The following is a 72,089-nucleotide window of genomic DNA, read 5'->3' on the forward strand; positions in this document are numbered from 1 at the left end:
ATTTTTTGGGATACACACGGAACGCCACAATGAGTGATGTGTCGTTCGCAAACGAGCCCGTTCTCCTGACGAAACCAGCCAATCAAGCCATCAATGACCATCACAAAGGTAAATAAAACGACTTTATTATACAGTACTGTTTATTTCTTTCATTCATTATAATACTATAGCACATTTATTATACATAAAATAAGGTATATTTTGTGTAGTTTTAAGGCTTATTTCGTAGAAAATTGTTTTATGGGGACCTGGAAACGGATTATTCTCATTTTAATGGTTTCCTATGGGAAATGAATTTTTGGGATACACATTTTTCGCCTTACACACTCTGTATAGGAACTAAATAAGTTCGCAAGCCATGGTATCATTGTACTAAATATTTAATTTTTTTGCGATCTAAATATCCAACATGCTCTTTGTACCTCATCCATCCTGACGTTTCTCTGAATGAGAATGACAATTAGCGCCCCCAAATGCCCACAAAGGCAATAAATCATGCTAACATTTGAGCTACTCATCTTTTCTCTCACTGTCTTGTACTCCCACATGTCCCATCATGCTTTGCTAACACAAATCAACCTCTGCACTTCACGTGACCTTTCCACCTCATCCAGGAATAAACGGCAAACACGTGTTAGCACTTTGGAAGGCGCCTAGCATACATGAGCGATGATGATGTTGATGACGACGGCGATGGCGATGACAGGTCAGCAGAGGACGCTCCAAACATGTCGGCCGCTCCCATCCACGCCCGACAACTAGATGCCGGTGACGATTATCATGTTTTTTGTCTACGTGGCGTTGCTGCCCTATTTGTGTTCCAACACTGACGTTAGTTTCGTGAGCTTGTCTATGGATTTTCAATTGTGCGTTAGCATAAAGCTAATGGCATTTGTTAATAATAATAATAATAATAATAATAATAATGATAATAATAATACATGTCATTTATCAGCGCCTTTCAAAACTCTCAAGGTCACTTTACAGTCACAGGATGAGTTTTTTTCTGTGGGTGAGCAGCGGCAGCCACACGCGCCAGCGTTCACTCAACCCGGAAGCAACTCAAATAGAATAGTAAGACAATTAGATAGAAAGCTAGCTAGAAAGCCAATAATTGCAGGACCCACAGAATATTGACTTTAAGGACGACATAATTAATTCCTAAATTATATGGGTTTGGAGTTATCTGAGCTTCAAATGGGGGTGGCTGTCCAAAATACAATACATACTGTAACAAAGCGCTAACATGGACAAATACAAGGTGCTTATAAATAAAATGTATTATTATTATGTAAGCTATGTAGCTAGCTAGCTATCTGCATATCTTTTGTATGTGCTATGTAGAGTGAACGCTGGCGCGAATGGCTGCCGCTACTCACCCGCACACAAAAAAAAAAAAAATTGTGACTATAAAGTGTACTTGAGAGTTTTAAAAGGCGCTTATAAATGAGATTTATTATTCGAATTTGGAAACACAATAAGAAGCTCACAGTCTCGTTTTGGGGGAGAGTATTTGTTTATACTGCAATATAATATTTGAGACGCTATGGTAGGACTCAAATATTGTGGAGACACTGGTGGACAAATCTAGTGATTTACTAAATTGATGATCCACCCTGTAGAACGTTCACAACCAAATATAGGCATCAAATGCGAGTTATCCGGTAATCGAGCGAGTGGAGACCAGGTCACTTGTACTCCCACATCCTCCTCTAAGATGCAACAAATCGCCTGCTCGGCAGCTTTGAAATCAGCTTAATTTAGGACGTCCTTCACTGGATCAAACCACTTGATGAAATGCGTCTGTGTAAGCTCTGAGTCGTACAAGAGTGATCCATCGATGAGAAGGTTTCTTCAGCAGTCATCTGTACAAATTTGAAGGCGTCGGACGTTTCGCTTCTTACCCAAGAGGCTTCGTCAGCTAACTAAAATCTTTTGCTGGTAGTTTAGGCCCTATGTATATCCCTACTGTCCAGACGTGGTGGTACCAGACTCTGCTATGATTGCTCCCTGCTTTCAGGTTGGGGGGGAGCAGAGGACTACTCCCTGCGGCTACACTGATTACTTCTATTGTCCTGCCTGAGTATGGGGTCTACGACTGGTCTGATTGCCCCATTTGATCTGGTATCACCTCATCAGCATAACTCAGCCTACGTTGCCTCAAAGGTTAGTTGTAGGAACGATCCAAATTGAACCTCACCCCACCATAGCGATTTAGTGAACGTTTTTGCAGTTTATGACAGTAGGGATATGGGATAAGGCCAAAACTATGGACTCCGTTCCATCAAGCCATCAACGACCATCACAAAGGTCAATAAAACCACTTTATTATACAGTACACTTTATTTCTTTAATTATAATACCATAGCACATTTATTATACGTAAAATAAGGTCTATTTTATGTAATTTTAAGGCTTAAAAGTAGAAAATTACGTTTAATGGGGACCTGGGAACCGATTATTCTTATTTTAATGGTTTCCTATGGGAAATTAATTTTTGGGATACACACTTTTCGCCTTACACACTCTGTCTGGGAAACAATTAAGTTTGTAAGCCAAGGTATGACTGTATACTGATTGTAGTCTTCATTCTAGAGTCGTACTTTCAAAATAAAATAATGTTATCCAGGTCTAATTTTTTGGGAAATTCAAAAAAAGCAGTTGGATGAATGAATGAAAATAAGCAGAACACTTAATTTGAAATAAAAGCTGTGGAATGTCAAGAAGTCGTTTTTAAATTTTGAAGGACTATTTTTGACAGCCTGGCAAGAACTCCCCGCAGTCAAACGTGGGCTTCGTTTTCGTCACTTACGCCGCACTTCCTCTCTCCACTTCCTACTTCCTGCCTGACCGTGTGAAGCTTCTCCCGTCGGGCTGAGGAAGGACCGACCGGCCGTCTTTTGTTTATTATCGTCAGGAAAAAGTCTTATCATATTCACGTTGCGCTTGCGTTGTGTGTGTGTGTGTGTGTGTGTGTGTGTGTGTGTGTTTTCACAACACATCATCCATGAGATTACTTAAATTTGTACATTGTCGTTTTTGCTACGTCGGCAAAAAGTGGTCAGGGTGGAATGGACTGATTCATGAAAACATGAATGAAGGGCGGAGCCAAAGCTGCCATTGCAATGAAAAGGTCACAAAGGTCACAAACGTGATGTGCCAATATAAAAAGAGCGCACGCACACATACACAAAGACACATACAATAATAATAAAACATTTCATTTCTAAGCGCCTATCTAAACTCTCAAGGTCACTTTAGAGTCACAGGATACATTTTTTTTTCTGTGGGTGAGCAGCGGCAGCCACACGCAAGCTTTCCTTAAACCCGGAATAACTCAAATAAATAAAAAGCTAGCTAGCTAGCTATTAGATAGCCAACAGATAGCCAGCGCGCTAGCTAGCCAATAGATAGCTAATAGATAACCAGCTAACCAGCCAGATAGCTAATTTATAGCTAGCTATCTGGATAGAAAGCTAACAGATATCCAGCTCGCTAGCTAGATAGCTAATAGATACAATCATGTTGTTTGGTTGACTATGCAGGGTGATTTACCCCTTTGACCCCGCCCCCCTCCAACATGAAGGGCTAGGAACTAATAACACATTTCATTTGTAAGCGCCTTTCAAAACTTTCAAGGACACTTTACAGTCACGGGATATTTTTTTCTGCGGGTGAGCAGAGGCAGCCACACGTGCCAGCGTTCACTCAACCCGGAAGTCACATAACGTAAACAATAAAACAAAACAAAAAACTAAATAACAAATATATAACCAATAGAAAGCAAAATAGATAGAAAGCTAGCCAGCCAGCTAGTAGATAGCTCATAGATAGCCAACAGATATACAGCTCTATAGCTAGCCACCTATAGCTAATAGCTAGCTAGCTAAATATCTGGTTAGCTAATACACTGAATTAGATAAATACACAGAATATATATATACACACACATTCCTGTTTCAATTTTTTTGTGAGGTCCGGATAACTCCAGATAAGGAGTGAGGACCACGGTTGCTGATAAGTTTCGAGAGGAACTAGTGTTACATTTGAAGACTAAATGTCACCCCATTTCCCACTTCAACTTTTTAAAAACAAAGAAATAAAAAGTGGACTTTAAACTGAAATAACAGCAGGAGTGAGGTCTCTGAACGGCTACATTCAAAGTCCTCACCCCTGTAGTAAATTTGGTTAAATATCATTTTACTTTTTGTGGTATGAACTTTCTTCTCTCATTAACCACGCACACACACATAAACACACACACACACACACAGTGAGTAAAAAGTGTGTGTATCCAAGTGAAATGAAAATACACACCAAAAAAATCATTTGGGGTGAATTTGTGAGGACCTTTCTGAAACTTTAACAGATGCATATATTGACCCTCACGAAGCCTTTAGAATAAAAAAAAACTTGTGAGGACCAGCCAAAAGGTCCTCACTTGTCAAAAACGTCCTCACTACATTACAATCCACCAACCACCAGACAGTCAGGAGACCTAACTCCCTCCCAGCCCTGTCCCCACTGGCACTTCCCACTGCCACGCTCACCGAACTCTGAGTACACGCTACACGCTGTACTATCATCCTGAACTCTTTTTCGGGTTTTTTTTCCTTCATCTTCATTGGTTCCCAGACAGAGTGTGTATGGCGAAAAGTGTGTATCCCAAATATGAATTTCCCATGGGAAACCATTAAAATGAGAATAATCCGTTCCCAGGTCCCCATAAAACATAATTTTCTACTTTCTAATTTTCTAAAACTACACAAAATACACCTTATTTTATGTATAATAAATGTGGTATGGTATTATCATTAAAGAAACAAACTACGATATAATAAAGTCATTTTATTGACCTTTGTGATGGTCGTTGATGGCTTGATGGAATGGAGTGGCCGCTTTCATCAGCATTAAACACTTGACGAAGAACGTAGACTTCTCCTTTCACCATCTAGAGCAGGGGTCTCAAACTCCGGTCCTCGAGTGCCGTAATCCTACATGTTTTCCAAGTCTCCCTTCAGCTTCAGGTGCATTGGAACAGGGAGACTTGGAAAACATGTAGGACTGCGGCCCTCGAGGACTGGAGTTTGAGACCCCCGATCTTGAGGAATGATCCCTTGTTCTCTGCGATAATTTTACCTTGTTCCTCATCAATGGTGTTCTGTTTAGCTGGGTTGATAACTTTTTGCATCAAGTGTACAGATGGCTTGTGCGGGTTATTTGTGGAGTCTAAGTGATGGGATATTTTAACCTTCCAGTCTACACTATGCTTTTGAACTATCAAAGTAGAAACAAGTCCAAATTTCACTGTTTTCTGTCCATTTTCTCACCATTTCACATTTGTTTTTTTTTTTCACTTTTGTTTTTTGTTTCAAGCTCTGTCGTCTCCCTTTCGTGTGTGTGTTTTCTCACTCTCTCTCTCTGTCGTCTGCCTGTCTCTTTAATGTTTAACCCCCCTCCGCCCCTCCCCCGCCCTCACTGCTGCGTTCTTGACCAATCACATATAGAATAGAGGACCAAAACAGTCGGCTGCCATTTTCTTGTTAGAACGGGTTCGTTCGCGAACGACACATCACTCATTGTGGCAGCTCTGTGTGTATCCCAAAAAATAGTTTGTCTGCCAAGGTAAAATTTTATTGTCTGTTGTCAATTGTCTGTCTTTTTAGCCACGTTATAAGTTCCTTGCACGTTGGGTCCGAAAGGACATTAATTTCATCTGTGCTGTATGTCATGCATATTTGCATATTTGACAATAAAGCTGACTTTGACTTTGATTAGGTATTAAGATCATTGCCGTCCTCACAAAGATGCAGTTCATCATGAACACGCCGTGTGCGCGCGGTCACGCTAGGACGAGACCGAATGTCACCTTGGGATCACTTAAGAAGTATGCCAAACACACACACACACACACACACACACACACACACACACACACACACACAGACCGACACACACACACACATTCTCTGAAGACGCCATCACACATTAGCTCGTCTGCGTCCAAGGCAGTTATTAAAATTGTTGCTGTCGATGTACACCCTCATTTTCACGTTGGTTAAGGACGCACTGTCTCTTCTGTACACACAGACACAAACACACACACACACACACACACACACACACACACACACACACACACACACACACACACACACACACACACACACACACACACACACACACACATTCCTGTCTCAATGGTTTTGTGAGGTCCGGATAACTCCAGATAAGGAGTGAAGACCACCGTTGCTGATACATTTAGAACAGAACTAGTGTTACATTTGAACAGTAAATGTCACCCCATTTCTTTTTAAAACAAAGAAATAAAAAGTGGACTTGAAACTGAAATAACAGCAGGAGTGAGGTCTCTGAACGGGTAGATTCAAAGTCCTCACTCCTGTAGTGAATTTGGTTAAAATATCGTTTTACTTTTTGTGGTATGAACTTTTCCCTCTCATTAACCATGCACTCACACACACAAACACACACAGTGAGTAAAAAGTGTGTATCCAAGTGAAATGAAAATACACACCAAAAAATCATTTTGGGTGAATTTGTGAGGACCTTTCTGAAACTTTAATAGATTCATATATAGAAGCCAGTGAGGACAGGCCAAAAGGTCCTCACTTGTCAAAAATGTCCTCACTGCGTCTGGTATAAAATGTTAGTGGTCCTCAAAAGACTAGTCATACAAACACACACACACACACAAACATACACTGTCAATTCCTATCAATTAACCTTGATATTTATGAGGTCTCGTCCTTCCTTCGTTTGGCATCATAACTCTACCAGTATCTTTCCTTACACCCCCCCCCCCCCCCCCCACACCCACGTGCACACACACACACCCACGTGCACACACACACACACACACACTCCCCTGTGCCTGCACAGCCTCAGTAAATGAGATAAGACCACTAATGTGATTGGGAGGGGTGGGGCTTTGGGGGTTGTTTGAGGAGGAGGGCAGTGAGAGAGCAAGACAGAGAGACTTTCTAATTTAATAGAAACTCCATCAGGCTAATGGACTGACCGCTGGACTTCCTGCGCGCAAGCACACACATACACACACACACACACAAAAACGTTGTAGCCAGTTAGCGTGGGAAGCTATTAGCATTCTACCCACTGTGTGGAATAAATCTCCATCCTGCAAAATACATCTTTTATTTTTTTAACTGATTTTTAATAAAGTACAATTGCGCTGAATTGGCACTGTGTTAGTTACGGAAGAGCATTCGGGCGAGGTTGAAATAATTCTTTTTTTTTACAGATGGCTTATTATTCTGAGTAAAAAAGTATTTAAATCTAGCACATTTGCGAGATTTAAAGTCGCAAATTTGCTAGATTTAAAGTCGCAAATTTGCTAGATTTAAAGTCGCAAATTTGCGAGATTTAAAGTCGCAAATTTGCTAGATTTAAAGTCGCAAATTTGCAACATTTAAAGTCCCAAATTTGCTAGATTTAAAGTCGCAAATTTTCTAGATTTAAAGTCGCAAATTTGCCACATTTAAATTTGCAAATTTGCTACATTTAAATTTGCAAATTTGCTACATTTAAATTTGCAAATTTGCGACATTAAATCCAGCAAATTTGCAACATTAAATGTAGCAAATTTGCGACTTTAAATGTAGCAAATTTGCGACATTAAATGTAGCGAATTTGCGACTTTAAATCTAGCAAATTTGCGACTTTAAATCTAGTAAATTTGCGACTTTAAATCTAGCAAATTTGCGACTTTAAATCTAGCAAATTTGCGACTTTAAATCTAGCAAATTTGCGACTTTAAATCTAGCAAATTTGCGACTTTAAATCTAGCAAATTTGCGACTTTAAATCTAGCACAATTTAAATGTGGCAAATTTGCAAATTTAAATGTAGCACATTTGCGACTTTAAATTTGCAAATTTGCGACTTTAAACCTAGCAAATTTGCGACTTTAAATGTAGCAAATTTAAATTCTAGATTTAAAGTCAGATCTAGCAAACTAGCGACTTTAAATATAGCAAATTTACGACATTAAATCGAACAAATTTGTGACTTAAAATCTAGCAAAATTGCCCAGTTTGAAACTCGCAAATTTGCGACATTAAATGTAGCAAATTTGTGACTTTAAATCTAGCAAATTTGTGACTCTAAATGTAGCAAATTTGTCACTTTAAATCTAGCAAATTTGTGACATAAAATTAGGCAAATTGCAGAGTTTGAAACTCGCAAATTTGCGACTTTAAATCTAGCAAGTTTGCGACTTTAAATGTAGCAAATTTGCGACTTTAAATCTAGCAAGTTTGCGACTTTAAATGTAGCAAATTTAAATTCTAGATTTAAAGTCAGATCTAGCAAACTAGCGACTTTAAATATAGCAAATTTACGACATTAAATCGAACAAATTTGTGACTTAAAATCTAGCAAAATTGCCCAGTTTGAAACTCGCAAATTTGCGACATTAAATGTAGCAAATTTGTGACTTTAAATCGAGCAAATTTGCGACTTTAAATCTAGCAAATTTGTGACTCTAAATGTAGCAAATTTGTGACATAAAATTAGGCAAATTGCTGAGTTTGAAACTTGCAAATTTGTGACTTTAAATCTAACAAATTTGCGACTTTAAATCTAGCAAATTTGCAAATTTAAATGTAGCAAATTTGCGACATTAAATGGAGCAAATTTGCAAATTTAAATATAGCAAATTTGCGACATTAAATGTTGCAAATTTGCGACTTTTAATGTAGCAAATTTGCGACTTTAAATCTAGCAAATTTGTGACTCTAAATGTAGCAAATTTGTCACTTTAAATCGAGCAAAAACATCTAAAAAAATGTATATATTTCTACCTGGCCCTAATGGTCTTCGGTAGTAAATGCATCGTCTAAGAAAATTGAATTATCTGGCAACAATTAAGTTGTTTTTAATCGAGCGGACTTAATGGAGTGTACTCAGTGTCATTAATTTGTTGACGTTTGGCGTCGTGACCCCGAGGAGTCTGCTTGTGAGTATCTGGACATGACTTAGAAAGCGAAAAAATATTGACCAAGGAAGAGCTTTTAACGAGAAAATGTGACCGTTTGGGGTATCAGTCAGTCAGTCAAGATAGAGGCCCCAAAAAAAAAAAAAAAAAAAGCGCAGGAGGCTTGAAGATTAGATGCCTCATCAGGTGCGGTCATGGGGGAGGCGAGGGGCGGGGTCAAACAGTATGGGGAGGATGTTGACGGATTGACGGTAAACGCTGGGGAGGATCCAACGTGTCCTCCAGCTCGTCTCTTTTGCTTGCTTACTCCCACATGTCAATTCAAACAAACACACACACACAAATGAAAACGTATGATATAAAATCATTTTGGTCCTCACAAGAATTGTCATACAAAAACACACACAAATTGTCATACAAAAACACACACAATTACGCAATCACACACAATGCGCTGGGAAGGAGATGATATCACTCCAAGCAATCCCACCCGTACATTTTCCTCACTTCCTGCTACTTCCCGCCACCTCGCCGGCCCTTTTTTTTTCTCTCACCTTGGCTTTAAAAGCCCAAAAACGCACCGCAGGAAATGCACACCCTGTTTGGCAAAAAAAAAAAACTAACGTGGATGTATCAACCCCCAAGCATGCGCGTATGCGCTCATTGTTTCTTCGGCGTGGTTGTCAAGAAGGGCGACGCCACGCTCAAATTTCCTTTGGCGTTGTCTCTTAAATCACCTGAACCTCCGTGGGGTCCTTGCACTCCTTCATCACCATTTATCAGCCTTTTGACTTTAGGAGCTGTCAATGAGGTGAGGGTGCAATGTCGTCCAATCACACCGATTTTTTAAATTATTTAAATTATTATTATTTAAAAATATTATTATTATATTAAATATTATTATTATTTTAAAATAAAAATGTTTTTTTTAGTGGAATTTGAATCTATTTCACTCCATTTTTAACACGACAAAAGACTTTCGGGAAAACGTGGAACTGCAATTTGGTACACTTTGTCCATGAGCCGTACAACAGGAAATAGAACTTCAGAAAGTGTCCGAAAACTGTGTGAGCGTGACAAGGGATTGGGGAAGAAAAAAAATAATTACACAGCAAAAAAAAAAAAATAACATTAGCAAACAACTAGCATTGGCGAGTCCCGCTAGTGGCTAACACCGTGCGTTAGCTACAGCTAATTTGTGCTCCCAGTTCAAATAGTATGTAGCAAATGGGGCGCTCGAGGCTGATAAGTTGGAAATCCACCACATCAGATTCAAGTTACAAAACAGATTAAAAAAAAAAACAACAGTAAACAAATAAAGTACAGTGAGACCTCAACTTACGAACTTAATTGGTTCCCAGACAGAGTGTGTAAGGCGAAAAGTGTGTATCTCAAAAAAAAAAATCCCATAGGAAACCATTAAAATGGGAATAATCCGTTCCCGGGTTTTCATAAAATATACTTTTCAACTAAATAAGCCTTAAAACTACACACAACATACCTTATTTCATGTATAATAAATGTGTTATTGTATTGTAATGAAAGAAAAACACTGCATTGTATCATAAAGTCACTTTATTTACATTTGTGATGGTCATTTATGGCTTGATGGAATGGCGTTGGAGGTCAAAGGGAATTGCTGTTTGGAAAGAGAGGCGCATTACATGAGGACTGTAATTAAAGAAATAAACTGTGCTGTAAAATAAAGTTTTATTTATCTTTTTGATGGTCGTTGATGGCGTTGAAGGACTGTTGGTAACTTTCTACCTCTGGTGCTGTTCGGTCGTGTGCTTCCGCCGAAGATCACTCCGCCAGTCGTGGTGGGTGTGTATTATGAAAATAGTGCTTAATATAAGGTTTAATTTTCATAAATTTGACGTTTGTAAGACGAAAAGTTTGTAAGTTAAGGTGTTTGTATGTTGAGGTCTCACTGTACACACATAAATAAACAAACAAACATAAATAAATACATAAGCAATAGATAAATTGATAAATTAACAGATAAACAGAGAAATAAATCAACAAACAAATAAAGTAAATACGTGAATAAAGAAACAGATCAATCAATAAATACACAAATAAACACACAAATAAATCAAATAAATAAAAATATGAATAAATAGACAAACAAATAAACTAATAAATACTGATTTTACACAAGATTTTATACCATACGTTGTGGGGACATTTTTTTTTTAAATGAGGACCTTTGGCTGGTCCTCACAAGGTTTTTATTTGTGTGTGTGTGTGTGTGTGTGTGTGTGCGTGTGTGTGTGTGTGTGTGTGTGTGTGTGTGTGTGTGTGTGTGTGTGTGTGTGTGTGTGTGTGTGTGTGTGTGTGTGTGTGTGTGTGTGTGTGTGTGTGTGTGTGTGTGTGTGTGTGTTTGTGTTTGTGTTATATGGCTTGATTTATATGTGCAGAGAGAGCATCCACAAACTTTCACTTTCCTTGTTACTTTGATCTGATGATCATCTGTCACTAATTTGCTTGTCATATTAACATTGCTATCATACCAACCAGTAAAAATTATAATAATTGAATAATAACAACAGCATAATGTGATAACATTTGTCCACATGTCTACCCTAACGTCCCCCTCTCACCCCTTCTCCTCACTGCTTTGTGTGTCTAATTCTCCCCTCCCTCCTCTACCACGGATATCGACCAATCACGTGTGGCTTTAACCGAAGACTGGGGGCGGGGTATAGAGGAAAAAAAAGTCGACTCCCATTTCTGGCTCCTTGTTAGGAACCGGCTCTCTTCGTTCACTTCAGAGATCCGGCTCTAAGAACCGGCTCGTTCGCGAACGACACATCACTATTGTTCATCCTCACAGCTGCGCGCCACGAATAGACAAATGAGGAGACAAAGTGTCCTCTAAATAATAGCCTGCAAATCTCCTCTTAGGGTCTTAGGTATCTGTCTGCATTCCACGGGCCGATGATGAAGACGACCCCACCAGCCAACATCCCAGACAAAAACAAAACATTCCTTGTCACAACAAACGACGTGTCTCAAACCCCAAATTATGAACGCCCCAAAATGACCCCAGCAACCTCGGGCATGGACATTCAACTTCAAAACAGCTCAACAATGAGACAAAATTGAATCCGATTCAAATCAAATAAACCTGATTCATTTTAAACATTCAGCGATAATACACAACAATAATAATGCATTTTTTTTTTTTTTTCAAAGTGAAGTCAACAATAAATACGAGAGATGGGAATTCCGGCTCTTTTTAGAGAGCCGGTTCTTTTGGCTTGGCTCACTAAAAAGATCCGGCTCTTTTGGCTCCCAAATGGCTCTTCAGTTTGTTTGTTTTTAATTAATGAATTAATTAACTACCAAAACAGTCATGTAAAATTATGTGAAAAACAAATTACTCACGTAAAAAATACACTATATTAAATGTTTTTATTTATATGGCTTTATTTATATGTGCACAAAGTGCATCCGCTAACTTTGACTTTCCCTGTGGTTACTCTGGTCTGATGATCAGCTGTCACTAATTCGCTTTTCATATTAATAATACTAGCATACCAACTCGTAAAAAATATCATCATTGAATAATAATAACAGCATAATGTGTCTGTAATTCTCCCCTCCCACGGATATCAACCAATCACGTGCAGCTTTAACCGAAGACCGTGGGCGGGGAATAGAGGACAAAACAAAAAACCAGCTCCCATTTCCGGCTCCTTGTTAGGAACCGTCTCTCTTCGTTCACTTCAGAGATCCGGCTCTACGAACCGGCTCGTTCGCGAACGACACAACACAAATAAATACATTTCAGGAGATAACATTGATTACATTTTAGAATGATCCTGACATATTACGTACTTTTGTATGATTTAAAAATAACTCGTGGGATTTCTAAAAAATATATATATTTTGAAATTAAGAAGGTAAAATGATTTTTCAGTTTCTCATGTTCGCCCCCATTATCGATGTCAAAATTCATTTTTAAACGTTGAGTACTATAATTATTTTTATGTTTTTACACCACGGGTATCTAAGTCAAAGCCAAATCTGGCCGGCCACGTTATTTTATTTGAGCCACGAAAGATAATCAAACTTGTGAAATCCCACGCTCATCTAGCTTAGCTAGCTAGCGACCGATACCAATATCACAATACCAGTCATTATTCTTGACTTCAAATGTTAAAAATAATTAGTCATTTATTTGTTGTGCACTCTGTGTGTAATATGTGGAGTGGATTAAACATTTTAATGACTTCCCCAAATTCGTAGCGGCCCCCCATAGAGGAAATCGTAACTTCAATGTGGCCTGCGGCAAAAATAACGACTTTGACACCCTGGCCATACACAAACAAACACGCATTAACAGTACACACAACTATACAAATCCACAAATGAATCACATGTGCCGTGTAATGTTTTCCTCGTTACCTTTTGTTGTGTTTCTTCACTTTTACGAGCAGTTTCACCATTTGCTCTTATTGTTCTTGATGACGGGTTGTGGTGAGAGGCGCTCATCCGCGCACAGATGGAATATGTCGTATGATATGGATTTTGTTTTTGCTTTGTTTTTTTTTTAACGGCACGCAGGTGAGCTAACTACACTTGTAATGGAAGCCAGACGCTTTGCAAACGCATCATCGGAACGTCACGTTGTCACACCTGCACACGTTTTGACAGTAGTGATGTGTAGTTCGCGAACGAGCCAGTTCTTAGAGGCGAATCTTTGAAGTGAACGAAGAGAGGCAGCTCCGAACAAGAAGCCGGAAATGGGAGCCGAATCCCCCCCTGATTTTCAGCCATTTTCAAATGTAGATGACAAAGGATTCATAAAATATACTCATGTTCTCAACCCAATCTATGCAATTCCAAGCAGGAAATATCCCCATTGTTCAAGGCTTCTGATTCAGATTCTGATTCTGAAAACACTATATCAAAGAATCATATATGACTAAGAACGTGCTGGAGTCCAAGAATGGGGCAAAAAAAAGTAACCACAGGGAAAGTGAGATGGATGCTTTCTGTGCACATATAAATAAAACTATTTGATATAGTGTATTTTTTGACAAGAGTAATTCGTTTTTTCACATAATTTTACATGATTTTTGGTAGTGAATTCATTTAAACAACAAAAAAGTAGGGAGCCAAAAGCGCCTGATCTTTTTAGTGAGCCGAGCCAAAAGAACCGGCTCTCTGAATGGAGCCGAAATTCCCATCACTCTTCGATAATCTGACGAGGAAAAAAAAACGGAAAAGCAGTTCACTACATTTCATAAGAAATAAAGATGAAGTCACATTAAACTCTCCAAAAAACAATTTTCAAAGGAGGTGAATCAAATGTAAAATAAATAACATAATATAGTTCGTGATATTGCGCATAAGAAGTGAAATGAATGTGTCGAAAAAAATAGTTTCCGCATTAAGCCCCGCCTTTTGCACAGTCATTGGCTCGTTCAAATGTAGTATTGATGTCTGATTAGAAGAATTTAATGTCAATCGCAAATGCAGGGCGAGGGTCGTATTACACATTTTATAATACAAATCATGTTTTTTTTTTAGTTGGATATGTTTTTTTAATTGTTAGTTTTTGCTTTTATTTCAATTGTGCGCAGTTTTGGTTTAATTTTTTTATTGCTTTTTACTCATTTTTAAGTAGTTTTTGCTGTTTAATATTTTTTAGCATTTTAGCTCTTGTTGAAATGAGTATTTTTGTTTTTGTCGAATGTACGGTTTCGGGCTTGAATTTTAGTAGCTCTTATGCTTCTTTGTATGTTTATAATTGAGTATTTTATGGATGAAAAATGAGTTTAAAATAATATAAGTAGAGATTTCCTGCAACTTCAAGCTGAACACAGTTACAATGTGACGTAAAGGACAACCGACAGCATTTTTTTGTTTCCTAACTGACATCCGAAAAACGTTTTATAACATCTAAAATACCCAAAACACGCAGGCGGATATTTCTAGTCAAATACAAAACACCAATAAAAATGACTTAACGTGTCCTAAAACTACTTCAAAATGACCTCAGAAAGTTTCAGTTTCAGAAGGCCCCGCCCCCTTGTTCGTGACGTATTTGTGTCAACTAGTATCTCACCATCACGTTATTTATGTCGTTTTCCTTCTAATTTTGCCATCAACAGGGTGTTTTCAGATGAAAAAAGTACCCAAAATGCATTGTGTGTCGCTTTCTCGGTAAGGGGCGTTCCCTCCGTGACGTCACGTCCGGTGTCGTCACCAACTGGAAAACAAGACTTCCGGAATATTCAGTGCAACAACTTGTCTGAAAGCGTCGGTTGTCCTTTAAATGATTGCCTGTCGATATAATGAATGCGTGCGTGTGTGTGTGTGTGTGTGTGTGTGTGTGTGTGTGTGTGTGTGTGTGTGCGTGTGTGTGTGTGTGTGCGTGTGTGTGTGTGTGTGTGTGTGTGTGTGTGTGTGTGTGCGTGTGTGTGTGTGTGTGTGTGTGTGTGCGTGTGTGTGCGTGTGTGTGTGTTTGACAGGATGAACTATTGATTGACTTGTTTGACTTTCGGTGTGTTTGTGTGTTAATGATTGACTTCCAGTTTGAAGTTTTACTGTCCATCTGTTGAGAATAGAAACTTTATTGACATTTTATCGTGAATGGCGGCGATATGGCGCTTGACTTTTGGACAAAAAAGGCAAAGTACACCCAGGATTGGTCATCAGCTCACCCATACAATGGAGTTAAGAATATCATTATCATAATAATAAGAATAAGAAGAAGAAGAAGAGGGAGAGAGAGAGAAAGATAGAGAGAGAGAGAAAGAGGGAGAGAGAAAGAAAGGGAGAGAGAAAGGGAGAGAAAAGAGAAAAGGAGAGAGAGAAACAGAGAGAAAGCGAGAGAGAGACAGAGAGAGAAAGAAAGAGAGAGAGAGAAAGAGAGCAAACGAGAGAGAGAGAGAGAGAGAGAGAGAGAGAGAGACAGAGAGAGAAAGAAAGAGAGAGAAAGAGAGCAAACGAGAGAGAGTGAGAGAGAGAGAGAGAGAGAGAAAAGAGAGAGAGAAAGAGAGAGAGAGAAAGAGAGCAAACGAGAGAGAGAGAGAGAGAGAGAGAGAGAGAGAGAGAGAGAGAGAGAGAGAGAGAGAGAGAGAGAGAGAGAGCAAGAGAGAGAAAGAGGGAGAGAGAAAGAAAAGAAGAGAGAAAGAGAGAGAAGAGAGAGAGAAAGGGAGAGAGAAAGAAAAGAAGAGAGAGAGAGAGAGAGAGAGAGAGAGAAGAGAAAAGGAGAGAGCGAGAGAAAGAGAGAGAGAGAAAGAAATTAAGAGAGAAAGCGAGAGAGAGAGAAAGAGAGAGAAAGCGAGAGAGAGAGAGCGAACGAGAGAGAGTGAGAGAGAGAGAAAGAGAGAGAGAAGAGAAAATGACAGAGAGAGAGGGAGAGAGAAAGAAAAGAAGAGAGAAAGAGAGAGAGAAGAGAAAAGGAGAGAGAGAAACAGAGAGAAAGCGAGAGAGAGACAGAGAGAGAAAGAAAGAGAGAGAGAGAAAGAGAGCAAACGAGAGAGAGAGTGAGAGAGAGAGAGAGAGAGAGAGAGACAGAGAGAGAAAGAAAGAGAGAGAAAGAGAGCAAACGAGAGAGTGAGAGAGAGAGAGAGAGAGAGAAACAGAGAGAGAAAGAAAGAGAGAGAGAGAAAGAGAGCAAACGAGAGAGAGAGAGAGAGAGAGAGAGAGAGAGAGCAAGAGAGAGAAAGAGGGAGAGAGAAAGAAAAGAAGAGAGAAAGAGAGAGAAGAGAGAGAGAAAGGGAGAGAGAAAGAAAAGAAGAGAGAGAGAGAGAAAATAGAGAGAGAAGAGAAAAGGAGAGAGCGAGAGAAAGAGAGAGAGAGAAAGCGAGAGAGAGAAAGAGAGAGAAAGCGAGAGAGAGAGCGAACGAGAGAGAGTGAGAGAGAGAGAAAGAGAGAGAAAGCGAGAGAGAGAGAGCGAACGAGAGAGAGTGAGAGAGAGAAAGAGAAACGAGAGAGAGAGAGAAGAGAAAATGACAGAGAGAGAGGGAGAGAGAAAGAAAAGAAGAGAGAAAGAGAGAGAAAGCGAGAGAGAGAGAGAGAGCGAACGAGAGAGAGTGAGAGAGAGAGAAAGAGAAACGAGAGAAAGAGAGAGAGAAGAGAAAATGACAGAGAGGGAGAGAGAAAGAAAAGAAGAGAGAAAGAGAGAGAGAAGAGAAAAGGAGAGAGAGAGAAACAGAGAGAAAGCGAGAGAGAGAGAGAGAGAGAGAGAGAGAGAGAGAGAGAGAGAGAGAGAGAGAGCGAGAGAGAGAGAGAGAGAGAGAGAGAGAGAGAGAGAGAGAGAGAGAGAGAGAGAGAGAGAGAGAGAGAGAGAGAGAGAGAGAGAGAGAGAGAGAGAGAGAGAGAGAGAGAGAAATCGGCCAGTGTGAACAATGTACTTCCTTTCAAATCCGTCTGCTTTGTGTCTTCCAGGCTTTAAGTGCTGATTCGGCTTCCTCCCGGTGGGCCACAAGGCCCTGGTGTCCCGTGTGAGACAGGAAGTCAGGCCCTATGGAGCGTGACCTCACTGCAGGAAGCTAACCCCCCACCACTCCACCCCTCCACTCCAGCAGAGGGTGCGAGGGAGGGGGAGGGGGGATTGTCAGCGCCCTAATGTCATAGACGAAATCCAACGCAGCCACAAACTGCGCTGAAAACTGACAAATAGAGATTGACCTCTCACCAATGACTCAAAATGGCTACACCCAACCTGAATACAGTGATACATCAGCTTACCAACTTAATTGGCTCCCAGAAAGTGTGTCAGGCGAAAAGTGTGTCTGCCAAATATTCATTTCCCATAGGAAACCATTAAAATGACAGTAATCCGTTCCCATGTCCCCATAAAACATCATTTTCTTACCACTAAAGATATCTAATTTTCAAAAATAGGATTCGTCAGGATGTACAAAGTATCCAAGGTTTGAACCGATTCGGAATCCAAATAACGGCCGCCATCTTGGATATTTTCTGAATCAGAATGGACCACTTATTATCATCCTGGATACGTACAAGGTCTGTTTGCGCTACAAAAATGATGTCAAGTTTTGACCTAATTTGGACTATTTAGTACGTACTATGTCCTTCCTTAGAGAACGTCTGTGTAGGCTCTCAGTCGTACAGGAGTGATCCATCGAGGAAAAGGTTTCTTCAGCCGTCATCTGGACTTCTTTGAAGGTGTCAGACTGGTAACTCTGGCCCTATATACAGTGATACCTCAGCTTACAAACTTAATTGGTTCCCAGAAAGTGTGGAAGGCGAAAAGTGTGTATCCCAAAAATTAATTTCCCAAAGGAAACCATTAAAAACGAGAATAATCCGTTCCTTGGTCCCCATAAAACATAATTTTCTACGAAATAAGCCTTAAAACTACACAAAATATACCTTATTTCATGTATAACAAATGTGCTATGATATTATTATTAAAGAAATAAACGGTACTATATAATTGCTCCTCATCTGAAGAGCTTTGTCAACGAACAAAAGTTGTGCTGGTAACTCTGGCCCTATATATGTATATCCCTACAGCGATACCTTGGTTTGCGGATTTAATTGGTTCCCAGAGTGTGTAAGGTGAAAAGTGTGTATCCCAAAAATAAATTTCCCATAGGAAACCATTAAAATGACAATAATCTGTTCCCAGGTCCCCATTAAACATAATTTTCTACTAAATAAGCCGTAAAACTACACAAAATATACCTTATTGTATGTAAAATAACTGTGATATTGTATTATAATTAAAGAAATAAACTGTGCTGTATAATAAAGTCATTTTATTGACCTTTGTGATGGTCGTTGATGTCGTTGCCTCTTGATGATATCCGAGTGAAGTTGTCGTGCTTTCTCTGCGATAATACCCTCACTCACAATGTCCCCCGCTAGCTTCTTTCCGTTAATCCAAATCAACAGAAGTTTTTCAAACTCTTCTATTGCCTGAGACCGTTGCTTAGACAACACAGAAACACCCACGTAGCAATGGTCGACGTAGCATACTGGTACTGGGACGCTAAGTCGCACAAACGCACATCTCGTTCATGTTTTTCGATGGTTTCCTTCTTCCGTAATTTTCTTTTGTGTCCTCTTCGGCTTAACACTAGCCTGTGGTGGGGTCTTTTTCAGTCCCATAATAGCAAAAGTACTCCACTCGATAACAAACCACATCTGCACCCAAAGGAAGGTGGTGGTGGTGGTGAAAACTAGTCCGCCAGCCACCGTGGTGGCGCTGCGTGGTTCGGTTCATCCGCCGAAAGCTAGTTTGTATGCCAAGATTATATTCTTGCGAATTTAATGTTCGTAAAGCGAAAAGTTCGTGAGCGTAAAGCGTTCGTAAGCTAAGGTATCACTGTACTTTAATTTGTAACTGCGAACACATTTTCTCGCAGGCATAAACGCGCAAAAAAAAAGCACAATTCTTAAAATTAAAACTCACATTTCAAGAGTGGTTTGTTTGGGTTTGTTTTTATTATCATGTACATGTCCAGCATGGCTTTGTTAAAACACTCAACTACATCCCTAAATGTACAAAACAATCAGTCAACTAATTGGAATGTTATTAACACACATCCCCCAAAAAATATACAAATAAAAATCAAATACGACACATAATTGCATCCTCGAAGTTCCAAGGAGGACGAGATACTGGCAACGACAAAGGACCTCCTGAGCGGCTAGCTACGATAACATGCCCCAAAACAGAAAAACCAAAAGAAGCACCAAAGAGAGCTGCGTTCAACACAGTCAAGTCAACGGAACAACGAGGACACCCCCAAAAAAAGGTTTCAGGAAGTGAACCAAGAAGGACTTTTGACCTTGGGGTTTACAGCGTTAAAGGCTAAACATTGGTTGTCAGGCGTCCGTCCGAGAGTCACCTTGACATGAGGAAATGCCCTTGACGGCGCAGGAAGCTAAGCACACAGAGGCTAGCTAGGAATTTCAAGGACGTGTCTGTGAAAGAGCCACGTTTCTACCCAGCGTTCGGTTTGGTTAGGGTTCAAGATGGACTCTGCCAATCCAAACGGTAGAACGAGGTGGAAATGTCACTCAATTGAGAGCTATTAGCGACAATAGTGGGCTAGCGACAACCCCGAGCGAGCATGTCTATCACATAGACACGACAAGTAGATCAAAATCACCTTAGCGGGACGATGCAGAGTCAATCTGATTATCTGCCGTCGACTGATCATGTCTGGAGGTGAAAAGCGGGGAAGAAGAGACGCTCTGCTTTTAGCGCTGATTAGCTGCCATCAAGCCGCCCCCCCCCCACCCCGGCATCCGAGACGGACAGATGACACCGTTGCGTTCGGTTTGGGTGGGGTTCAGGATGGACTCTGCCAATCCAAATGGTAGGACAAGGTGGAAACGTTACTCAATCGAGAGACCATTAGCGAGAAAACTAGGCTAGCTGTTATCGTATCGCGAATTGCCCTAACACTAGCGACGACCCTGACCAAGCATTTCCGTCACGTGACATATACCCGACAATAGATCAAAGTCACCTCGCACTGGGACTTTTGCAGTCACTCTGATTATCTGGCGTCGACTGATCACGTCTTAGAGGTGAAAAGCGGGAAAGAAGAGACGCTTTTAGCCCACCAAGGCTAGACTATTAGCGAGAAAACTGGGCTAGCGACAACCCCCGAGCAAGCATGTTTTTCACATAGACACGACACACGACAAGTAGATCAAAGTCACCTCACTTTGCAGAGTCACTGTGATTATCCGGCGTCGACTGATCATGTCTGGAGGTGAAACTCTGGAAAGATGACACGCTCTGCTTTTAGCGCTGATTAGCTGCCATCAACCCTCCCCCCCGCGCCGGCATCCGAGACGGACAGATGACACCGTTTCCTGGCAAGCGCCAGCGACTGCTTCCCGTCAACGCGGCACCCCGTCCAGTTAGCGTTCCCACCGCCTATGTGATAACAGGTCACAAGTATGTCAGAGCTTTTAACGGCAGGGGGGCGGAGGGAGGGGGGAGGGGTCTGAATGCCATGAATTGATTGCCACGTTGATCCCAAAGTGGTTTCTCCAAATTTTCAACCAAAACCAATTTCGACCCAAAAAAATGTCATATAGCTATATTTTACGTTTTAAGACTCACTCTGAATATTCAGGAAGTCTTGTTTTCGAGTTGGTGACGATTCCTGACGTGACGTCACGGAGGGAACGCCCCCTGACCGAGAAAGCGACACACAATGCATTTTGGGTACTTTGTTTGGTCTGAAAACTTTGCGTTGATCCGTGTTGATGGCGAAATTAGAAGGAATCGTGTGTTGCACCAAGACTACCATTTGATACTAGTTGACACAAATTCCCAGAAGACAAATCAGCCCATTTCCAACAGAGCTTGGGCGCCATTTTGTGCATTTTCTGGGACGCTACATTGGAATCCTGACGGCTCGAATTGATACGGGAGGACTTCTTGAATCGATTGAGAACATTGATGCTTTCCTCTTCAGAACTATTTGAATCATATTCATAACTGGATGAGTCACAAGAAAGCATCTTCTCCCAATCTGAAGCCATTGTATGGAATCACGAGCAATGCAAGACGTCTTGGCGTGATGTCACAAACAAGGGGGCGGGACCTTCTGAAACTCAGCATCTCTGTTCGTAAAACTGGTTGTTTCAAGAATTCCGAGGGGTCCTACCAAGTTCAATTTGACATGATGGGGGGGTGGTCTGGTCTGAGGGACCATTTTTGTCTTTTGTTCTCACCACATGAAAGTCTGTTGTGGGTTCTCGGGGTTCAACGTTTCGGGTCAGCGGGGATCTGGCGCCGTACGTAGCGGATTAGCTGCCGTTCACATGAGATCCGGTTGGCCCATCCTGGACCACCTCCCCACACCCGCGGAAATACACCGGCAAACTGTCTTGGTCTTTTCAAGGATGGCCTCTTGAGGGTTTTTCGAGAGGGTAAGTGGGTCAATGCAAGGTAGACATAAAAATGGTTTAAAAGGGCTTTGCTCACAAATGGACTTTGAAACAAAATGGCCACCGTTTGGTGGCCATTTTGTATCGTTTAGCTTCTTGAGACTTTTTACAAAAACAAATACAGTGATACCTTGGCTTACAAACTTAATTGGTTCCCAGACAGAGTGTGTAAGGCAAAAAGTGTGTATCCCAAAAATGTATTTCTCATAGGAAACCATTAAAAGGAGAATAATCCGTTCCCAGGTCGCCATAAAATATAATTTTCAACTAAATAAACCTTAAAACATCGTGAGGAATGATCCCTTGTAGGTTCTTTCTCTGCGATCATTTTAACCTTGCAGTCTACACTCTGCCTTTGAACTATCAAAGTAGAAACGAGTCCAAATTTAACTGTTTTCTATCCATTTTGTCACTCTCTCTCTGTCTGTCTCTTTAATGTTTAACCACCACTGCTAGGTTCTTGACCAATCACATGGCTTTAACCAAGGACTGGGGGCGGGGAATAGAGGACAAAAACAGTCGGCTGCCATTTTCTTGTTAGGAGAACGGGCTGGTTCGTGAACGACACATCACTCATTGTGGCAGCTGCGCGTTTCTCCCGAAAAATAGTTTGTATGCCAAGGTTACATTTTCATAGATTTAACATTCGTAAACCAAAAAGTTCGTAAGCCAAGGGGTTCGTAAACCGATGTATCACTGTATGACTTCAGGGGCTGCTTTTTTGGGGGACTTTTTAAGAAGGTGAGAGACCAATGAGGTCACCTCCTAACGTAAACCGAGTGTACCGTGGAAAGCGATAAAGAAGACAGGGCGGGGCGGGGCAGGCAGAGCGTCCTGGTTTCAAAATCACTCAGTCAATAAAAAACAAAACGAACAAACCAAAATAAATCAACGATGTCAAACCCAACGAATAAAAAAAAAAAAAACAATGTGCAAACTTGACTCGCATAAATAGACTACAGTCGATGCACCGTGGGGGGGCTGTGGGAGGGATCACTGAACTAGTTTTCCTTGATGGATCGATTGGTAAAAAGAATCAAGATGTCACACCCAGTCACCTACATAGCCCGCTAAAGCAAGCTAAAAGGGGGCTTTGAAGTTTTGTTGATATGAAGTCTGGATAGATTCTTCAGTCTTAAAGGCCGTCTGAGGGACACCAGAACGCCAGTAAACTCAGTTTGACGTTTGAATCAACAATCCGTCACTCGCCATCCATCGATCGATCGCACCCTTGGATCTGTGACTATCCTATTCGACGAATTGCGAAAAGTTACGCCCGGCGCCTGTCCGGGCACCGCGCCCCGATCCCGCCCCATCTAAAAGTTGCGAGTTCAAACCCAGTCTTGAAGCGAGCGTTTGCAGTGCACCAGAAGCCTCGGTGCCCCTTTGCTCTGAAGGGTGTTGATGATAGCGTAGATTAGGCCCAGGATGCACAGCACCAGAACCAGGGGGATGCTGACCATCAAGATGTTCATGGTCCGCTCCTGGCTGTCGTCCACCTTCAGAACCACATCCACTTCATTTGTGTCCTCCTCGCGGGTCTCGCGCTCGTCCTCGTCGACGTCCGTCCGGTCGACGTCTCGGTCTCGGTCGTCCTTGTCGTCAACTTTGTCTACACCGTCGTCGTCGCCACCGGCGTCCGGATTAAACGCCGGCTGGTTGACCTCCGGGTATTTATCCTCCACGTCCGTGTCCGGGGGGTCCAGGTCTACGCTGCAGCCCATGAAGTCACGCAGGATGGACTTGGGGTAGCCCGGTTCGCTCTTCATGCGGTGGTTGTCAAACTTCCAGTATTTGGAGCCCTTGTAGAAGTAGGTGTACGCTGGACGAGACAACAAACCGCAGGGTCAGACCATAGCTTGCCACGTTCCGATTAACTTTGGACAAGCTTCAGCTTCAAAACCTTTAATCATAATATATAATAACACAATTCATTTATAAGCACGTTTCAAAACTCTCAAGGTCACTTTACAGTCAAAGGATAAGTTTTCTGCGGGTGAGCAGCGGCAGCCATACGCGCCAGCGTTCACTCAACCCAGAAATACAGTAAAGTCTCGTTATAACGATATTCAAGAGAGTCCGAAAAAATATCGATATAACCGGGACTATCGATATATCCGATATCGATATAACGAGACTTTACTGTAAATAGATAGAAATGTAGCTAACCAGCTAGTAGATAGCTAATAGATAGCCAACAGATATCTAGCTAGATAGCTAGCCACCTAGATAGTTATCTAGCTAATAGCTACCTAGCTAGACAGTTAGTTAGCTAATACACTGAATGTCACTATTAAATACACAGATAGAAGGCTAGCTACCCAGCTAGTAGATAGCTAATAGATAGCCAACAGATAGCTAGCCACCTAGATAGTTATATAGCTAATAGCTAGCTAGCTAGATAGATAGTTAGCTAATACACTGAATGTCACTATTAAATACACAGATAGAAAGCCAGCTAGCCAGCTAGTAGATAGCTATAAATATTTACCAGATAGATAGCTGGTTAGCTAGCTAGAGAGCTAGCCACGTAGATAGTTATATAGCTAATAGCTAGTTAGCAAGATAGTTAGTTAGCTAATACACTGAATGTTACTATTAAATACAAAGATAGAAAGCTAGCTAGCCAGCTAGTAGATAGCTAATAGATAGCCAACAGATAGCTAGCTAGATAGCTAGCCACCTAGATAGTTATATAGCTAATAGCTACCTAGCTAGACAGTTAGTTAGCTAATACACTGAATGTCACGATTAAATACACAGAAAGCTAGCTACCCAGCTAGTAGATAGCTAATACATAGCTAGTAGATAGCTAATAGATAGCCAACAGATAGCTTGCTAGATAGCTAGCCACCTAGATAGTTATATAGCTAAAAGCTAGCTGGCTAGATAGATAGTTAGCTAATACACTGAATGTCACTATTAAATATAAAGATAGAAAGCTAGCTATCCAGCTAGTAGATAGGTAATAGATAGCCACCAGATAGCTAGCTTGTTAGCCAGCTAGATAGCTAGCCACCTAGATCGCTATATAGCTAATAGCTACCTAGATAGATAGTTAGCCAATACACTGAATGTCACTGTTAAATACACAGATAGAAAGCTAGCTAGCCAGCTAGTAGATAGCTAATACATAGCCAGCTAGCTATCTAGCTAGACAGATATCTATCTATCTCTTTAATCGATTGCAAACATTTATGCTTTCCTTTTCAGAACTATTTGAATCATATTCATAACTGGACGAGTAACAAGAAAACATCTTCTCCGAATCTGAAGTCATTGTTTTGATTTTAGAGCAAGGCAAGACGTCCTGGCGTGACGTCACGAACAAGGGGGCGGTCACTTCTGAAACTCGCCATTTCCGGGGTCATTTTGAAGTAGTTTTGGGACAGTTTAACTCATTTTTATTGGTGTTTTGCATTTGACTAAAAATATCATACTGCGTGTTTTGGGTATTTTAGATGCTATAAAACGTTTTTCTGATGTCAGTTAGGAAACAAAAAAACGGTGTCGGTTGTCCTTTAAAACTGGGGTACAAATTCCCATTCCTTTCTTAGATTTGAGGGACCACACACTCCTTCTTTGTTTCGGGTCTGGCACTCCTCCCCCCACGGCCGTCTTTCAATCACGTCACTCGGGCTCAGGAAGCACTCTGCTCTCGTCTTTCCTCGTCTGTACTCACCTCCATCGTCACTTAAGAAGGCCCCCTTGGGAGTGGAGGGGACGGAAGACCCCCACACGCTGATCGGCTTCGGGTAGCCTCTGTCGGCGGAGCGCGACTGTTCGTTGAAACGCCAATACCTACAAATCAATTGAAAACAAAAAAACCCTTATACACATCCCTGGTGGATACCGTCCAAAGAACAAATCCAGGAACCAAAGCAAGGTCTGACGCTACAGACCTGAGCAAGACCAAGTCAGCTTGAAAGTTTTTGGGGAAATGGTAACAATAAAACAACAAAAACAAAAAATAAATAATAAATAATAAATATATAATCATCCATTTCACTTCTAAGCGCCTTTCAAAACTCTCAAGGTCACTTTACAGTCATAGGATCAGTTTTTCTGCGGGTGAGCAGTGGCAGCCACACGTGCCAGCGTTCACTCAACCCGGAAGTAACTCAAATAGATAGAAAGCTAGCTACCTAGTCAATCGATAGCTAACAGATATCTAGCTAGATAGCCAGCCAGATAGCTAGCGAGCCAGCCAGCGCTAATAGATAGCAAATAGCTAGCAAATGATAATAATAATACTAATAATAATACATTTCATTGATAAGCGCCTTTCAAAACTCTCAAGGTCACTTTAGTCACAGGATACATTTTTCTGTGGGTCAACAGCACGCAGCCACACACGCCATCGTACACTCAACATGGACGTAACTCAAATAGATAGAAAGCTAGCTAGCTATCTAGTCAATCGATAGCCAACAGATATCTAGCTAGATAGCCAGCCAGCTAGATAGTGAATAGCTAGATAGATAGATAGATAGATAGCCAGCCAGAGCTAATAGATAGCAAATAGCTAGCAAATGAAAATAATAATAATAATATAATTTCATTTATAAGCACCTTTCAAAACTCTCAAGGTCACTTTACAGTCACAGGATCAGTTTTTCGACTGCAATCTAATCTAATGGTGGTCCAGGGTGGACGAAGAAATGTGAAAAATGCCAAAGTTTTAAAATCACACTTTGAAAGGATGACTCATCTTTTCACTCGGGTGTATTAACTTGATGTTGTCGTATAAATCCAATTCTGGTATAAAAATAGAAACAATAGAAAACAATAATAATAATAATAATACATTTGATTTCTAAGCGCCTCAAGGTCACTCCTAAAATGACTAAATAATGTCAATAGCGCCGTGATTTTATCGGTGGCGCCCTCAGCAGTTCCGTTTTCGTACCACAAATTGTTGACTTCTTGTAGGAACATATGCGCAGCAGTATTTGGTGAATTTGAGAGCCGGGGTTGTATTACCAGTCTCCCTGAAAGAGGTAGGTGTATCCCGAGGGCTCCCACCAGATGGCCGCATCGATGCGGTCATAAGGGATGTCGTGACCGTAGTGGCCCAGTTCCAGCGGGTAACCTTGCTCCAGGTTGGCCTCCCGGAAGACCCAGAATCGGTTTTCTGGAGGGGAGGGGGGGGGCAACAAGAGAAGGCAGATTTGCAATTGAGGTAGGAGGCAGCAAGTCACGTGACTTGAGTCCCCCATATTAGCAGTGGTCACAAAATCGGCTGAAACGTATCATCGACTCGATTTGACTTGGTGTTCCCAAAACTCGACTTGAACATCATGACTTGACAAGACTTGCCTGTGGAATAGTTGAAAATTTGTCCAGAGAGAGACTGTGTTTCATGTCTTTGACACGTTCAATTGCAAAAAGCAAAATGATAGACGGTTGCGACCATCAAAAATGACCCAACGCTAATGTGCGAGTAGCTAGTCAGATAGTGATAAGTGGCTAACGTACTGAAATAAGACGTAAACATTGTGACGGTTCAAGATTGGACAACTTCGCTTCTGACTTGCCAAGTCGTCACGTGATCTGACCGGATTTCTTTATAATTTTTCTGGAGAAGACGCAGCAAGTCGACTCGATCGGCTCCGTGAACCGTCAATTTGTTAGTGGTTCTTAATCATGTTAGAGGAACCGAACCCCACTAGTTTCATATGCTCGTTCATCGAACTCTCCTTTCAATAACTGTTGTCCATAGAGATAGTGTCTTTTCACGTCTTTGATGCGTTCAATTGCAACGACAAAATGATAAACGGTTGCGACCATTAAAAATGACCCAACGCTAAGGTACGAGTAAATAGTCAGTGCCAAGTCGCTAACGTACTAAAAGACGTAAACGTTGCGACGGATCAACATTGGACAACTTCGCTTCTGACTTACAGAGGCCAAGTTCAGACGTGACCTGACCGGATTTCTTTGATTTTTTTCTGGAGACGCAGCAAGGTGACTCGATCGGCTCCGTGAACTATAATTTTTTTTGTGGTTCTTAATCTTGTTAGAGGAACCGAACCCCACCAGTTGCTTCTGCTCCTTCATGGAACCCTTCTTTCAATGACTGTGCCCACTGACTGCAGACTAGACTGAGGGGTGAACCTCTTCGGTGGAGGATCCACCGAACCCCGGAGACCGGCTCACCAAACCCCTAGGGTTCGATCCAACCCAGTTTAAGAACCACTGGGTTACGAGCTCAGAATCAGAATAAAAAAAAACTTTATTCGTCCCACAATGGGGAAATTTGCAGTCCACAACAGCAATTTGAAAGGGGATGGGGTGGGGGTTGGGCGGTGAAAGGATAGAAAAACAAGATAAAGCAAGCATAGTAAAATAAAAATTTCAGCAGACTGAGATGTATACTGTAAATGTGCAAAACCGTTTCTGTCATGATCTGGTTAGCGACCAACGGGTGGCGCTGTCGACCCCGCCTGCACCTGCACAGGTGCTGGTCGTCCCGTTCAGTGGCAGACTGCCACGTTCGGATTGGCGACCAACGGGTAGCGCTGTCAGCCCTGCCTGCAGCCTCGCAGGTGCTGGTCGTTACAATCAGTGGCAGTCAAAAGGGCTCCCGGTGGTAGTGTTTGCTTTGTGCATTGTGCATGCATTGTATGCTGTGCATGTGTTTGTTTCATCTTGGCAGACTTTTACTCTTGGTTTTTCCTTTGATACTTTGTATTTTTCTGTTCAGATGATTTTAACGTGTTAGATTTTGTTCCTGTTGACTTTATTTCAACAGACAGAACTGGCCTTCTTGACCAGGCGCTCCAGTCTTTTTCTGTCCCGGGTGGTGATGCTGCCTGACCAGCAGACAATTTCATAGTGGATGGCTGAAGCGACCATGAAGTGAGTCATAAAAAGTCTTTAGGAGTGACCCCTGAACCCCAAAAAGACCTCAGTTTACTGAGTAGAAAGAGGCGACTGTCGCTTTTTGATTAGGGCATCCGTGTTTGCAGTCCAGTCCAGTTTATTGTTGAGAGTAACACCCAGGTACTTGTAGGAGGTCACCCTCTCAATGTCCGAACCCTGGATGTTCAACGGTGCACGTGAGGATTGTTTCCTGAAGAAATCCACGACCAGCTCCTTGGTTTTCCTGGTGTTGATTCTGCCACAGTCCACAGCTGAGACATACTCACAACTAACACATACGTAACTTGCACCTTCCTCAATCTTACAAAAATTACAAATCATCAAACGACCCGCGAGTCAAAGACAAAATTGGCAACGCCGCGTGGCAATTAGTACGCCTGACGTCAGCCCAAACTGGTTTATTGTTTCTTCAAACGGGGGGGGGAGATTCCACCATTCCTCTTGGCACAGTTACCCCCAAACCAACCCCCGCACCCTCTTTCTTTTTTGGCTCTAATCCTAACCCCTCAATCCTCTTCTTTCATCAAACCAGCCTCAAGCTTTCGAGTCAAAGCTTTACACTCAGCATCTGGACAGATCAAGATGATGTCATGGTGGCGGAGGTAAGACCCGAAGACTTCATGATTGTCACATCCATTGAGCAAACCGTTTGATTTCTTCTTCAACTATTCCTTCAGATCTGCACTTTAGTGTTGTTGTTTTGTTTCACGCCTTCTCAAGGTCTGGTCGCTTTGGTGCGTATGGGAGGCTCGCCTATGACATCATCGTCCTCCTTTCGCTTATCCTCCTCTTTGTCTTCAGTCCAGGGTTGGGGAGCAGTGTTGTAAAAAGACAAGCTGCTCTCGGGGAAACGCCGTAGAAAGACCGTGCCGCGCTAAGCGTGATTTATGGTAAATTTATTACATGTCTAACGTTCTTTCGTTGTAACGACTTTATTATACTGTACAGTTTTTTTTTTTAATTACAGTCCTTGTGGAATGTGACCCTCCTTCCAAACAGCAATTCCCTCCCTCCGATCTCCTCCCACCCCATTTGATCAAGACATCAACGACCATAACAAATGTAAATAAAATGACTTTAGTATACACTACAGTGTATTTCTTTCATTACAATACAATAGCACATTTATTATACATCATAAAAGTGATATTTTATGTAGTTTTATGGCTTATTTAGTCGAAAATCATGTTTTATGGGGACCTGGGAACGGATTATTTTCATTTTAATAGTTTCGTATGGGAAATTAATTTCCCATCGTCCTCCTTTCGCTTATCCTCCTCCTCTTTGTCTTCAGTCCAGGGTTGGGCTACGGTGTTGTAAAAAGACAAGCTGCTCTCGGGGAAGCGCCATAGAAAAACCGCGCCGCGATAAGCGTGATTTATGGTAAATTTATTACATGTGGAAGGGGAGGGGTGGTCCTTACGTCTTCAAGCTCCACGATCTCGATTACAGTCAAACTTGGGTTTTTCTACCATAATGTGTTCCAGAAACCCGGTTTTGTCGAAAACCGAAACATATCCCCTTATAATCAATGCTAAATATCTGCTTTTTATTTATTTATTTATAGTGATTCAACAATAGAAACACACCTGCTCAGAATGGAATGCTCCACGAGGATAATGAGTCGGTCACAATGAGACGCTACACAAGGAAGTGACGTATAAGGAAGCGGAAGGGAGTCAAGTGGTGTGTTCAGGTGCGCTCAGTTTGGCCAAAAACTCATTTTTGGTTGTAAACCCAGGTATTAATAAAACAAACACCACACATTTTTGGTTGAAAACCTAATTGGTCGGGAACCAAGATGTTTGAAATCTGAGGTTTGACTGTACACAGTGATACCTCGGTTTACGAACCCCTTGGCTTACGAACTTTTCGGTTTACGAACGTTACATTGATGAAAATTTTACCTTGGCAAACGAACCATTTTTCGTACACGGAGCTGCCTCAATGAGTGATGTGTCGTTCGCGAACGAGCCGGTTCTTCTAACAACAAAATGGCAGCCGGCTGTTTTTGTCCTCTATTCCCCACCCCCAGTTTTCATTAAAGCCACGTGATTGGTCAAGCCATTGACTATCACAAAGGTAAATAAAACGACCTTATTGTAGAGTACAGTTTATTTATTTAATTATAATACCATAGCACATTTATTATACGTAAAATAAGGCATATTTTGTGTCATTTTCAGGCGTATAAAATTAGAAAGTAGAAAATTATGTTTTATGGGGACCTGGGAACGGATGATTGTCATTTTAATGGTTTCCTATGGCAAATTATTTTTTGGGATACACACTTTTCGCCTTACACACTCTGTCTGGGAACCAATTAAGTTTGTAAGCCAGGGTATCACTGTATTAATAAAAAAACACACATTTTTTGGTTGAAACCCTAATTGGTCGAGAACCAAGATGTTCGAAATCCGAGGTTTGCCGGTACATTGCAATTGTGGCAATGTACCCGTATATACACAAACTACGGAATTTTGTCTGTGGACACATGGCCAGCAGTTTTCAACACCAAACAACAATCGACGTATGCCATATTATGGGACAGAACAGTGGTTCTAAACCGGCGATCTGGAAACTTACAGATTGGGGTCAGCAAAAAATCATGTGCAATAAATGGTTGTGTCATATCATTTAAAAAGGCGGCATTTCCTTTCCCCGGATTTTAGTTTTCGTGCATTCAAAAGCTCAGATTTGATGTCTAAATCTGAGGAATGTGGCATCGTTGGTACCAGATTTGAGTCAAATAACTGGAGCTACCTTAAGCACCGCAAAACTATTGACAAATTGACGAGCTATAGTCAATTTGGGTGGTGGACAAAGAACGAACTGGTGCTTACCTGGGCACTGGCCCAGAACTGGTCAGTTGACGATTGTTTACCTGTCACTTGGCCCAGTATCCATTAAAACTGCGCATGATCTACTTCCTTCATCGAGGAAAATGTTTATTCATCCGTCATCTGTACTTCTTTGAAGGTGTCGGCTGTTTCGTTTCTCATCCAAAGAGCTTTGTCAGCGAAATCAAGTTGTGCTGGTAACTCTGGTCCTATATCCCTAATGGACAGAGGTGGCGGTGCCAGATCTCCGCTCTATGGTTGGGAGAGCAGTAGACTACTACCTGAAGCCAATCTGATTACCTCTAGTCTTCTATCAATGGCTCTGATTGCCTCATTAGCTCTGGTTATCACCTTTGTTAGGGCAAATCGCTATACTAACACATATTTAAACCAGGAGAAAAACATTATTATTGATCAAACAACCTTATTAGCATGACTAAGCCTACGTGGTCACGACCTAAGAAGTCTGTTGTAAGCATGGTCTAAATTAAACCTTAAACTACCTTCTTGCATCGGATCTCATGAGAAGATCTTAACATGTTTTGAACGCACCTTTGAAGAAGACGAAGCGACCATCGTGTCTTTCATAGGCGGCGTCGATATCTCCGGGTAGACCTCGCCAAAAGTGTCCGATGGGCATTGGGTAGTTGTCCAGCACCCTGTTCCTACGAACCCTCCAGAACCAACGGCCCTGGTAGACACAAGAGCATCCGATGATTGATTATTTGTCGTAACCCGTCTCACCATCAGTTTTGGAGCGTTCCAGGAAGGCTAATAAAAGCAGCAGAGGAAGAAGGAGTTGAAACTTTGGTACGGTAGACAGATTTACGCCACGCACGGCCATTTATAAGCCGGTGAGTCAGTCACCGTGACCGTCCGGGTATAAAGTAAAGCCAGATGCTCAAAAGGGACTTTGTCTTGGCATGCATTCCAAGATTCGTCCTTCGAGGGAGGGCGAAAAGGTCAGACGAGATTGGCGCTAACGGACCGCCATTTTCTTGTCGGGATGAGGCGGGAATCGACCGCGGGAGCAGCGAGCTTATCGTTGATGTTTGGCATTGAAATCAGACCAATATCTTAATTTGTCGACGTCTGTAATGTCCAAATGTCTTAATGACTCGCACGGTTTGGAACCTCCAACATTTTTGTTGACTGCAATTATGTGACAAGTACATCTGTCTGTATAGGCTCTCAGTCGTACAGGAATGGTCCATCGATGAAAAGGTTTCTTCAGGCGTCATCTGTACTTCTTTGAAGGTGTTTCACTCCTCATCCAAAGAGCTTCGTTAGCGAACTAAAGTTGTGCTGGTAACTTCCTCATGGACAAAGGTGACGGTGCCAGACCTCTGCTCTGATAGGTGCCTCGGGAAGCAGTAGACTACTCCCTGAAGCTAATCTGATTACTTTTTTTGTCTGTCTGAATATCTCTAATGTTCTATGCCTGGCTCCGATTGGCCCATTAGCTCTGGTATCACCTTATTAGCATGACGTGGGTGTTTCTGTATTGTCTAAGCAACGGTCTCAGGCAAGAGAAGAGGTTGAAAAACTTGTGTTGATTTGGATTCATGAAAAGAAGCTAGCAGGGGACATTGTGAGTGAGGGTATTATCGCCGAGAAAGCACGACAACTTCACTCGGATATCATCAAGAGGCAACTACATCAACGACCATCACAAAGGTCAATAAAACGAGTTTATTATACAGCACAGTTTATTTCTTTAATTACAATACAATATCACAGTTATTTTACATATAATAACGTATATTTTGTGTAGGTTTACGGCTTATTTAGTAGAAAATCCTGTTTAATGGGGACCTGGGAACGGATTATTCTCATTTTAATGGTTTCCTATGGGAAATTATTTTTTGGGATACACACTTCGCCTTCCACACTCTGTCTGGGAACCAACTAAGTTCGTAAACCAAGGTATCACTGTATTAGGGATATATATATATATATATATATATATATATATATATATATATATATATATATATATATATATATATATATATATATATATATATATATATATATATATATATATATATATATATATATAGTAAAGTCTCGTTATATCGATATTCAAGGGAGTCCGAAAAAATATCGATATAACCGGGACTATCGATATAAAGTCTCGTTATATCGATATTCAAGTGAGTCCGAAAAAATATCGATATAACCGGGACTATCGATATATCCGACCCTGTTTGCATGTAATTTTCTCCGTGCGTGCATAGAAATAGTATCGATATAACCAGGACTATCGATATATCCGATATCGATATAACGAGACTTTACTATATATATATATATATATATATATATATATATATATATATATATATATATATATATATATATATATATATATATATCTAGGGTTGGAGTTACCAGCACGACTTTAGTTCGCTGACGAAGTTCTTCAGATGAGGAGCAAAACATCGGACACGTTCAAAGAAGTACAGATGACGATTGAAGAAACATTTTCATCAATGCCACACGTTGAATCTTACCTTAAACACAAACATCTCCCCGCGCAACATGGCCACCGTGTCAAAGTTGCCTTCGCAGATATCCGGTCCGTAGTTATCTGGTCTCTCGGTGGTCTTGGGCCGGTCCGGCTGGCGCGGAGGCGGATTGTGCGGTGGCCGGGGGTCCGGGCGTCGCGCCGTCACGGTCGGCAAAGCCTGTGTGGGCTTGTTGTCTTGTGTACCTGCGCAAATGGGGAAACAGACCGGTTGAGCCTTGGCCCAAAACCGTCACCAAAGTGATTCCGAACGTTTTTCCTCACCGTAGATCTGTTGAATGCCTCTGCGGTCGTCGTCGGGCAATTGGAAGTTTTCCGTCTCCATCCATTGATAAAAAGGAGCCATGATAGCCAGCGGGTTGTTGGAGTGCTCCAAGCCTAACGCGTGGCCCAACTCGTGAATGGCGACCAGGAACAGGTCGTTGCCTAGGTGGGTTAGACGAGCCAAGAATTTTGTCGCTTTTCATCACAATCTAATGAGATTTATTCCATTAATCCCAAGTGAAGAACATTAAACTTTATGCGACATGATAATGAGCATGTGCTTTGGTTCTAAAAACACTTGAAAGGAGAGTCTGGAAAGCATCTAACTTGCATTCCAACCCTCGACGAACATCACAAAGCAGCGCGTAGCGAGTGGAAGACGCCATTTTTTTTATTTTTTGCGGGCTTTTAATAAACAAAAACGTAGCCGTTAGCAGTCAGGAGACTCAACTCCCTCCCAGCCCTGCCCCCCCTGCCCCTTCCCACTGCCACACTCACCGAACTCTGAGTACACGCTGTACTATCTTCCTGAACTCTATTTTTTTGCTCTATTTTTTTTCTGCAAGACCTCACTTCAACCCTTTTTGTTGTTGTTTGTTTTTGCTTTACTACATTACGTCACTTTACATACGTCACTACATCACTTTCAGAAATTCAGAAATTACATGTATTGTCTGTTGTCAATTGTCTGTCTTTTTTAGCCATATTGTAAGTGCCTTGCACGCTGGGTCCGAAAGGACATTAATTTAATCTGTGCTGTATGTCATGCATATTAGCATATTTGACAATAAAGCTAACTTTGACTTTGACTCATACAGGATTTGTTGTCCGCCACAACTCACACGCACATGCATCCACTCAGACTGCGAGCAGATTCCGAGTTTAAAAAAAATGAAATACATGTTTTCCTTCTAATTTCGCCATCAACATGGATCAACACGAAGTTTTCAGACCGAACAAAGTACCCAAAATGCATTGTGTGTCGCTTTCTCGGTCAGGGGCGTTCCTTCAGTGACGTCACGTGAGGACTCGTCACCAACTCAAAAACAAGACTTCCTGAATATTCAGCCCGAGTCTTAAAATATAGCTACATGCGGTGGAATCTTTGTCAAATACGCTCAGTAGAAGTCATTTGAAGGGATTTTACAAATTATGGACGGAACTTGTCCAGAGGCGTCGGTTGTCCTTTAAATAAAGCTTTTAAAAAAGTTTGACATCCACATTGGGAAAAAAAAAACAAATATTTCAAGCCGTTACTTCCGGCTCAGGTTTTCTTGTCTTAATCAGCTACAAAGTTTGATTTCCATCTACACCAGATGAGCTCAATACGTCGATCGCGATCAACCAATTGATCGCCAATGTACTACTGTATTGGTAGATCCCATAGCATTTTTTTTTAAATTCAAATGGCATGCAAACAAACAAAATAAAAGAAACAAACAACACTGCAAACAAAACAGAACAAAATCAATCAAACACACTGGCTTTGAGTAGCTCGTGGAGCTTCTAGAAGTAAATCAAAAAGTGCGTCTCATCAAATCTTACTACATACTTAACATTTTGGAAAACAATCGTAAACAAAGACGCCATCTGTTCATTGTTCGCTCTTGGCGATGATGTCACCGGCAAGTAAAGACGACTCACAAAACGGCAACGGCTTGCCGATACGGATCGCAAATTTGGCCGACCGTGACCCGCATGACCCTGTGAGTGATGTGGGGACCCCCAGAAAGACCTAATTATCTTTTCCTCTGTGTAAGCTCTCAGTCGTACAGGAGTGGTCCATCGATGAAAAGGTTTCTTCAGCTTTCATCTGTACTTCTTTGAAGATGTCGGACGTTTCGCTTCTCATCCAAAAGGCTTCGTCAGCGAACTAAAATCTTTTTGGCCCGATATATATATATATATATATATATATATCCCTACTGTCCAGACGTGGCGGTGCCAGACTCTGCTATGATTGGTCTCTGCTCTCAGGGTGGGGAGAGCAGAGGACTATTCCCTGCGGCTACACTGATTACTTCTATTGTCCTGCCTGATGGGGTCAGTGGAGCCGCAGGGAGTAGTCCTCTGCTCCCCCCACCCTGAGAGCAAGGACCAATCATAGCAGAGTCTGGTACCGCCACGTTTGGCCAGTAGGGATCTATATAGGGCCAAAACTACCAACAAAAAGTTTTAGTTGTCTGACGAAGCCTCTTGGATAAGAAGCGAAACGTCCGACACCTTCAAAGAAGTACAGATGACGGCTGAAGAAACCTTTTCATCGATGGACCACTCCTGTACGACTGAGAGCTTACACAGACATTACGCCACAGAAGTATGCAAAAAGCCGATTGAAAAAAATAATAATTGAAGTCAAATATCCCAAAATGTCTGGTCAAATGAACAACCCATAAAAACAAATCAATAATTTCCATTTTGTTGGATGGGGAACGCTTGTGTTAAACCTGAACCTATTTCTCCATTTTGCTTACAGATTGGTCGGAATGAAATCGCCATGCCAAGTTTCACGCGCACGCCCGCCTATAATTTGTGAGTCACATGAACGTGGCCACATTAGCATTATACAGCTAGCCAAGGGGCTAACAAAGACCCCGAGACAACGAGAGCTTTGTAAAGGAACCATGGCAACTACTCACTGGCGCGGAATGGCCGACTCGCACAAAAAGTTGCGTCTTGTGTGCTTCTCCTTGGATGGTTGTAAATTTCTCCAAAGTAAGCCCTTAACAATCAAGAAATACAAGCGACCACGGTGACGGCGTATTTCTCTGTTATGCTGCACACAAATACTTGATCAATTTCTCAATTTATCGATTCGTCAATTCATCAATTCATCAATGTGTCTTTGTGTCTATGTATCTATTAATCTATTCACCTACTCTATGCGTCTTTGCGTCTATTTATCTATGTTTCTATTTATCTATTCATCTATTCATTGATTCATCAATTCATCAATTTGTCTGTGTCTTTGTGTCTGTATATCGATTCATCGATTCATCAATTCGTCTCTGCGTCTTTGCGTCGATGCGTCTTTGTATCTATTCATCGATTCATCAATTTGTCTTTGCGTCTCTGCGTCTTTGTATCTATTCATCAATTCATCAATTCATCAATTCGATGCGTCTATATATATTTGTATCCATGTATCTATCTATTCATCTATCCATCTATGCATCTATTCACCTACTCACCTATTTATCGATTTATGTGTCCATTTATTTATTTATCCATGTATTTATATATTTATTTATCCATGTATTTATATATTTATTTATCGATGTATTTATCCATGTATAATTTTTTTTAATGCATTTATCTATTTATTTATGTACTTATTTATTTAATTTAGTTATGTATTTGTGTTTTATTTATGTAGCCATTTATTTATCCATTTGTTTATTTGTTTATTTATTTGTTAGTTTATTCATTTATTTATCTGTTTATTTTATTACCTACTTATTCATGAATTTATTTATTTGTGTATTTGTGTTTTATTTATTTATGTATCTATGCATTTATTTATTTATTTATTTATTTATTTATTTATTTATTTATCTATACATTTATTTATTTGTTAGTTTGTTTATTCATTTATTTATGTATTTATTTATTTAGGTACTTATTCATTAATTTATTATTTATGTACAGTGATACTTTGGCTTATGAGTGTGTATGTGGCGAAAAGTGTAGGTGCTTCCTCTGCGATAATTTTACCTAGTTCCTCATCAATTGTGTTCTGTTTAGCTGGCTTGATAGCTTTTTGCATCAAGTGTACAGATGGCTTGTGCGGGTTGTTGATGGAGCCTGATTGATGGGAATTTTAACCTTGCAGTCTACACTCTGCCTTTGAATTATCAAAGTTGAAACGCGTCCAAATTTCACTGTTTTCTATCTATCTATTTTCTAACACTCTCTCTGTCGGCTGCCATTTTCTTGTTTGGAGAATGGGCGCATTCGCGAACGACGAATCACTCATTGTGGCAGCTCCGTGTGTATCCCAAAAAATAGTTTGTATGCCAAGGTAAAATGTTCATAAATTTAACGTTCGTAAACCGAAAAGTTTGTAAGCCAAGGGGTTCGTAAACTGTATATGTGTTTTATTTATTTATTGATTGATTTATTTATTTATTATTTTTTGTGATTTATTTATTTATTTATTTTATGATTTATGTATTTATTTGTTTGTTTGTTTGTTTGTTTTGTAAACGCATTTTAACAATACAGTATGTATCTTGGAGTGTGAAGCACATTGAGTTAGTTACTGTAAAGTGACCTTAAGAGTTTTGAAAGGCGCTTATAAATGAAATGTATTATTATTATTATTACCTTATCTATGAAATGTACAATCAAGCCGCCTTGCTTTGCTTGTTTATGTCGTGTGTTTTGTAGGATGGACGTCCGATTGTGGTCAAGCCTTTTAGCAGCAACCCCCACCCGCAGACACCCTCTTTAAGTGACTGTTGTCGTTTTTGTCCTTTTATCTACTAACACACACCAAGCACAGGGCGGATTGCCCTGACTGTGTTTTTGGAAGTGTGTGTGTGTGTGTGTGTGTGTGTGTGTGTGTGTGTGTGTGTGTGTGTGTGTGTGTGTGTGTGTGTGTGTGTGTGTGTGTGTGTGTGTGTGTGTGTGTGTGTGTGTGTGTGTGTGTGTGTGTGTGTGTGTGTGTGTGTGTGTGTGTGTGTGTTTAAGTGCATAGTACTTGAAGTGGGAGTGTCTTTGACCGGGGCCCATGTGGAGATTGCCCTCTTTGTCGATGCACTTGACTGATTAAGGGCTGCAAAGTGCAGCCAAAGGAGCATTTGGTCTCAAGCGTACACTTGTGACGGACTTTAAATGCAGCGTCTCGCAGGGGTGCTCTTGAGGGTAGACACCAACCATGACTCTTGGAGTCTCAAAGGCGATGGGGCCTTTTACATTGCCGGTTCCTCGCTTGAAGTGAACATTGGCCAAACCAGGGTGGTCGCTGCCCATCTTGAAAAGACATTTTGGCTTTTGACTTAGCGTGAGACTAGATTTTGAGTGTTTTTGTGCTTTCCGTCTTTGGTTTTAATTTCATAATCATAATAATAATATAAATTTTCTTTTATAGGCGCCTTTCAAAACTCTCAAGGTCACTTTACAGTCACAGGATGAGATAGAAAATAGATAGGAAGCAAGGTAGCTATCTAATCGATTGCTAGCTAGCTAGCTAGATATCTAATAGATAGAAAATAAATAGCCAGCTAGATAGATAGCCAACTAGATAGCCTCTCAAGGTCACTTTACAGTCACAGGATGAGTTTTTTTCCTGTGGGTGAGCAGCGGCAGCCACACGCGCCAGCGTTCACACAACCAGTATTAACTCAAAAAGATCGAAAGCTAGCTAGCTAGATAGATAGATAGCCATTAGCTAATAGCTAGTCAGCGAGATCACTATCCAGCGAGCAAGACAGCTAATAGAAAGCTAGTTAGATAGCCATCCAGACAGACAGACAACAGATAGATAATAGATAAATAGCAAATAGATAGCATATAGCTAGCTCGATAGGCGTTCAGCATTCACTCAACATGGAGTGAATCAAAAAGATAGAAAGCTAGCTAGCTAATAGATAGCTAATAGCTAGCTAGTTAGATAGCTAATATGTTTCATGACTCAAATAGCTAGCTAGCTATTTTGAGTAAATAAACTTTGAGTAAACAAAATAGCTAGCTAGCTATTTTGTTAATAGATAGCAATATATGAATCTAGATAGCTATCTATTAACGAAATAGCTAGATAGTTAGCCAGCTAACTATCTATTAGTCAAACTCAAATAGCTAGCTAGCTCGCTATTTTGTTAATAGGTAGCTATCTATCAATCTAGATAGCTATCTATTAACAAAATAGCTAGCTATCTATTAGTCAAACTCAAATAGCGAGCTATCTAGCTATTTTGTTAATAGATAGCTATCTAGATTGATAGATAGCTATCTATTAACAAAATAGCTAGCGAGCTCGCTATTTGAGTTTGACTAATAGATAGCTAGCGACCTAATATTGCGCAATAATTGTACAAGTAATGGCTCCTAAATTCCAGGATGGAAATTTGCTCCTCAATTTTTCATTTTACAAATTATGGACACAACTTGTCCGGAGATGTCGGTTGTCCTTCAAGCTTAGCTAAGCTCCCACGGCAATTCACTCACTTCACACTCGCTCATACCTTGTACGTTGTGGTTTCCGATGGTCCAGGGCTCGTCCGAATCAAAGTGCGTATCGCCGCCCATGCCGGGCCCGGGGAAGTAGGCGTGCGCTAGGAAGCCGCCCTCGCCGTCAAACGGCGAGCTGTCGCCGTGGTAGCCTGAGGCGAAGAAGAGCATGATGTCGGGCTCCTTGCGGCGGCCATATTTGATCTCCTGGTAGGGGATTTCGTCGAAGGTCAACGGGGTGACGCTCTCCCACACTTTGAAGGCCTGCCGGATGGCCGTGAAGGAGTTGTACTCTCCGATTTTGGGGGTGTAGTTCTGGATGCTGCAGGGACACAAAGCCCATTTATAATTATAATAATAATAATAAGAATCATAATAATTTCATTTCTAAGCGCCTTTCAAAACTCTCAAGGTCACTTTACGGTCACACGATAAGCTTTTCATTGGAGTCCAGACGGCTCAATTGATACGGAAGGAATTCTTTAATCAATTGCAAACATTTATGCTTTCCTCTTCAGAACTACATACTACTATATATGTACTATATACTACTGTATTTGAATCATATTCATAACTGGATGTGTAATAAGAAAACATCTCTGAATCTGAACTCTCTGAAGCCATTGTTTTGATTCTGGAGCGAGGCAGTTTGAATAAAATAAATAAATAAATAAATAAATAAATAAATAAATAAATAAATGAGCCATAGCTGCTCGATGATGTCCTCACCTGTACGTGAGATGGTTCTTGTTCCATTTGTGTCCGGTCAGGGCGTAGCGCCTGCGCCTCACATTGGTTTTGATCTGGCCTCCAAACTTGTCGGGGACGCCACATCGAGGTCTCTTCATGGCACTGTGGGAGGCAAACGGCAAGATTTCATCTTTCAACATCAAATATGAACTTAATTGGTTCCCAGACAGAGTGTGTAAAGTGAAAAGTTGATATCCCAAAAATTAATTTCCCATAGGAAACCATTAAAATGAGAATAATCCGTTCCCAGGTCCCCATAAAATATAATTTTCTACTTTCTAATTTTCTAATATATAAAATATACCTTATTTTATGAATAATAAATGTGCTATGGTATTATAATTAAATAAATAAACGGCACTGTATAATAAAGTCGTTTTATTGACCTTTGTGATGGTCGTTGATGGCTTGATGGAATGGAGTGTCCGGTTTCATCAGCATTAAACACTTGATGAGGAACGTAGCCTTCTTCTTTCACCATCTTAAGGAATGATGCCTTGTAGGTGCTTTCTCTGCGATAATTTTATCTAGTTCCTCATCAATTGTGTTCTGTTTAGCTGGCTTGATAGCTTTTTGTATCAAGTCTACAGATGGCTTGAGCGGGTTATTTGTGGAGCCTGATTGACCAATCACGTGGCTTTAACCAAAGACTGGGGGCGGGGAATAGAGGGCAAAAAAAAAAAAAAGCCGGCTGCCATTTTGTTGTTAGAAGAACGGGCTCGTTCGCGAACGACACATCACTCATTGTGGCAGCTCCATGTGTATCCCGAAAAATAGTTCGTATGCCAAGGTAAAATTTTCATGAATTTAACGTTCGTAAACCAAAAAGTCCGTAAGCCAAGGGGTTCGTAAACCGAGGTATCACTGTATCATAATATGACTTAAAATAAAACGCTTTGACTGTAGTCTAATGATATGAGCAAATCGTATTTGCTTGTTTGACTAGCGATGCCTGGCTATGTCGCCAATGCTAAAAATGTTGTCAAAAGTTCAACCGGTGCGCATACCTGACGGTTTGCGTGTCCATGTGTCCGGTGACTTCCAGTCCGTAGAAACGCTGCATGTCGCTGATGGCGTCGGCCAGGATCTGCGTGGAGCGCATGGTGGACATCCGCCTGCTAGCTTGAGGCAGGTAGCCGTACATTCGCAGCCACGACTGCGCAAACGGAAGAAAAAAAAGCTTTAGAAAAATGATTGATGACAATTTGATTAGCGGCAATTGCGCCTGGCCGTCCGTCTCAAAGTAGCGAGAGTCATTTTCGCCACTTAAAAAGGAATCTGGTGGCTTTTGTCAGATTTTCATTTTAGAATTGTGATTTTTTAACATAATGATGATTCATTCATACGTTTCATATTTGAAAAACAAACATTAAAATTAAAAAGTCTCAAGTACTAATAGCTATCTATTCGCTAGCTAACAGCTATCTATTCGCTAGCTAGTAGCCATCTATTCGCTAGCTATTAGCTAACTATTCACTAGCTAGCTTGCTATCTACTTGAGTTACTTCCGGGTTGAGTGAACGCTGGCGCGTGTGGCTGCCGCCGCTCACCCACAGAAGAAAAACTTATCCTGCGACTGTAAAGTGACCTTGAGAGTTTTGAAAGGCACTTATAAATGAAATGTATTATTATTATTATTATTATTATTATTATTAATAAGCTCGGTAGCTAGCTTTCTATCTGTTTGAGTTATTCCTGGTTGAGCGAACGCTGATGCGTTTGGCTGCCGCTGCTCACCCACAGAAAAATGAAAAAGTGACTTTGAGAGTTTTGAAAGGCGCTTCTAAATGAAATGTATTATTATTATTATTATTATTATTATTATTATTATTATTATTATTATTATATTGGGTGGTAGCTTAGCAGATAGCTGCTAGCCACTATCTATATCAACTTAATTGTTTATTTTTTAGCTTGCTAGCTCAATCGCTAGCTACCTCGATCGCTAGCTAGCTCAATTGTTAAAGAGTTCTGTCGCTAGCTAGCTCAATAGATGAGCATGGAATTTCCCAAGTTTGATTTGCTTTTGCGGGCCGAATACATTCATGTGGCGGGCCAGATTTGGCCCCGTGCCTTGACTTTGACACCGGTGATATAAGGAATTAGCCAGCTAGCTGAATAGAAATGGAGATAGCTGGCTTACATGCTAGCTAGCTCAATCGCTAGCTAGCCAAGTATTTTTTTAGCATCCTTGATTTAATTTGACTTCAGGATGAATTGTTAATTGTTAATTTTTTATGAGCACCCTTGATTTAATTTGATATCAGGAAGCTCTGGTGTTCATGTGCCAACGTTTTGTGACGGAAGTATAAACTGGGCGAGAGATCGGAGGGCGAAAACGTGATACTTGAATCACAGATGCTACACCCAGCTGTTGCCTGGAAACTTAATCACACGCACACAGACAATACGTAGACATCCGATAGGTCGACACGCCGGCGGGTCGCGCCCATATGCACAAAAGTCAAGTGTTGCTGATAAAGCCCCGTGTTGACTCAGCCACTCCTTCCATCCAGTTACGGGAAAAAAAAAAAAAAAACCTCATGTCTTCCTTTTCTTCGCTGTCTTTCGTTGACGCTAAATTGCAGCTTTGCAATGGCGGAGTTGACCAGGAAGTGCTTGACAAGAAAATATTTCGATAAATACCTATTATGATTATTATTCTAATAATTATATTATTATTATCATTTGCTCGCAATTTGCTGTCTATTAGCTATCTGGCTGGCTAGCTAGCTAGCTATTTGCTATGTATTAGCTATCTGGTTACCTAGCTGGCTATCTAGCTGGGTATCTGTTGGCTATCGATTGGCTGGCTAGCTAGCTAACTTTCTATCTATTTGAGTTACTTCCGGGTTGAGTGAACGCTGGCGCGTGTGGCTGCCGCTGCTCACTGACAGAAAATAAATTATCCTGTGACTGGAAAGTGAGCTGGAGTGTTTTCTATCTATTTACTTCCGGGTTAAAATGAACGCTGGCGTGTGTGGCTGCCGCTGCTCACCCACAGAAAACCTTATCCCGTGACTGTAAAGTGACCTTGAGAGTTTTGAAAGGCGCTTATAAATGAAATGGATTATTATTATTATTATTATTATTATTAGCTATCTATTAGCTAGATAGCTAGCAAGTTAGCTTTCTATCAATTTGAGTTCCTTCCGGGTTGAGTGAACGTTGGCACGATGTGGCTGCCGGTGTTCAACCACTGGTAGGTCGAGTGCTAACATGCTAGGGAAGGCTACGCTAACATATTGAACTTATCCTGTAACTGTAAAGTAACCTTGAGAGTTTTGAAAGGCGCTTATAAATGAAAGCGACAGAGCTTTTCAACAACTGAGCTAGCTAGCGATTGAGCTAGCTAGAATGTGAGCCAGTTATCTCCATTTATCAGAATCAGAATCAAAATCAGAATACCTTTATTCGTCCCGCAATGGGGAAATTTGCACGCAATGGGGAAATTTATATTCAGCTAGCTGGCTAATCCCTTATATCACAGGTGTCAAAGTTGGGAAATTCCATGCTCATCTATGGAGCTAGCTAGCAACAGAGCCCTCTCACAACTGAGCTAGTGATCGAGCTCGCTAGCTCAATCGCTAGCGGGCTCAATCGCTAGCCAGCTCAATCGCTAGCTAGCTTGAGTTTGACACTAGTGCTCTCACACTCCAGTCAAGCAACAAAAAAGAGGGGAAAAAATCCTAATCATCATTTTTTATTTACTGATATGTATTATGATTTGAAATAGAAAAATCCAAAAAGAGTCGACCATTTCGGAACATCTCTTGAAACTTCGCAACCTTGAATATTTGAGCAATTTGACCATCTGGGAGAGCAAATCCTTCAAGTCTTTTGTTTCACAAAGAATTTTTGCCATCCATCAGCTAAAACGTCATTTCGGCAAAACCTCCTCGGGTTACCTTTCATCACTTTGGTCGAACAAATGGAGGAGAAATGCTGTCAGCGTTTAGCACCTGTGCTTTGAGGGGGAAAAAAAGTAATAAAAAAATCCAGCAAAAAGTGGCTATCTATCTAGCTATCTATCTGTTGGCTATTAACTATATATTAGCTAGGTAGCTAGCTTTCTATCTATTTACTTCCGGGTTGAGTGAACGCTGGCTCAATGTAGTGGCGAATTAACTATCTAGCTAGCTGGCTATTAGCTATATAGCCATGTAAGTGGCTAGCTATCTATCTGTTGGCTATTTATTAGCTATCTATTAGCTGGCTAGCCAGAATTCTATCTATTTACTTCAGGGTTGAGTGAACGCTGGCTCAGTGTATTAGCTAATTAACTATCTAGCTATCTGGCTATTAGCTATATAGCTATCTAAGTTGCTAGCTATCTATCTGTTGGCTATTCATTAGCTATCTATTCACTGGCTAGCCAGATTTCTATCTATTTACTTCCGGGTTGAGTGAACGCTGGCTCAGTATATTAGCTAATTAACTATCTAGCTATCTGGCTATTAGCTATATAGCTATCTAAGTTGCTAGCTATCTATATGTTGGCTATTTATTAGCTATCTATTAGCTGGCTAGCCAGAATTCTATCTATTTACTTCCGGGTTGAGTGAACGCTAGCTCAGTGTATTAGCTAATTAACTATCTAGCTATCTGGCTATTAGCTATATAGCTATCTAAGTTGCTAGCTATCTATCTGTTGGCTATTCATTAGCTATCTATTCGCTGGCTAGCCAAAATTCTATCTATTTACTTCTGGGTTGAGTGAACGCTGGCTCAGTGTATTAGCTAATTAACTATCTAGCTATCTGGCTATTAGCTATATAGCTATCTAAGTTGCTAGCTATCTATCTGTTGGCTATTCATTAGCTAGCTATTCGCTGGCTAGCCAGATTTCTATCTATTTACTTCAGGGTTGAGGGAACGCTGGCTCAGTGTATTAGCTAATTAACTATCTAGCCAGTTGCCTATTAGATATATAGCTATCTAAGTGGCTATCTATCTAGCTACTTATCTGTTGGCTATTTATTAGCTATCTGTTAGCTGGCTTGCTAGATTTCTATCTATTTACTTCAGGTTTGAGTGAACGGTGGCTCAGTATATTAGCTAATTAACTATCTAGCCAGTTGGCTATCAGCTATATAGCTATCTAAGTGGCTAGTTATCTATCTATTAGCTATCAATTAGCTGACTAGCTAGCTTTCTATCTATTTACTTCCGGGTTGAGTGAACACTGGCTCAGTGTATTAGCTAATTAACTATCTAGCTAGCAGGCTATTAGCTATATAGCTATCTATCTGTTGACAATTTATTAGCTATATATTAGCTCAAAATTCCAACTTTTAACTCAGAATTCCGACGTTTAACTCATAATTACGACTTTTAACTCCTAATTACGACTTTTAACTCATAATTCCGACTTTTAACTCAAAATTCCGACTTTTAACTCACAATTCTGACTTTTAACTCACAATTCTGACTTTTAACTCAGAATTCCAACTTTTAACTCAATGCAGCGTAAGAAACCTTACTCTTCTTTCTTTAGAAAAAAGAGTTAATTCCTAAATGATATGGGACTGGAGTTATATGAGCTTGAAATGGGGGCACATGTACAAAATACAATAAATACAATACATGTTGGTTTAAAAAGCGCTTTAACAACAGCTGAAGCTAGAACAAAGCGCTAACATGGAAAAAAGGGAAATACCGCCCCTTTGTCGAACAAAAAAAAAAAACATTGCCAGAGGTCTGACCAGCGCTTTATCGCCAACCAAGCATGAAAACACAAAACCCGAGCAATTTCGGGAATGGCGCTCTACGTCATATTTTCAATTCACGAATAAATTTGTGAACGGCAGTGAATGAGTTAAAAAGCAGACATGTTTTCTGCAACTCGGACGTATTGTTCAATCTCGATATATAATAAATACAAATTAAAAATTTAAAATTAAAAATTAAAAATTAAAAATTAAAAATTAAAAATTAAAAATTAAAAATTAAAAATTAAAAACATAAAAAGAAATAAAAAATAAAAAATAAATTAAAATTAAAATTAAAATAACATTTAAAAATTTAAAAAATTAAAATTAAAATTAAAATTAAAATTAAAATTAAAATTAAAATTAAAATATAAAAAGCTAACATTTATTACGGGGACATTGATTATAATGGGAAAGTTTTCCACCAAATCTGTTTTCCAATAGCTTTCTGGAACGGATTATGGTGGAAAACCGAAGTTTGATTGTAAATTTTGTCCGACAACATTGCGAGACAACTGTAGGCTAGGTAACAGCTAGCTTTACACATTTCGTTTCAAGTATGAATTCCCCTCTAAAGCTCATCGGGCGCTTCAAAGCAGACGGCGCTAATGCTAACGGTGCAAAGTTCACGAGAACTTGTCTACTCTTGTCCATATTTTATCTGGGCTGTCTGGGAACGGAGCAGAGCGAGAAAAGCCTTTCGGCGGTGACGCTCTCCAGCAGCTGCTAGAGATCCCAAGACGCGGGTGTGTAGCGTTTCACTTCCGCAACTCAAGTCGCCGGGAAAATGAATACGTGATACCGTCTGGTCAAGAAATGACAACAAAATGGCTGCACGCTGAACTTGACGGAGTGTGCTTCTGACAAAACCAAGTAGCAAAGAATTTGAATGGAACGCATTTCCCATTCCTTGCGAAGGAGTGGCAACCGCAACATCCCAAAACGTCCAAAACAGCATCGACGTACAGTGATACCTTGGCTTACGAACTTAATTGGTTCCCAGGCAGTGTGTAAGGCGAAAAGTGTGTATCCCAAAATATAATTTCCCATAAGAAACCATTAAAATGAGAATAATCCGTTCCCAGGTCCCCATAAAACATAATTTTCTACTTTTCTACTTTACTTACTACTATTTTCTAAGCCTTAAAACTACACAACATATAACCTCATTTCTGAATAATAAATGTGCTATGGTATTATAATTAAAGATGCGTATGTAGAACTGTCGCGGCTTGGAATTGAAGCGGATTTATATGGGACAGGAATTGTGAGACAATGTCTTTTCGGCAATGGATGCTACAGCTTCGAGTTTGCTTTCAACATTTAGCTTGTAGTAGACGTGCAAATTCTAAGTGGCTATCTATCTAGCTACTTATCTGTTGGCTATTTATTAGCTATCTGTTAGCTGGCTTGCTAGATTTCTATCTATTTACTTCAGGGTTGAGTGAACGGTGGCTCAGTATATTAGCGAATTAACTATCTAGCTATCTGGCTATTAGCTATATAGCTATCTAAGTGGCTAGTTAGCTATCTGTTGGCTATCTATTAGCTATCAATTAGCTGACTAGCTAGCTTTCTATCTATTTACTTCCGGGTTGAGTGAACACTGGCTCAGTGTATTAGCTAATTTTGTGTCAGTTTTGGGACACTTTACGTCATTTTTTATTGGTGTTTTACATTTGCCTAAAAATATCAGCCTGCGTGTTTTGGGTATTTTAGGTGCCATAAAACGTTTTTCTGATATCAGTTAGGAAACAAAAAAAAAATGCTGTCGGTTGTCCTTTAACGCTCACTCAACTCAGAATCTGAATCAAAATCAATGAATCGTTTTAAAGGCATCAGTCGCTGTGTTTGTAGTCCAACACGTGTGCAATTATGCAAATGCCCAGCATTTACGAGCTAATATTCGTACATTTGAGCTAATTTAGCTAAATATCTATCTATCTATCTATCTAGAGATAGATAGATAGATAGATAGATAGATAGATAGATAGATAGATAGATAGATAGATAGATAGATAGATAGATAGATAGATAGATAGATAGATAGATAGATAGATAGATAGATAGATAGATAGATAGATAGATAGATAGATAGATAGATAGATAGATAGATAGATAGCTATTCACCAAATAGCTAGCAAGCAGGCTATTTGAGTCATGAAACATATTAGCTATCTAGGTAGCTTGCTATCTATCTATCTATCCAGATAGCTATTAATTTTGGGTATTTTAGATGCTATAAAACGTTTTTCTGATATCAGTTCGGAAACAAAAAAATGGTGTCGCTTGTCCTTTAAATGTTCCTTCACAAAGTCCTCGATCGTAGCCGCCAAAGCCGCGCGGGAATATAGCGGGAGTTGTAAAAAAAAAATAATAATAATAAAAAATAGGCGCCGTGTGTGTGCGCGCGCTCCGACGCGTCTCAGCGTGTCCGCCACAATGTCAGCCAAGATACGAACTTGAGCAGCTTTTTATTTTAAGGTTTTGGGCCGTTGCCATCTGGAACTCGCCTCAGCTAGCACCCAGCACACTAATTTACCCTCTAAAAGTCCCGCGAGGGGTGCAAGTAGAGGAATGAGAGGAGGCGGAATGTTTTGCGGCTCCTCAAATGGGTCTCGGGACTCCTTGTAGCTCGCGTTCGGACAGTCAAACGTTGGTTTATGAACATCTCGGTTCTTGACCGATTCAGTTTTTTACCAAAAAAATAAAAAATAAAAATCGATTAATTTTTTTAATGCCTTGGTTTACAACCGAGAATGGGTTCTCGATCAAACTGAGTGCACCTGAATGCAACGCTCAATTCCCTTCCGTTTACTTATACAGTCAAAGCTGGGTTTTCGACCATAATCTGTTCCAGAAACTTGTTTATAATAATAATAATAATAATAATAATAATAATAACAATAATAATAAGAATTTTCTGTGTCACTCTCTTGTTTCTATTTATAATTGTATTTTATTGACTGTATTCTATTTGTGATTGTATTTTATTTATTATAGTCCCTATGCGTGTCTGTGACTGTAAAGTGTCCTTGAGAGCTTTGAAAGGCACTTAAAATGTAATGTATTAATAATAATAATAATAATAATAATAATCAATAATAATAATAATAATAATGCATTGAATTTACAAACCCCTTTCTAAGCACCCAATGACACTTTAAAATTAAAACAACAATAAACACCAGAACAATAAAGTAGTAGTCGGCCATTTCTTCTTGAAAGATGACAATAACGCCATTTTGGGTTCTATTTCTTTGCTCCTTTTATAATACAATACAATACACTCTCCTAATTACGAACATTCCTTCATTAACTAGCTGGCTATCTAACTAGCTATTGAGTTATCTAACTAGCTGGCTACCTAGCCAGATATCTATTTGCTGTCTGGCTAGCTAGCTAGCTGTTATTTATGTAGCTAGCTAACTATTGGCTAGCTGGCTATACATTTGCTGTATATTAGCTATCTGGCTAGCTATGGAGCTAGCTATCTATTACTTATATAGCTACCTAGCTGGCTATCTATGAGCTATCTTGCTGTCATATGTTTTCATTTGTAGTGTTTTTTTTGTCTTAAACTGATGTTATCAAATTTGCTCATATGCTAACTAGCTAGCTGTTTGCGGTCTATTTGCTATCTATTAGCTATTTGGCCAGCTGGCTGGCTATCTCGCTAGCTATCTATTAGCTGGCTGGCTATCTAGCTAGCTATATATTAGCTATCTATTAGCTATGTATAAGCTGGCTAGCTAGCTTTCTATCTATTTGAGTTATTCTGGGTGGAGTGAACTCTGGCGCGTGTGGCTGCTGCTGCTCACCCACAGAAAAACGTACCCTGTGACTGTCAAGTGACCTTGAGAGTTTTGAAAGGCACTTATAAATGAAATGTATTATAATTATTATGGTTATGGTTGTTATTATTATTATTGTTTTTATGGTTACTATGATTATTATGATTACTACCTGGCTAGCTATCTAGCTGGCTATCTAATTGCTATCTATTAGCTATCTGGCTGGCTCGGTAGCTATCGAGCTGGCTATCTATTAATTGTACGGCTATCAAGGTACCTCGCTAGCTGTCTATCTATTAGCTAGCTTTCTATCTATTTGAGTTACTTCCAGGTTGAGTGAACGCTGGCGCATATGGCTGCCGCTGCTCACCCACAGTAAAACGTATCCTGTGACTGTAAAGTGACCTTGAGAGTTTTGAAAGGCGCGTATAAATAAAATTTATTATTATTATTATTATTATTATTATGAAAACCACATATAAAATGACAAATAATAAAAGAGCTAATCAAACTAAGCTCTGAATGCAATTTTATCCGTTTATTTGCAATTATTTGCTACGTAGGCGCGCATGCTAGGCGTCACCAGTGGGCAACGTGAGCGATCTGTTGAAGTTTTAGCTTAGCGTGTCTGACAGGTTGAGGACTGAGGTTGTTTTCAACGACAACAATGCCATTTGGAAATGAAAATCATCCATCAAATGGAGCCTTTTAAAAGTCAAGCGCAACGTCATCCGTAACACTCAAGTCATTCTCCTCCTCCTCCCTCCCACCAAAATAAAATAAATTAGTCGTCTCAAGGGCAGACAAACCGAACTCCACCGGCATCGTGAGCAGAAATCGTCAAGAAGCTGTTGTGACGCAACCACTGCCGTCTGCCTCCAAAATGGCGTTGGAAATCAAAAGTACAGTGATTCCTCGGTTTACGAACCCCTTGTCTTACAAACTTTTCGGTTTACGAATGTTAAATTGATGACAATTTTACCTTGGCATACGAACTTTACCTAAGCACACAAACCTTTTTCGTACACGGAGCTGCCTCAATGATGAATGATGTGTCTTTCGCGAACGAGCCTCAAACAACAAAATGGCAGCCGACTGCTTTTGTCCTCTATTCCCCGCCCCCCAGTCTTCGGTTAAAGCCATGTGATTGGTCAAGAACATAGCAGTGAGGAGAGGTGGTTTGAACATTAAAGAGACAGGCAGACGACAGTGAGAGAGTTTCAACTTTCAGAGTGTAGCCTGCAAGGTTAAAATATTCCATCAATCAGCCTCCACAAATAACCCGCACAAGTTATTTGTACACTTGATGCAAAAAGCTATCAACCCAGCTAAACAGAACACAATTGATGAGGAACTAGATAAAATTATCACAGAGAAAGCATCTACAAGGCATAATTCCTCAAGATGGTGAAAGAAGAAGGTTACATTCCTCATCAAGTGTTTAAACCGGTGACTCCATTCTAAGGTCAATAAAACGACTTTATTCTACAGTAGAGTTTATTTAATTATAATACCATATCACATTTATTATACATAAAATAAAGTATATTTTGTGTAGTTTTTTTTATCTATTTTAGAAAATTAGAAACTAGAAATTTATGTTTTATGGGGACCTAGGAACGGATTATTATCATTTCATTGGTTTCCTATGGGAAATTAATTTTTGGGATACACACTTTTTGCCTTACGCACTCTGTCTGGGAACCAATTAAGTTCGTAAGCCAAGGTATCACTGTATATCAATAAACCCACGCCTAAACAAAAAGGGGTGAACAAATTCCCGCCTCACAATTGCGAAACCGAAACAACCCTGGCGACGAATTCGAGCGCTTATCGGGTTTCGTCCTGTCCATTTTTTTGCTCAAATGGACTCATTTGTGGCTTGACACAAAAGTAGCCATTGTCTTGCCACAAATCCCCCCCCCCCCAACCCTCACTACCCAGCATGCCTTTGCACCGTGTGCATGTGGGTGTGCGTCACATGATCGACACATCAGACTGGCGGTTGTTCGTCCATTCTAGTCATGGGAATTCCGGCTCCTTTCAGAGAGCCGGTTCTTTTGGTTCGGCTCACTAAAAAGATCTGGCTCTTTTGGCTCCCAAATGGCTCCTCAGTTTGTTTGTTGCTTCAATTAATTAACTACCAAAAAACATGTAAAATTATGTGAAAAAATGAATTACTCATGTAAAAAATATACACTATATCAGATATTTGTATTGATATGGCTTGATTTATATGCGCAGAGAGCATCCACTAACTTTCATATGCACTTCGGTTACTCTCTAGTCTGATGATCAGCTGTCACTAATTTGCTTTTCATATTAATAATCATACCTATCAGACTAACTAGTAAAAAATATCATAATTGAATAATAATAACAGCATAATGTGATAACATTTGTCCACCTGTCTACCTTAACCCCCCCCCCTTCTCCTCACTGCTGCATGTGTCTGTAATTCTCCCCTCCCTCCTATACCACGGATCTTGACCAATCACGTGCGGCTTTAACCGAAGACCGGGGGCGGGGAATAGAGGGGGAAAAAAAAGTTGGCTCCCATTTCCGGCTCTTTGTTAGGAGTCGGCTCTCTTCGTTCATTTCAGAGATCCGGCTCTAAGACCCGGCTCGTTCACGAACTACACATCACTAGTCCATTTGTCCCCTGCGATTGGCAAGCGGCCGATTCGACGGGATACCCCGACTTCTGACCAATGACAGCTGCGATGACCCCCAAATGTTCTCAAAATGGACAGATAGATAGATGGATGTTAATTATAAAGACGCACACACACACACACACACACACACACACACACACACACACCTGGTGTCAGTGTTTTCTCGGAATGCCTTGAGTGGGATTTGGGGTCAAAGGTCATTTTGAATCAACAACGACGGGTTGCTCATAGTAAAAAAAAAAAGAAAGAAAGCAATCCGCCTGCTGGCGAAAAATGTCGTTTTTGAGTCCTCAGCAATATCAACATTTGCTGATGCAGCATAATTATAATTTTTTTTATGTTTTGAGGCCTTGATGCGAGCACGTCTTGTTTTGGGCGTATGGAGCGAGCATGCCCGGGCAAAAAAAAAAAAAAAAAAAAGGACGTTTAGATGCTGAAATGTGCTGACGGGGCAATCGTGGGCTGGAATGTCAAAGACATTGCATGTGCAAAAAAAAAAAAAAAAAAAACATACAAATCTAGGTGTTCCATCGATGAAAAGGTTTTTTTTCAGCCGTCATCTGTACTTCTTTGAAGGTGTCGGACGTTTCGCTTCTTATCCAAAAGGCTTCGTCAGACAACTAAAATCTTTTGCTGGTAGTTTCGGCCCTATATATATATATATATCCCTACTGTCCAAACGTGGTGGTGCCAGACTTTGCTATGATTGATCCCTGCTCTCAGGTTGGGGGGGAGCAGAGGACTACTTCCTGGGGCTACACTGATTACTTCTATTGTCCTGACTGGTTACTTCTATTGTCTTGTCTGACTATGGAGTCAACGACTGGTCTGATTGCCCCATTTGCTCTGGTATCACGTCATCAGCATAACTAAGCCTATGTTGCCTAAGAAGTCTGTTGTACGAACGATCCAAATTGAATCTCACCCCACCGTGGCGATTTAGTGACGGGTTTTGCTCTTTTATGAAAAGAGCTTCAAATTTTGAGTTCAGTGTCACAAAGTTGACACTGAACTCAAAAAAAGAAACAAAGAAAGAAGTGAATGAATGAATGAATAAATAGATGGATAAATAGAGAAATAGATACATTAATACATGTGAATAAATTAATCAATAAAGAGATATCTAAATAGATAAATAAATAAACATACAACTAAATAAATAGACGAATAACTAAATACATGAATAAGTACATGGATAAATTAATAAATAAATAGATATATAAATACATATACACATAAAGCAATAAATGAATGAATGAATAGATATAGGCACATAAATAAATAAATAAATAAATAAATAAATAAATAAATAAATAAATAAATAAATAAATAAAACATGGATGCATTAATAAATAGATAAATAAATAAACAAGCAGATAAAATAAATAAATAAATACATACATCAATAAATAAATAAATAGATAAAAACAGATAACTACATAAATAGCTAAAAAGCCAGATAGCTAAATAAATAAATACATAAATTCATTAATTAATAGATAAATTAATAAAGAAATTAGTAAATAGATGAATAGGTAGAAAAATAGATAAATAGCTAGAAAGCCAGATACCTAAACAAACAAATAAATAAATAGATAGATAAAAATACATAAATAAAAAACAGATAAGATAAATAAATAAATAGCTAAAAAGGCAGATAGCTTAATACATAAAATTCTGAATTAATAGATAAATGAATGGAGAAATTAGTAAATAGATGAATAGATAGATGAATAAATAAAAAGCTAGAAAGCCAGATAGCTAAATAAATAAATAAGGAATGAGAATATATATATATATATATATATATATATATATATATATATATATATATAAAACATTTGTATTATTATTGTATAATTGTAATAATGTTAAGCGCTTTGTTCCAGCTTCGGCTGTTGTTCAAGCGATATATCACTCAATATGTATTGTATTGGATTGTAATTTTATCATGTATTTGCCATGTGCGCCATTTTGAGCGCGCTGGCTCGTGTGGCAGGTGTCCTACTGTAATATCGGGCAGTTGAATTCCGTTTTTTTGCATACATAGAGAAATACACGTTGATTCACGCCCACTCTTGTCGCGATTGACGAGTGATTGATTGGGGAGTTGCTCATCAGTCCACACATCGCACAATGCAACTTTTTGCCTGACACAGACGCACATGCACGCACAGGAAAATCAAGGAGTACTTTCCTGTACTTTGCTGTGACACATCACAACTATACTCCTAAACATACGTTCCGTACACAATATAGCACTGAAGCAACTTACGAACAAATTCACCTTACAAACGACTGTTCGTATCTTGTTCCTAGGTTGGGGAGCGTCTGTATTTATAGGTAATATGCATTCAAAATGGTGGCATCAAAAAATGGAAATACAGTGAGACCTCGACTTACGAACTTAATTGGTTCCCAGACAGAGTGTGTAAGGCGAAAAGTGTGTACCTCAAAAAAAAAGTTCCCATAGGAAACCATTAAAATGGGAATAATCCGTTCCCGGGTTTCCATAAAATATACTTTTCAACTAAATAAGCCTAAAAAACTACACACAACATACCTTATTCTATGTATAATAAATGTGCTATTGTATTGCAATGAAAGAAATACACTGCATTGTATCATAAAGTCACTTTATTTACATTTGTGATGGTCATTTATGGCTTGATGGGATTGCGTTGGAGGTCGAAGGTCAAAGGGAATTGCATGAGGACTGTAATTAAAGAAATAAACTGTGCTGTAAAATAAAGTTTTATTCACCTTTTTGATGGTCGTTGATGGCTTATGGAAGGAGGGTCACCTTCCATAAGGACTGTTGGTGCTGTTCGGTCGTGTGCTTCCGCCGAAGATCACTCCGCCAGCCGTGGTGGGTGTGTATTATGAAAATAGTGCTTATTATAAGGTTTAATTTTCATAAATTTAACGTTTGTAAGACGAAAAGTTTGTAAGTTAAGGTGTTGAGGTCTCACTGTACTCCAATCCAATACCACTGGCTAGCTACCTAGCTGGCTATCTATTTGCTATATATTAGCTATCTGGCTAGCTATGGAGCTAGCTATCTATTGCTTATATAGCTATCTAGCTGGCTATCTAATAATAATAATAATAATACATTTGATTTCAAAACTCTCAAGGTAACTTTTTGAAAATTCTACCTTGGCATACAAACTATTTTTCGGGATACACACGGTGCACCACAATGAGTGATGTGTGCCCGTTCTCCTGACAAGAAAATGGCAGCCGGCTTGTTTATGTCCTCTATTCCCCGCCCCCAGTCTTCGGTTAAAGCCCTGTGATTGGTCAACAACGCTGCAGTGAGAGGAGGTGGTTTGAACATTAAAGAGACAGGCTGACGACAGTGAGTTTCAATTTTGATAGTTCAAAGGCAGAGTGTAGACTGCAAGGTTAAAATATCCCATCAATTAGGCTCCACAAACAACCCGCACAAGCCGTCTGTACACTTGATGCAAAAATCTATCAACCCAGCTAAACAGAACGCAATTGATGAGGAACAAGGTCAAATTATGGCAGAGAAAGCACCTACAAGGGATCATTCCTCAAGATGGTGAAAGAAGAAGGCTACGTTCCTCATCAAGTGTTTAATGCTGAGCAAACCGGCCACTCCATTCCATCAAGCCATCAACGACCATCACATAGGTCAATAAAACGACTTTATTATACAGCACACTTTATTTCTTTAATTATAATACCATAGCACATTTATTATGCATAAAATAATGTATATTTTGTGTAGTTTTAAGGCGTAGACCGTAGAAAATTATGTTTTATGGGGACCTGGGAACAGATTATTCTCATTTTAATGGTTTCCTATGGGAAATATTTTTTTGGGATACATACTTTTCACCTTACACACTCTGTCTGGGAACCAATTAAGTTCGTAAGCCAAGGTATCAATGTATGTCGTTTGGTCATCTATGCAACTGAGTTTTGGTGTTTTGAGGAATACCAAATCAAGGTCAAAGGGGGGGGGGGCAAAGTTAAAGAAATCAATATTTATTGAAAAATGGAATCACTTGCTTTGGGTGGGTCTTCCAACTCATATTCGGGTTTACTATTCTCGGTGGGCTTATTTTCGGAACGGGTGAGGACATGAAATTGGCAAGTGGGGCTTTCCTACCTCCGAGTTGAAGCCGCCGACGTCGCCGTCCTCGTCCTCCTCCTCTTGGGCTCCACAAGCCCCGAACGCGTAGACGCACATCGCCAGGAAGAGGCTCCGTCTCCACAGCAACCGGGGGGCAACGCCGGCCATGGTCCGCGACTTTTCTGGTTGTCTGCGGGGATCGTGGCGGGCGAAGATAGTTTGCGGTTGGGGTCTTTCTTGTCGACGGCGGACAAACAAGATCCGACTAAAGGTCGACTAGCATGCCGGGAAGTTCCGTGTCGGCGTTTGAGACGGGCTGAGGAGCCTCCATGGAAGGTGGTCTCGCTAGTGTTTCTCGCAAGTGGGTTGAAGTGGGTAAAGCAACATGGCAACCCCAACACAAAAAAAGCACTTTTGTTCCTGACGACTTGCGACTTCGTCCTGCCGAGAAAACAAAACGACAAAGTGAGAAAGTTCGCCGCACCTGAGCCCCCCTCGAATCGATAACTTGGTCGTCCTTGAGAACGCACTTTGTCGCCGTTGAAACGTAAAAAAACAACAAAAAAGAACAACAACAACAAAAAGCTCGCGTGGGCTAAAACTCGTCTGAGGGGTCCGGAGGGGAAAGCTTTTATTCCGCCAGCAGGACAGACAGACAGCAAGTAAGCGACTGATGAGCTGCGAGTGAACTGAGCGTGTCTTTGTCAAGCTAGAGGGCGTGCGCAAATAAGCGCGACCAACCGGAAGTAACGTGTGGTAGGGACCGCCAACATAAAAGTGTATTTCCGCAAATTACCGTGCAAAATAAGGGAGCTCTAACTTTTGTTTTTTCTTGTCCTTGACAGTAGGAGAATGCAGAAAAACAATAATAAAGTCGGAAAAAATATTAGATATTACATTATTATAACTTTATATCTCAATACATCATGTTTACAATCGTGCTGATTATTTTTTGTGAAAGGCTGCTCTGAATTTTGATTTTTTTTTCATTGTGAGACCAATAAAGGTTGTCTTATCTGATCTTACCTTATCGTAGATTAGCTAAATTTAGCTCATTTTATTTTATCTTAGTTTGTTTTACTGTGGCTTAGCCCAGTTAATTTTAGCTTAGCTAAGTTTAGTTTATCTTCTTATTTTTCAGTTTTGTTAGCTTACCGGATGTTAGTTAGCATCTCTTTTGATTTTATCTTATCTTATTTTATAAGCTTAGTTTATTTTATTTTAGCTTAGCTTATTTTATTTTAGCTTAGTTTATTTTATTTTAGCTTAGCTTAGTTTATCTTATCTTATCTCTTATTTTATTTTAGCTTAGCTTATTTTAGCAAGCTTAGCTCATCTCATTTTATTGTATTTTACTTTATTTACTTTATTTTATTTTAGCTTATTTTATTTTATCTTAGTTTATTTTATTTTAGCGTAATTAATGTTATTTTATCTTAGCATAGTTTATTTTAGCTTCGCTTGCTTTATTTTATTTTACCTTCGCTTCGGTTAGTTTATCTTGTTAGCTAAGCTTAACTCATCTCATTTTATTTTAGTTTATTTTATTTAGATTAGTTTTTTTAATTTTATCTTAGTTTTTTTTATTTTAGCTTACTTGATTTTATTTTAGCTTTGCTGATCTTATCTTTTTTTAGCCTAGCATAGCTAAGCTTAACTCGTTTCATTTTATTTTAGTTTATTTTATTCAGCTGACTTTTTTTAATTTTATCTTAGTTTCTTTTATTTTAGCTTAGTTTATTTTATTTTAGCTTATCTTAGCTAAGCTTAACTCATCTCATGTTATTTGTTTATTTTATTTAGCTTAGTTTTTTTAATTTTATCTTAGTTTCTTTTATTTTAGCTTAGTTTATTTTATTTTTGCTTTGCTGATCTCATCTTATTTTAGCCTAGCTTAGCTAAGATTAACTCATCTCATTTTATTTTTATGTTTATTGCATTTTACTCTAACTTATCTTATCTTAACTTATCTTATCTTAGCGACAATAAAGGTTGTCTTATCTTAACTTATTTTACCTTAGCTTAGATTAGCTAAATGTAGCTCATTTTATTTTATTTTAGTTTATTTTATCTTAGTTTATTTTACTTTGGCTTAGCTCAGTTAATTTTAGCTTAGCTAAATTTAGTTTATCTTATCTTATTTTTCAGTTTTGTTAGCTTAGCGTATGTTAGTTAGCATCTCTTTTAATCTTATCTTATCTTCAAAATATATCAAATTTGATATTAATACCGAAAGAATGTGCAAGGCAAATTGTGTTGTGGTCCACTCCGCTGAAGGTGGGATAAGAAATCCACTTTTCCCGACACATCTTCTCCTCTGGGCGTCAGACGGAGGGTCATGTCGCTGTACAGTCATCACTTCTTTATCTCCTGACATGATCTGAGCCCCCTCCAGGAAGAACCTGCCAACATAATTGCCACATTTAAATGTTATTGGTCAAAAGGGGGTGAGGGGGGGCTCCGTTTTTTTAAAGTGGTAAGCGGCTAAGGGGTCTTTTAAGCCTCGGGCTGAGATGAGAAAGGCCACCGAACATGGACAATAATTGCTTCTTCCAAATCATCAAGAAAAGCACCAAAGTTCAACAAGGGGAAGAAGGTTTCTTCTGTACTTCTTTGAAGGTGTCGGACGTTTCGCTTCTTATCCAAAAGGCTTAGTCAGCGAACTAAAATATTTCGCTGGTAGTTTTGGCCTTATATATATCCCTACTGTTCATAAAACAGCAAAACCCTTCACTAAATCGCCATGGTGGGGTGAGGTTCAATTTGAATCGTTCCTACAACCGACTTCTGATGACTCATCTGGGACTAACTCAAATAGATCAAGTTAGCTACCTAATAGATAACTAATAGCTAGTTAGACAGCTAATAGATAGCATGTAGATTGCTAGCAAGGTAGCCAGCAACTGTGACCCCGTTCAACCTGGAATAACTCAAATAGATCAAATTAGTTAGCTAGCTAGCTAGTTAGACAGCTAATAGATAGCAAATAGATAGCTAGTTAGCCAGCGACGGTGACCCCGTTGAACCGGGAATAACTCAAATAAATCAAGTTGGCTAGCTAATAGATGACTAATAAATAGCTACCTAGCTAGCTAGTTAGACAGCTAATAGATAGCTATATAGCTAATTAGACAGCTAATAGATAGCAAATAGATCGCTAGTTAAGTTACTCAAATAGATAGAAAGCTAGCTAGCTAGCTAATAGATAGCCAATAGCTAGCTGGATAGAAAGCTAGCCAGCCATATAGCTAATAGATATACAGATAGCTTGCAAGGCAGCTAGAAAGCTAGCCACCTAGCTAGACAGCTGGCGAGCCAGCCATATTAGCTAGCCAGCCAGCTAATAAATAGCTAATAGAACCCTTTCAACAGTGGCGGACCGTCAAGGCCTGCAAAGCCTTCTCTGCTGGCCTAATAATGTCGGAATATGAATGTAAATGCTCTGAAATTGATTCTATTTTATTTATTATAGTACCTATGCTTGTCTGTGCCCGTAAAGTGTCTTTGAGAGCTTTGAAAGGCGCTCAAAATGTAATGTATTATTATTAATTGGCCACTTTGTTGGAAACGAGTTCTTGGCTGAGCTTAGAGCATCAGAAAAATAATAATAAAATAAAAAAAAACGACAGCAATGATCCAAAAAATGAATTCTTTGGATGCTCACTGAGCTGCTCCCAAAGCAACAAGACACAAAATGGCAGACAGCAGCGGTCATTAGCAATTCCGCTCAAATGAAGTTTGGAAATTCCCACCTGCAGTGCCGAAGGGCTTCTTTTGGCTGACGCCTGAAAAAGAAATGTCCTCATTTACAGTCACCGAAACTTTTCTTCCGACACAGCAACAGCTGCTCCTGACTGTGAGTCAGCCTCTGCGGACGCTTTGCTAGCAGGTGAGTCGTACGAGGTCGCCATGTTCAATTCATCAAAATAAAGTCGCGCTTAGGTCGGGAGTAAAAAAATAAAGAAATCAAAGATAACAATCCGTTATTCCAAAATGTCTTCAACTACAGTTGAGGATGGGCACAGACATAAATAGTAAAAAATTGGGGGAGAAATGCATGACTAAACATGATGAAATACAGAAAGGGTTCTCTTCTGAAGCGATACTGCCCCCACATGGCACTAACTTGCTAGCAATTCAATGAACGGTGTTTATACTAATACTAATACTAATACTAATACTAATACTAATACTAATACTAATACTAATACTAATACTAATACTAATACGAATAATAATAATAATAATAATAATAATAATAATAATAATAATAAAAAAGAATAAGAATAATAAATAAATAAATAAAAATTATGTTCTCTCGGTTCTCTTCTGAGATACTGCCCCCACATGTCATTAACTCATGAATGACGCTTATAATAATAATAATAATAATAATAATAATAATAATAATAATAATAATAATAATAATAATAAATAACATTCTTTTCTCTAAGTTCTCTTCTGAGATACTGCCCCCACACGGCAGTAACTCAGGAATGATGCTTATAATAATAATAATAATAATAATAATAATAATAATAATAATAATAATAATAATAATAATAAAGAATAATAAATAAATAAATAAAAATTCTGTTCTGAGTTCTCTTCTGAGATACTGCCCCCACACAGCAGTAACTCAGGAATGATGCTTATAATAATAATAATAATAATAATAATAATAATAATAATAATAATAATAAAGAATAATAAATAAATAAATAAAAAATATGTTCTGAGTTCTCTTCTGAGATACTGCCCCCACACAGCAGTAACTCAGGAATGATGCTTATAATAATAATAATAATAATAATAATAATAATAATAATAATAATAAAGAATAATAAATAAATAAAAATTCTGTTCTGAGTTCTCTTCTGAGATACTGCCCCCACACGGCAGTAACTCAGGAATGATGCTTATAATAATAATAAGAATAATAATAATAATAATAATAATAAAGAATAATAAATAAATAAATAAAAATTCTGTTCTGAGTTCTCTTCTGAGATACTGCCCCCACACAGCAGTAACTCAGGAATGATGCTTATAATAATAATAATAATAATAATAATAATAATAATAATAATAATAATAATAATAATAATAATAATAATGAAGAATAATAAATAAATAAATAAAAATTCTGTTCTGAGTTCTCTTCTGAGATACTGCCCCCACACAGCAGTAACTCAGGAATGATGCTTATAATAATAATAATAATAATAATAATAATAATAATAATAATAATAATAATAATAAAGAATAATAAATAAATAAATAAAAATTCTGTTCTGAGTTCTCTTCTGAGATACTGCCCCCACACAGCAGTAACTCAGGAATGATGCTTATAATAATAATAATAATAATAATAATAATAATAATAATAATAATAATAATAATAAAAAATAATAAATAAATAAATAAATAAATAAATAAAAATTCTGTTCTGAGTTCTCTTCTGAGATACTGCCCCCACACGGTAGTAACTCAGGAATGATGCTTATAATAATAATAATAATAATAATAATAATAATAATAATAATAATAATAATAATAATAATAATAATAATAATAATACAATAATTGTAATAAAATAATAATAAAATAGTAATTAAATACTTATTCTACTACTAGTACTACTAGTACTACTAGTACTACTGCTACGACGACAACAACGACTGCCACTACTACTACTACTAATTGAATTGGATGTACCTTTATTCGTTCCGCAGTGGTCTTCTCGGCTGAGAAGAGGCCGAAATTGTGGCTGGGCTGTCTATCTGAGTGACACCAGAGGCTTGTGCTTCTTCTTTTTCTTCTTCTTCTTCTTGGATTGGATTGGATTGGATTTGCCTTTATTAGTCTCACAGTGGAGACATTTACATTTAGCTTAGCATCTTAGCTTCCTTTTGTTTTTTTCTTCTTCATTTTCTTGTTCCTGTACTCCCCTTTGGCAGTTGGCAAACATGTTTCAGTACATTCTCACGCCATCTTTTGAGCCGGAGTGTCAACGTTTGAAAGTTCACCATTGGATGACGCCATCCAAAATCATCTTGCGTGTTGACAAGTCGTAATTTAAGAAAGCTGCCGATTTATTTCGGCTGATGTAGAGTAATTCCGAAATTCGAGCGGAAACTCTCCACAAAGTGACTATTTCACTTTGTTGAGAGTTTAAATAATTGCAGGAATTGCGAATCTGTAGACCTTGTTATCAGAAAGGAGACTTGCAGCTATAACCTAACTCTCCTCGTTCATGTTTTTGATAAAAATAGCTTTTGACTTCAAGAAATATCATTTTTAAATGCTGCAAGTTTACAGGACAAGCGACGTCTCCGGACAAGTTGTGTCCATAATTTGTAAAATGGCTTCAAATGACTTCTACTGGGCGTATTTTAAAAAGATTCCACCGCATATAGCTATATTTTACCTTTTAAGACTCGCTCTGAATATTCAGGAAGTCTTGTTTTCCAGTTGAGTCCGTACGTGACGTCACGAAAGGACCGCCCCCTGACCGAAAAAAGACACATTGTAGCAGTCTTTCCAACACGTGAATGTATTTTGCTGTACATGTTTGGTCTGAGAACCGTCTTGCACCCAAAAGCCGCCAGAAGACGGCATCCAAGCTCCACATAAGGTATTTATCAGCCTTTGGAAGCAGAGGTGGCCACTGGAGGTCGCCATTTTGTGCCTCTTTTTTTTGGTGAGAGATTTTCCCCCAATGTTGCCTCAAAATAGCACATATAATTCTTTAATCGATTGCAAACATGTATGCTTTCCTCTCCAGAACTATTTGAATCATATTCATAACTGGATGTGTAACAAGAAAGCATCTTCTCCGAATCTGAAGCCATTGTTTGGATTCTCCAGCAATGCAAGACGTCTTGGCGTGACGTCACGAACTGGGGGCGGGACTTTCTGAAAATGCCCAATTCGCAGCTCAATTTTTTGCAGATTTTGGACACTTTAAGTCATTTTTATTGGTGTTTTGCATTTGAATAAAAATATCACACTGCGTGTTTTGGGTATTTTAGAAGCTATAAAACGTTTTTCTGATGTCACTTGGGAAACTAAAAAGTGATGTCGGTTGTCCTTTAAAGGATAAACAGTGAAGCCTTGTTTTTAATAATAATACTAATAATACATTTCATTTATAAGCGCCTTTCAAAACTCTCAAGGTCACTTTACAGTCACAGGATAAGTTTTTCTGTGGGTGAGCAGCGGCAGCCACACGCGCCAGCGTTCACTCAACCCGGAAGTTACTCAAATAGATAGCTAGATAGCTAATACATAGCCAATAGCTAGCTAGCTAGAAAGCTAGCCAGCCATATAGCTAATAGATATACAGATAGATAGCTTGCCAGCCAGCCAGAGAGCTAGCCAGCCAGCTAATAAATAGCAAATAGATAGCTAATAGAACCCTTTTCAACAGTGGCGGACCGTCAAGGCCTGCAAAGCCTTCTCTGCTGGCCTAAAATGTCTGAATTACGGACTGATCCAATTAAAGTTTCTTTATAATTTATTTGAAATGTAATTTCCGGCTGCGCAACAATAACAAGAGACTGTTTCCCCCGTATTTTATACATTCTTTTCATCATTTTGAATTGTGTACGACGTATAACAACTTTTATAGGATAAAAAAAATCTGCAAGTAAGTAAATGCTTCTAGCGCCAGCTGACACTCAAGTTTCAGACTGAGCAAGGAAAAAGTTTCTTCCCGTTGTATCTTCTCATGTGTACTGTTAAATTGCCTTTAAGGGAGAATTTTTTCCCGCAAACCGAGCAGGCAAACGGCTTCTCGCCAGTGTGTGTTCTGCTGTGTCTCAATAAACTGTCCTTCACCGCAAAGCTTTTCCCGCAAACGGAGCATCTGAAAGGTTTCTCGCCGGTATGCGTTCTGCTGTGCCTGAATAAACTATTCTTCACTGAAAAGCCTTTTCCGCAAATTGAACACACAAAAGGCTTCTCGCCGGTGTGCTTCCGCGCGTGCGCTCTCAAGTGTCCTTTTTCGGAATATTGCTTACCACAAACTAAGCAGCCGAAAGGTTTCTCTCCGGTGTGTGTTCTTGAGTGACTCAGTAAACTATCCTTGACAATAAAGCTTTTGCCACAAATCGAGCAGGCAAAAGGTTTCTCTCCAGTATGCTTTCTCATGTGGACTTTGAAACCCCACTTGGAAACAAAAGTCTTGCCACACTGTGAACATTCCGAGCGTTTCTTGCGAGCGCGACCACGTGTCCTGTCACCTTCAGAAAGTCCACTGTCATCGGTGTGAGAAGTTGTCGTGTCGTCGCTACCTGACAGCGGAGCCAAGAGGCCGTCTGCGTGAGAGACTCCGTCGTTGTCTCCATCGCTTTCTTCACTCTTCACGCAGACAGCGGTTAGGGGAAGTTTTGTGACGTCTGTCTCTTGCTCTTCTGCTTTGACGTCAGGGGGTTGTTGGGGCGGGTAAAGGGGAGGTTCGGCATCACTGATGACTGACAGACATAAAAAAAGACAAAGCCATAAGGTTGGTTTTGCTTGAGTTCAGCATTGCTTAGTCTTGCAGTTGTGATCTATCAAAAACAGTATGAACTTAACACAACTAGATAGCTATCTATTTTACAAAACAGCTATCTAGCTAGCTATTTGAGTCATGAAACATATTAGCTATCTAGATAGCTCGCTAGCTATTTGCTATCTATTAGCTATCTAGCTTTCTATCTTTTTGACTTACGCCTTGTTGAGTGAAACCTGAATTCCTAGATAGCTAGCTATTTTCTATCTATTTCCTATTTATTATCTATCTGTTGTCTGTCTGTCCAGATGGCTATATAGCTAGCTATCTAGAAGCTGTCTGGCTCGCTGGATAGCGATCCAGCTGATTATCTATTAGCTATATATCTATCTATCCATCCATCTATCTATCTGGCTATCTAGCTATCCAACTAGCTTACATGGGTAGATGGACAGCTAGCTGTCACTCTCTGATAGTGGAGGTAGCTTTATCTATCTATCTAGCTATCTGAATAGCTAAAGCTATCTCCACTATCAGAGAGTGACAGTTAGCTAGCTAGCTCTCCATCTATCCATTCATCTCCTTGCTGAGAGCGTCATGCAATCGAACAAAGTATTTGGTTAAGGGAATAAAATGCATACAGCCTTGGGACAAATTTCCAGTCAGTCCAAGTGAGTAAGAAGTGAACGAACCGGCACGATAAGGCTTCCCGGAAACAGAGTCCACCGGTTGGCGTTGTCGTTCGCTGTCGGCCACTTTGTGTCCGCAAAGTACCTCCTCGTTCTCTTCTTTCACACGTCTTTCCAACATTTCCCGAGGTGATCACGGCATTTGAGCCTCAAGTTTGATCTCCTCTGAGCGATTTGCATATGGCGAGCGCGTCTCTTTGTTGACAGATAGCATGCTAGGCTAATACGAGCTAGGCTGGGATACTACACGTCAAGCGAAACCAGTTTATCGAGACGCTCACATTTCGTGGCAATATATTTTACTCCAGTCAAGTACTGTCGGTAAGTAGCGTCTCAAAGCCGCAAATTTTGCGACTATTACAGAAAAAAAGTCCAGTCGAATGACTATATTTCTCGAGAGGACGGAGCCATGTTGAAGGATGCGTTGCCCCGCCCTTCTCTATACGTCATGATTTCCCACCCGGAAAACGTCCTCCGACGTCTCATTTTGATTGACGAGGTCTTAATTTTACAATACCAAATATTGTTATCCCACACGCTATTTATTATTTGTATTTATTTCGCTTTTCTCACAGAGTACGAACAAAAGGATTCAGGTTATTAAATTCCCGTTTTGTTTCATGGCCCACCAATGAGAACGAGACATCGACGCGCATCATCCAATGGTAAACGACTACACGGGCGGTGGGCGGAGCAAAGCGTCACGCGACGACAGTGACTCCACGAAGCCAAAATAAACAAACAAACCCTCGACTAGCGCTTTTAAAATAATAATTCTTGTCTGATTCGTATGAAACGACTTAAGACTCGACTTTGGACGTTCGTTTCTACTTAAGTTGGGTGAAAACAACATTTATCGAAGTTTCGTGTTCGGGTAAAGTCGAACGTTGAAGCATCTCGGGCTAGCTTAGCTTAGCTTGGTCGAACATGGTCGCCGCGAACAAAGAGCCGACTTTGTTCGCAACAAGTCGCAAAGCAGAAATCAAACGCGAGTCTGAAGTGAAGTGATGATTATTGCGTGAAAAATGTGTGAAAAACTTGTCAAAGTCGAGTTCGATGAGGAGGTTTGTGGGACAGAAGACAACAACCACCCGGACTCTGTTCTCAAGAAGCCCCAACCCGAACTACACAGACCAGGTTGGGGTCCTTCCGACATTCCCGACGTTGCCTGCAATTTTAAACCAAATCTGTGTACGATGAAAAATAGTTTTTGAAATTGTAAAACGTCTGATTCATCTCATGAAGAGCCCAAAAGACCCGTTTTGATAACCGCACGTCAGTTGACAGTTTCGCGTATTACGTCGGTATGAGTCTCATTTCAAATATATTTCACCGTAACATGTAAGAATACATTCAGACTGGTTTTTCGACCATAATCCGTTTTGGAAACCTGTTCAAAAACTGATTTGGTTGAAAAATTCCCGTTATAAACAATGTGATCAATGTCTGCTTTCTTTAATAAATCGATATTGAACAATACAAACACGTCGATACAGAATGGAACGCTAAACGAGAATAACGTCCGATTTGCAGAGATCTCAGCCTTACACGTCTGCTTTTTAATTAAAAACTTTATTCAACAACACATAGCTGTCAACTTTGGCTAATAGCTGCCCCTATAAATGATTACAATTCCCGTATAAAAAAATGTAGTACGCCGTACATTATTTGAAATGATAAAAAAAAAATGCGAACACAAGCGGAAATGCAGTTTACCGCGCATTATGCTTTCATAAGCGACCGTAAAACCTTTAGATCGTAAAACCCACTTGCAGCAACTTTTACGTCCTTTTTACACAGAACGAAAACTGAGGACCATTTTTCGACGATCTTATCTATCCAGCCGGTGTATTCACCTTGGAGACTCTCACATTCTTTTTGGTGGCGACCCGATCCTCGAGTTTTTCTCTTCTTACTTGGCGGGTCTCCCATGCTTACTTAAACGTTATAACTAGTTGATTCCTCGATTGCAACACAAATGCCGGACTTTAAATACGGAAACGGAAATACAAAATCAAACGAAAACAATGTGACGCGCATGCGCATATCATGCTTCATCGACAAAGACTCGATAACCGCAGATTTTTTTTAAATCGTATTAAAGTTGTTATACGGCGTACACAATTCAAAATGATGAAAAAAAAACGTATAAAATACAGGGGAAATGTATAAGTTGACAGGGATGACAACATGAATGTGTCGGTCGCAATAAGACTCAACAAAAGGAAGTGACGTATAAGGAACCGGGAGGGAGTGGTGTGGTGCATTCAGGTGCGCTCATTTTCGGTTGGAAACGGATGCATAAAAAAATTGAAATTTTTGGTTGACAAACTAAAATGTTCGAAAAATGAGTTTTGGCTGTAATAAAACCAAAAATCACAGCCAAAACAAGAGACTTGGTTAAGAAAAGCTTGACATGTCTCTGTGTTTTTTTGTATGTGTATCAGTCTGCAGTGAAGAAAATTGTCCCCGGCAGCAGCAGCCTGTGTCCCCTCAACTTAAAGAGGAAGAGGATCAAGAGCCCACCCATCTCAAAGAGGAGGCGGAGATCACCAAATTTCCATTGACGGTCATTGTGAAGAATGAAGATGACGACGGCGACGGCCACTTAGAAGGATCGCAAGCCGACGGCCTCTTAGCGCCATTCTCAGATAATGACGACATCACGTCTTCTGCCGCTGATAATAACGAGCGCTCGAAAGATGATGTGACATGTCAGGCCAAATGGAAACCCTTAAAATGTACTCGCTGTGATAAAACGTTTGCCAAAGAGTATTTGTTAAAATTACACATGAGAACACACAGTGGTGAGAAACCTTTTGCCTGCTCGGTTTGTGGCAAAAGATTCACTCAGAAGGGACAGCTTGTCGGACACACAAGAACGCATACCGGCGAGAAACCTTTTGCCTGCTTGGTGTGTGGCAAAACATTCTCGGAAAAGGGACACGTACGAGTCCACACGAGAACACACACGGAAGAGAAACCTTTTCACTGCTCCGTTTGTGGTCAAAAGTTTGGCGAAAAGGGCGGTTTGATCAGGCACACAAGAACACACACGGGCGAAAAGCCTTTTGCCTGCGACTTTTGTCATGAACGATTCTCGGTCAAGGTGGCACTGACCAATCACTTAAGAAACCACGCCGGTGAGAAACCGTTTGTCTGCTCGGTTTGTGGTAAAGCATTCACTCAAAAGGGGCATTTAATCACTCACAAAAGGACACACACGGGGGAAAAAATCTTTGCCTGCTCGGTCTGTGGTCTCCGGGTCACTCAAAAGATTCATTTGACAATTCACATGCGAATTCACACCGGAGAGAAACCCTTTCCATGCTCAATTTGCGAGAAAAGGTTCACCGAAAAGGGAAGCCTCATTCGGCACGCCAGGACGCACACCGGAGAGAAACCGTTTGCCTGCCAAGTTTGCGCTCAGAGATTTTCTGACAGGGGGCATTTAAAAGCCCACCTGCGAACGCACACCGGAGAGAAACCTTTCGCCTGCTCCGTGTGCGGAAGGCATTTGCGGAGAAGAGGAACTTAACGACTCACTCGAGGACACACACCTGAGAGAAACCTTTTGCATGCTCCATCTGCCCATTAACTTTCATCGATCGCTCCGGATTGAATAAACACTCGAGGATGCACAGCGGGGAAAAACCGTTTGCTTGCGGTGTGTGTGAGGAAAGCTTTAGTTTTAACTATCAGTTGATCAAACACAAGTGTGTGAGCGCGGGGAGCAGCAGCAAATGAAGCATTTGCGCAATTATAAAGAAACGTTCACTGTCGAGAGTATTGTGCAAATGCCGACGAAGGATTTGTTTTCGCGGTGCATCATCATCATCATGTATCACTCCGAGGCCATCTGAACTATGAATAAATGAACACAATGAATGGAGCCATGTGTTTGGGTTCATTTGTTAGTTGACATCTGGTTCATTGAAGACAAAAAGCGGACGGGCCATGCAAATTTGTCATATTGACTGACAGGCATAATGTGTCTTTCACAACAGCAGTACAGTTCGCATAAAATCATAAAACTTAACTCATTCACTGCTATTCCAGAATGTATTCGGAAATTGAAAATAGGACTGGAAACGCCATGCCCAAATTTGTTATTTGTTCGGATGTTGTTTTTTTCTTGTTGCCGATAAAGCTTCAGTCGGACCTCTGGCTATGTTTTTTCCCTTCCACAAGGGGGCAGTATCTTCTTTTTTCTCTGTTAGCGCTTTGTTCCATCTTCAGCTGTTGTGAAAGCGCTGTATAAACCAATATGTTTGTTTTGCATTGGATTTTGGACATCAGCCCTCATTTCAAGCTCATATAACTCCAGATCCATATAACTTAAGAATTAACTCCTTTTTTGATGAAAGAAGAGTGTTTAAGGTTTCTAATGCTGTATTGAATGTTTATGTCATCCTAAAACTCAATATTCTGTGGGTCCTGGAATTCAAGTGACAATGACAAAAACCCTGGCGCTGAAGTGGAAACATTTTTGCACATTATTTGGCAGTCAATAAGTGAAAGATTACGACGGTGACGTCGGTTGTCCTTTAAAGGACAACCGACACCAGCGGACAAGTTACATCCATAATTTGTAAAGTCACTTCAAATGACTCCTACGGAGCACATTTTACCAAGATTCTACCGCATATAGCTATATTTTACGTTTTAAGACTCGTTCTGAATATTCATAAAGTCTTGTTTTTGAGTTGATGACGATACCTGAAGTGATGTCACGGAGGGAACGCCCCTGACCGAGAAAACGACACACAATGCATTTTGGGTACTTTTTTTGTCTGAAAACAGTGTTGATCGCGAAATTAGAAGGAAAACTAAATAACGCAATAGTGAATCGTTGTGTGTCGCAGCTAGTTGCGGTAACACGAATAAAGAAGGTGTAAGTTGACACAAATTCCCAGAGTACATATCAGCCCATTTCCAACAGAGCTTGTGCGCCATCTTGTGCATTTTCTGTGCGCTACATTGGAGTACAGATGGCTCGAATTGATACGGAAGGACTTCTTTAATCAAGTGCAAACATTTATGCTTTCCTCTTCAGAACTATTTGAATCATCTTCATAACTGGATGACGAACAAGAAAGCATCTTCTTCAAATCTGAACACTCGGAAGCCATTGTTTTGATTCTGGAGGAGGGCAGTTTGTGTAGGAGTATCCTGGCATGATGTCACGAACAAGGGGGCGGGACTTTCTGAATCTCCCCGTTAGGTGTTAATTTGTGGCAGTTTTGGGACACTTGAAGTCATTTTTATTGGTGTTTTGCATTTGAGTGAAAAT

At 39.9% G+C, this 72,089-nt stretch overlaps 2 protein-coding genes and 1 pseudogene across 3 annotated transcripts; 1 reads left to right on the forward strand and 2 right to left on the reverse strand.

Annotated features, from left to right (window-relative positions):
* Nucleotides 1–19,391: 19,391 nt before the first annotated feature.
* Nucleotides 19,392–59,709, reverse strand: mmp15b (matrix metallopeptidase 15b). Its single transcript, XM_088991586.1, has 10 exons — nucleotides 57,647–59,709; nucleotides 42,330–42,478; nucleotides 41,302–41,424; nucleotides 40,587–40,894; nucleotides 34,402–34,563; nucleotides 34,124–34,323; nucleotides 32,160–32,298; nucleotides 26,866–27,016; nucleotides 25,565–25,683; nucleotides 19,392–23,704 (listed from the first exon to the last, which is right to left on the reverse strand). The coding sequence occupies exons 1-10, from the start codon at nucleotides 57,776–57,778 to the stop codon at nucleotides 23,214–23,216; spliced, it is 1,974 nt and encodes a 657-aa protein (XP_088847712.1). The 5' UTR covers nucleotides 57,779–59,709; the 3' UTR covers nucleotides 19,392–23,213.
* Nucleotides 59,710–64,139: 4,430 nt separating this feature from the next.
* On the reverse strand, nucleotides 64,140–67,223 carry LOC148900005 (uncharacterized). Its single transcript, XM_088991713.1, has 2 exons — nucleotides 66,800–67,223; nucleotides 64,140–66,087 (listed from the first exon to the last, which is right to left on the reverse strand). The coding sequence occupies exons 1-2, from the start codon at nucleotides 66,915–66,917 to the stop codon at nucleotides 65,300–65,302; spliced, it is 906 nt and encodes a 301-aa protein (XP_088847839.1). The 5' UTR covers nucleotides 66,918–67,223; the 3' UTR covers nucleotides 64,140–65,299.
* A 285-nt stretch (nucleotides 67,224–67,508) lies between these two features.
* Nucleotides 67,509–70,543, forward strand: LOC148900006 (uncharacterized; annotated as a pseudogene). Its single transcript, XR_016114404.1, has 2 exons — nucleotides 67,509–67,933; nucleotides 69,244–70,543. The product of XR_016114404.1 is annotated as an uncharacterized LOC148900006 (transcript).
* The last annotated feature ends 1,546 nt before the right edge of the window (nucleotides 70,544–72,089 follow it).

Source organism: Hippocampus bargibanti, linkage group LG03 (assembly GCF_051943395.1).
Source record: "Hippocampus bargibanti isolate YZ-2025 linkage group LG03, ASM5194339v1, whole genome shotgun sequence".
Lineage (NCBI taxonomy): Eukaryota > Metazoa > Chordata > Actinopteri > Syngnathiformes > Syngnathidae > Hippocampus > Hippocampus bargibanti.

Bases quoted from the DNA above. Each gene is read 5' to 3' on its own strand.
- mmp15b (XM_088991586.1), bottom strand. From the start codon at position 57,778: ATGGCCGGCGTTGCCCCCCGGTTGCTGTGGAGACGGAGCCTCTTCCTG. The intron at 27,017-32,159 runs GTGCGTTCAAAA...CCTCCCCTCCAG, and splicing joins TCGCTTCGTCTTCTTCAAAG to AAAACCGATTCTGGGTCTTC. The intron at 23,705-25,564 runs GTGAGTACAGAC...TGTCTCGTCCAG, and splicing joins CTTCTTAAGTGACGATGGAG to CGTACACCTACTTCTACAAG.
- LOC148900005 (XM_088991713.1), bottom strand. From the start codon at position 66,917: ATGTTGGAAAGACGTGTGAAAGAAGAGAACGAGGAGGTACTTTGCGGA. The intron at 66,088-66,799 runs GTTCGTTCACTT...TATGTCTGTCAG, and splicing joins CGGGAAGCCTTATCGTGCCG to TCATCAGTGATGCCGAACCT.